This window comes from Loxodonta africana, unplaced genomic scaffold (genome assembly GCF_030014295.1).
Source record: "Loxodonta africana isolate mLoxAfr1 unplaced genomic scaffold, mLoxAfr1.hap2 scaffold_188, whole genome shotgun sequence".
Taxonomy (NCBI): domain Eukaryota; kingdom Metazoa; phylum Chordata; class Mammalia; order Proboscidea; family Elephantidae; genus Loxodonta; species Loxodonta africana.
Genome location: NW_026974931.1, coordinates 36,916 through 107,270, shown reverse-complemented (window position 1 = coordinate 107,270; position 70,355 = coordinate 36,916).

Genomic DNA, 70,355 nt, shown 5'->3' with positions numbered 1-70,355 from the left:
AGCCAGAGGCCTTCCCCCTTTGCTCTTTGGTCTCTAGGCACTCTATCAGGCACTCCAAGCTGTGAAGTGACTCAGGGGGAGAAGGAAGAGATTTCAGAGAATGAACACATCCAGAGAGAGACAGAGAGAGAGAGGCAAGAGATGCTGAGTGGGGATGCCTTGCGTAGTGATATCCTCAGGAAAGTGGGAAAGAGGTACCTGGCCTGCTCTGCCAATGCCCTGAACCAGTCCGCACCAGGGGCTCCCCTGTGCCTGCGTAGGCTTTCCCAGGGTGTGCTCAAATCCTGTGGCCACTAGGTGTCATAGGTCATAATGGAGGGCCCTGTGTCATCTGCCTGGCGGGCCAGATCTCTGCCATTGGCTCAGTCTTGTCACCAGGCCCATCATAAGCTCCGCCTACTCTTCCGGTGGTGGGACTGTCTCCATGGTGATGGCAAAGGAGCCTTAGTCCCGCTCACCTGGCCTTGACTTCACCTAGCTGGCCTGCTGACCCTCACTCAGACCTCTGTGTTGATAACAATTAATGTCGGCCAGTGCCCAGGTGTCAGCATCTGGGATAAAGGATTCCGGACCTTGCCTGGGGCAGAAGGCAGCCTAGGTCAGCTGGTACCTGGAAGTCTAGTGACTCGTGACACTGCTGCCAGTGACAGACAAATGGTGACTCCCACACTCACATATCCCCTGGTGGCAGAATGATAGTGATGGGTGGAGAAACATCGCTCCGGAGCACTCGCGCAATGGGGCACCGGCCAAAGGCCAGGGCCAGCAGTGGACGTCGCGGAGCTGAATGGCGAGCCAGTGAAGGGCCCAAGGATTCCTCTTGGATGTGGGAAACATGTCATCCGGGTCCCCACGTCCATAAACCACTGGATTGCTGGGGCCCGGGATGCCAGGATTTCGGCCTTGCCTTCGCAGCCCGGCCACATAGGCAGCCTTCCGCCGGAGGCGGGGATATGTAGACAGCAAAAATGTGGAAAATGGCAGTGTCTCTTCGATTTCTCTGGCATCGGCCTTTTTGAGCGGCATGCTTTTTTCCTAGTAGGATGAGGCACCGACGGAGAAAGGCAGGATTATGTGTGCGGGAAAGGTATGTGCTGAGAAGGTGACAAGGTTGAGACCAGGTTGGGATCTTTAGTCCCAGGAAAGGCCCCTGGCAGGTGTGGGTCAATGTTCTGTGCCCATCCCACTTGGCGTGGGGAGGTTTACACCATACAAAGCAGCAGCGGAATTATTCTTCCCCCAGAGGTTGCGTGTGCCCACAAGCTCCACCTGGCCAGGGTCCGCCCCTACCGTATTGCCCATGTCGATCAACGGAAGCTAAGAGCTTCCAGAGAGACTAACTGCTATTCTCTAGCCACGGGGAAGCGGTACAGCCAGAAGCCTCCCCTGTTTCATCTCCAGGTTCCCTCTCAGGTCCCTCATAGTTGTGATGTGTCTCAGGGGTAGCAAAAAGAGATTTCTTTAAAAGAACACATACAAAGAGGGGCCATAGATGCTGAGGAAGGGCGCCTTGCCTACTGATATCGTAGCGTAAGTGGCAAAGAGGTACCTGCCTGCTGTCCCAGTATGTCGAACGTGTCCACATCAGGGGTTGCCTACTGTGAAGTTATTCCCTGGGTGCCCTCGATTTTGTGGCCAAGGACAGAAGGGGCCGTTGTGTGTCCATGGGTAAAATGGAGGGCTCTGCGGAACCGGCCGGTTAGGCTGGACCTCTCCTATTGGCTGAGAGTTTGTGACCCGTCCCCGTCAGAAGTTCCGGCCAGCCTTGCGGTGGCTGTCTCCATGGTGATTGGGAAGGAAGCCTTAGGCCCCGCACTCAGCCTTCACCTGGCCCACCTGGCCTCTTTACCCTCATCTAGACCGCTGTGTAGATGAAAGAAAGGATGTCGGCCAGTGACCACGTGTCCTCATTTCCTTTGAAGGATTAAGCTCCTTGCCTGGGCACAAGACAGCCAAGGTCAGCCTGAGCCTAGACACCTAGTGACCTGTGACACTGCAGACAGTGATAGATGTTGATGTCCACGCTCAGGTAGCCGCAGGTGGCGGATCGAGGGTGGTCGGAGGTGAAGTGTAACTAGAGGTCACACACTCACAAGGGCACGGGCCAAAGGTCGGGAAAAATAGCTGAGGTCGTGGAGCTCTAGCGGAGCCAGTCTAGGGCCGAGGCCTCCCTCCTGTACGTGGCAAAGAGGTGATCCGTATGCCGCCATGCACAGCCTCTGGACTGCTGGGGCCCTGGATGCCCGGATTTCGGCCTTGTCTTCGGAGAAGTGAGGCACATGCAGTGTGCCACCGGAGGCTGTGGCCCAGCAGAGGGCAAAATCTTGAAAATGCGGGCTTCAGTTGACTTTGCCTGAGCTCTCCTTTGGCTGAGTGCCATCCTGTGTTTCCTAGCAGGAGAAGGCATTCGTGGAGAGAGGCGGATTCCCTGTGTGCAGGCAAAGTGTGTGCTGAGATGATGAGTCGCTGGAGACCGGGGTGGACTCTTCAGACCCAGGATAGGCCTCTGGCAGGTATGTGTCAATGTTTTCTGCCCTTCGCACTCAGCCAGGTATTTGCATACAATGTTACCAGCGGAATTAGTAGTCTCCGGAGAGGCTGCCACATGTCAGCAAGCTTCACCTGGCCAGGGTCCGCCGGTGATGTAGCTACCCCATCAGTCACTACTCTCTAGAGCTTCCAGATAAACTACCAGATCTTGTCTGCCCATGGGCAAGCAGTAGAGCCAGAGGCCTTCCCCCTTTGCTCTTTGGTCTCTAGGCACTCTATCAGGCACTCCAAGCTGTGAAGTGACTCAGGGGGAGAAGGAAGAGATTTCAGAGAATGAACACATCCAGAGAGAGACAGAGAGAGAGAGGCAAGAGATGCTGAGTGGGGATGCCTTGCGTAGCGATATCCTCAGGAAAGTGGGAAAGAGGTACCTGGCCTGCTCTGCCAATGCCCTGAACCAGTCCGCACCAGGGGCTCCCCTGTGCCTGCGTAGGCTTTCCCAGGGTGTGCTCAAATCCTGTGGCCACTAGGTGTCATAGGTCATAATGGAGGGCCCTGTGTCATCTGCCTGGCGGGCCAGATCTCTGCCATTGGCTCAGTCTTGTCACCAGGCCCATCATAAGCTCCGCCTACTCTTCCGGTGGTGGGACTGTCTCCATGGTGATGGCAAAGGAGCCTTAGTCCCGCCCACCTGGCCTTGACTTCACCTAGCTGGCCTGCTGACCCTCACTCAGACCTCTGTGTTGATAACAATTAATGTCGGCCAGTGCCCAGGTGTCAGCATCTGGGATAAAGGATTCCGGACCTTGCCTGGGGCAGAAGGCAGCCTAGGTCAGCTGGTACCTGGAAGTCTAGTGACTCGTGACACTGCTGCCAGTGACAGACAAATGGTGACTCCCACACTCACATATCCCCTGGTGGCAGAATGATAGTGATGGGTGGAGAAACATCGCTCCGGAGCACTCGCGCAATGGGGCACCGGCCAAAGGCCAGGGCCAGCAGTGGACGTCGCGGAGCTGAATGGCGAGCCAGTGAAAGGCCCAAGGATTCCTCTTGGATGTGGGAAACATGTCATCCGGGTCCCCACGTCCATAAACCACTGGATTGCTGGGGCCCGGGATGCCAGGATTTCGGCCTTGCCTTCGCAGCCCGGCCACATAGGCAGCCTTCCGCCGGAGGCGGGGATATGTAGACAGCAAAAATGTGGAAAATGGCAGTGTCTCCTCGATTTCTCTGGCATCGGCCTTTTTGAGCGGCATGCTTTTTTCCTAGTAGGATGAGGCACCGACGGAGAAAGGCAGGATTATGTGTGCAGGAAAGGTATGTGCTGAGAAGGTGACAAGGTTGAGACCAGGTTGGGATCTTTAGTCCCAGGAAAGGCCCCTGGCAGGTGTGGGTCAATGTTCTGTGCCCATCCCACTTGGCGTGGGGAGGTTTACACCATACAAAGCAGCAGCGGAATTATTCTTCCCCCAGAGGTTGCGTGTGCCCACAAGCTCCACCTGGCCAGGGTCCGCCCCTACCGTATTGCCCATGTCGATCAACAGAAGCTAAGAGCTTCCAGAGAGACTAACTGCTATTCTCTAGCCACGGGGAAGCGGTACAGCCAGAAGCCTCCCCTGTTTCATCTCCAGGTTCCCTCTCAGGCCCCTCATAGTTGTGATGTGTCTCAGGGGTAGCAAAAAGAGATTTCTTTAAAAGAACACATACAAAGAGGGGCCATAGATGCTGAGGAAGGGCGCCTTGCCTACTGATATCGTAGCGTAAGTGGCAAAGAGGTACCTGCCTGCTGTCCCAGTATGTCGAACGTGTCCACATCAGGGGTTGCCTACTGTGAAGTTATTCCCTGGGTGCCCTCGATTTTGTGGCCAAGGACAGAAGGGGCCGTTGTGTGTCCATGGGTAAAATGGAGGGCTCTGCGGAACCGGCCGGTTAGGCTGGACCTCTCCTATTGGCTGAGAGTTTGTGACCCGTCCCCGTCAGAAGTTCCGGCCAGCCTTGCGGTGGCTGTCTCCATGGTGATTGGGAAGGAAGCCTTAGGCCCCGCACTCAGCCTTCACCTGGCCCACCTGGCCTCTTTACCCTCATCTAGACCGCTGTGTAGATGAAAGAAAGGATGTCGGCCAGTGACCACGTGTCCTCATTTCCTTTGAAGGATTAAGCTCCTTGCCTGGGCACAAGACAGCCAAGGTCAGCCTGAGCCTAGACACCTAGTGACCTGTGACACTGCAGACAGTGATAGATGTTGATGTCCACGCTCAGGTAGCCGCAGGTGGCGGATCGAGGGTGGTCGGAGGTGAAGTGTAACTAGAGGTCACACACTCACAAGGGCACGGGCCAAAGGTCGGGAAAAATAGCTGAGGTCGTGGAGCTCTAGCGGAGCCAGTCTAGGGCCGAGGCCTCCCTCCTGTACGTGGCAAAGAGGTGATCCGTATGCCGCCATGCACAGCCTCTGGACTGCTGGGGCCCTGGATGCCCGGATTTCGGCCTTGTCTTCGGAGAAGTGAGGCACATGCAGTGTGCCACCGGAGGCTGTGGCCCAGCAGAGGGCAAAATCTTGAAAATGCGGGCTTCAGTTGACTTTGCCTGAGCTCTCCTTTGGCTGAGTGCCATCCTGTGTTTCCTAGCAGGAGAAGGCATTCGTGGAGAGAGGCGGATTCCCTGTGTGCAGGCAAAGTGTGTGCTGAGATGATGAGTCGCTGGAGACCGGGGTGGACTCTTCAGACCCAGGATAGGCCTCTGGCAGGTATGTGTCAATGTTTTCTGCCCTTCGCACTCAGCCAGGTATTTGCATACAATGTTACCAGCGGAATTAGTAGTCTCCGGAGAGGCTGCCACATGTCAGCAAGCTTCACCTGGCCAGGGTCCGCCGGTGATGTAGCTACCCCATCAGTCACTACTCTCTAGAGCTTCCAGATAAACTACCAGATCTTGTCTGCCCATGGGCAAGCAGTAGAGCCAGAGGCCTTCCCCCTTTGCTCTTTGGTCTCTAGGCACTCTATCAGGCACTCCAAGCTGTGAAGTGACTCAGGGGGAGAAGGAAGAGATTTCAGAGAATGAACACATCCAGAGAGAGACAGAGAGAGAGAGGCAAGAGATGCTGAGTGGGGATGCCTTGCGTAGCGATATCCTCAGGAAAGTGGGAAAGAGGTACCTGGCCTGCTCTGCCAATGCCCTGAACCAGTCCGCACCAGGGGCTCCCCTGTGCCTGCGTAGGCTTTCCCAGGGTGTGCTCAAATCCTGTGGCCACTAGGTGTCATAGGTCATAATGGAGGGCCCTGTGTCATCTGCCTGGCGGGCCAGATCTCTGCCATTGGCTCAGTCTTGTCACCAGGCCCATCATAAGCTCCGCCTACTCTTCCGGTGGTGGGACTGTCTCCATGGTGATGGCAAAGGAGCCTTAGTCCCGCCCACCTGGCCTTGACTTCACCTAGCTGGCCTGCTGACCCTCACTCAGACCTCTGTGTTGATAACAATTAATGTCGGCCAGTGCCCAGGTGTCAGCATCTGGGATAAAGGATTCCGGACCTTGCCTGGGGCAGAAGGCAGCCTAGGTCAGCTGGTACCTGGAAGTCTAGTGACTCGTGACACTGCTGCCAGTGACAGACAAATGGTGACTCCCACACTCACATATCCCCTGGTGGCAGAATGATAGTGATGGGTGGAGAAACATCGCTCCGGAGCACTCGCGCAATGGGGCACCGGCCAAAGGCCAGGGCCAGCAGTGGACGTCGCGGAGCTGAATGGCGAGCCAGTGAAAGGCCCAAGGATTCCTCTTGGATGTGGGAAACATGTCATCCGGGTCCCCACGTCCATAAACCACTGGATTGCTGGGGCCCGGGATGCCAGGATTTCGGCCTTGCCTTCGCAGCCCGGCCACATAGGCAGCCTTCCGCCGGAGGCGGGGATATGTAGACAGCAAAAATGTGGAAAATGGCAGTGTCTCCTCGATTTCTCTGGCATCGGCCTTTTTGAGCGGCATGCTTTTTTCCTAGTAGGATGAGGCACCGACGGAGAAAGGCAGGATTATGTGTGCAGGAAAGGTATGTGCTGAGAAGGTGACAAGGTTGAGACCAGGTTGGGATCTTTAGTCCCAGGAAAGGCCCCTGGCAGGTGTGGGTCAATGTTCTGTGCCCATCCCACTTGGCGTGGGGAGGTTTACACCATACAAAGCAGCAGCGGAATTATTCTTCCCCCAGAGGTTGCGTGTGCCCACAAGCTCCACCTGGCCAGGGTCCGCCCCTACCGTATTGCCCATGTCGATCAACAGAAGCTAAGAGCTTCCAGAGAGACTAACTGCTATTCTCTAGCCACGGGGAAGCGGTACAGCCAGAAGCCTCCCCTGTTTCATCTCCAGGTTCCCTCTCAGGCCCCTCATAGTTGTGATGTGTCTCAGGGGTAGCAAAAAGAGATTTCTTTAAAAGAACACATACAAAGAGGGGCCATAGATGCTGAGGAAGGGCGCCTTGCCTACTGATATCGTAGCGTAAGTGGCAAAGAGGTACCTGCCTGCTGTCCCAGTATGTCGAACGTGTCCACATCAGGGGTTGCCTACTGTGAAGTTATTCCCTGGGTGCCCTCGATTTTGTGGCCAAGGACAGAAGGGGCCGTTGTGTGTCCATGGGTAAAATGGAGGGCTCTGCGGAACCGGCCGGTTAGGCTGGACCTCTCCTATTGGCTGAGAGTTTGTGACCCGTCCCCGTCAGAAGTTCCGGCCAGCCTTGCGGTGGCTGTCTCCATGGTGATTGGGAAGGAAGCCTTAGGCCCCGCACTCAGCCTTCACCTGGCCCACCTGGCCTCTTTACCCTCATCTAGACCGCTGTGTAGATGAAAGAAAGGATGTCGGCCAGTGACCACGTGTCCTCATTTCCTTTGAAGGATTAAGCTCCTTGCCTGGGCAGAAGACAGCCAAGGTCAGCCTGAGCCTAGACACCTAGTGACCTGTGACACTGCAGACAGTGATAGATGTTGATGTCCACGCTCAGGTAGCCGCAGGTGGCGGATCGAGGGTGGTCGGAGGTGAAGTGTAACTAGAGGTCACACACTCACAAGGGCACGGGCCAAAGGTCGGGAAAAATAGCTGAGGTCGTGGAGCTCTAGCGGAGCCAGTCTAGGGCCGAGGCCTCCCTCCTGTACGTGGCAAAGAGGTGATCCGTATGCCGCCATGCACAGCCTCTGGACTGCTGGGGCCCTGCATGCCCGGATTTCGGCCTTGTCTTCGGAGAAGTGAGGCACATGCAGTGTGCCACCGGAGGCTGTGGCCCAGCAGAGGGCAAAATCTTGAAAATGCGGGCTTCAGTTGACTTTGCCTGAGCTCTCCTTTGGCTGAGTGCCATCCTGTGTTTCCTAGCAGGAGAAGGCATTCGTGGAGAGAGGCGGATTCCCTGTGTGCAGGCAAAGTGTGTGCTGAGATGATGAGTCGCTGGAGACCGGGGTGGACTCTTCAGACCCAGGATAGGCCTCTGGCAGGTATGTGTCAGTGTTTTCTGCCCTTCGCACTCAGCCAGGTATTTGCATACAATGTTACCAGCGGAATTAGTAGTCTCCGGAGAGGCTGCCACATGTCAGCAAGCTTCACCTGGCCAGGGTCCGCCGGTGATGTAGCTACCCCATCAGTCACTACTCTCTAGAGCTTCCAGATAAACTACCAGATCTTGTCTGCCCATGGGCAAGCAGTAGAGCCAGAGGCCTTCCCCCTTTGCTCTTTGGTCTCTAGGCACTCTATCAGGCACTCCAAGCTGTGAAGTGACTCAGGGGGAGAAGGAAGAGATTTCAGAGAATGAACACATCCAGAGAGAGACAGAGAGAGAGAGGCAAGAGATGCTGAGTGGGGATGCCTTGCGTAGCGATATCCTCAGGAAAGTGGGAAAGAGGTACCTGGCCTGCTCTGCCAATGCCCTGAACCAGTCCGCACCAGGGGCTCCCCTGTGCCTGCGTAGGCTTTCCCAGGGTGTGCTCAAATCCTGTGGCCACTAGGTGTCATAGGTCATAATGGAGGGCCCTGTGTCATCTGCCTGGCGGGCCAGATCTCTGCCATTGGCTCAGTCTTGTCACCAGGCCCATCATAAGCTCCGCCTACTCTTCCGGTGGTGGGACTGTCTCCATGGTGATGGCAAAGGAGCCTTAGTCCCGCCCACCTGGCCTTGACTTCACCTAGCTGGCCTGCTGACCCTCACTCAGACCTCTGTGTTGATAACAATTAATGTCGGCCAGTGCCCAGGTGTCAGCATCTGGGATAAAGGATTCCGGACCTTGCCTGGGGCAGAAGGCAGCCTAGGTCAGCTGGTACCTGGAAGTCTAGTGACTCGTGACACTGCTGCCAGTGACAGACAAATGGTGACTCCCACACTCACATATCCCCTGGTGGCAGAATGATAGTGATGGGTGGAGAAACATCGCTCCGGAGCACTCGCGCAATGGGGCACCGGCCAAAGGCCAGGGCCAGCAGTGGACGTCGCGGAGCTGAATGGCGAGCCAGTGAAGGGCCCAAGGATTCCTCTTGGATGTGGGAAACATGTCATCCGGGTCCCCACGTCCATAAACCACTGGATTGCTGGGGCCCGGGATGCCAGGATTTCGGCCTTGCCTTCGCAGCCCGGCCACATAGGCAGCCTTCCGCCGGAGGCGGGGATATGTAGACAGCAAAAATGTGGAAAATGGCAGTGTCTCCTCGATTTCTCTGGCATCGGCCTTTTTGAGCGGCATGCTTTTTTCCTAGTAGGATGAGGCACCGACGGAGAAAGGCAGGATTATGTGTGCAGGAAAGGTATGTGCTGAGAAGGTGACAAGGTTGAGACCAGGTTGGGATCTTTAGTCCCAGGAAAGGCCCCTGGCAGGTGTGGGTCAATGTTCTGTGCCCATCCCACTTGGCGTGGGGAGGTTTACAGCATACAAAGCAGCAGCGGAATTATTCTTCCCCCAGAGGTTGCGTGTGCCCACAAGCTCCACCTGGCCAGGGTCCGCCCCTACCGTATTGCCCATGTCGATCAACAGAAGCTAAGAGCTTCCAGAGAGACTAACTGCTATTCTCTAGCCACGGGGAAGCGGTACAGCCAGAAGACTCCCCTGTTTCATCTCCAGGTTCCCTCTCAGGCCCCTCATAGTTGTGATGTGTCTCAGGGGTAGCAAAAAGAGATTTCTTTAAAAGAACACATACAAAGAGGGGCCATAGATGCTGAGGAAGGGCGCCTTGCCTACTGATATCGTAGCGTAAGTGGCAAAGAGGTACCTGCCTGCTGTCCCAGTATGTCGAACGTGTCCACATCAGGGGTTGCCTACTGTGAAGTTATTCCCTGGGTGCCCTCGATTTTGTGGCCAAGGACAGAAGGGGCCGTTGTGTGTCCATGGGTAAAATGGAGGGCTCTGCGGAACCGGCCGGTTAGGCTGGACCTCTCCTATTGGCTGAGAGTTTGTGACCCGTCCCCGTCAGAAGTTCCGGCCAGCCTTGCGGTGGCTGTCTCCATGGTGATTGGGAAGGAAGCCTTAGGCCCCGCACTCAGCCTTCACCTGGCCCACCTGGCCTCTTTACCCTCATCTAGACCGCTGTGTAGATGAAAGAAAGGATGTCGGCCAGTGACCACGTGTCCTCATTTCCTTTGAAGGATTAAGCTCCTTGCCTGGGCAGAAGACAGCCAAGGTCAGCCTGAGCCTAGACACCTAGTGACCTGTGACACTGCAGACAGTGATAGATGTTGATGTCCACGCTCAGGTAGCCGCAGGTGGCGGATCGAGGGTGGTCGGAGGTGAAGTGTAACTAGAGGTCACACACTCACAAGGGCACGGGCCAAAGGTCGGGAACAATAGCTGAGGTCGTGGAGCTCTAGCGGAGCCAGTCTAGGGCCGAGGCCTCCCTCCTGTACGTGGCAAAGAGGTGATCCGTATGCCGCCATGCACAGCCTCTGGACTGCTGGGGCCCTGCATGCCCGGATTTCGGCCTTGTCTTCGGAGAAGTGAGGCACATGCAGTGTGCCACCGGAGGCTGTGGCCCAGCAGAGGGCAAAATCTTGAAAATGCGGGCTTCAGTTGACTTTGCCTGAGCTCTCCTTTGGCTGAGTGCCATCCTGTGTTTCCTAGCAGGAGAAGGCATTCGTGGAGAGAGGCGGATTCCCTGTGTGCAGGCAAAGTGTGTGCTGAGATGATGAGTCGCTGGAGACCGGGGTGGACTCTTCAGACCCAGGATAGGCCTCTGGCAGGTATGTGTCAATGTTTTCTGCCCTTCCCACTCAGCCAGGTATTTGCATACAATGTTACCAGCGGAATTAGTAGTCTCCGGAGAGGCTGCCACATGTCAGCAAGCTTCACCTGGCCAGGGTCCGCCGGTGATGTAGCTACCCCATCAGTCACTACTCTCTAGAGCTTCCAGATAAACTACCAGATCTTGTCTGCCCACGGGCAAGCAGTAGAGCCAGAGGCCTTCCCCCTTTGCTCTTTGGTCTCTAGGCACTCTATCAGGCACTCCAAGCTGTGAAGTGACTCAGGGGGAGAAGGAAGAGATTTCAGAGAATGAACACATCCAGAGAGAGACAGAGAGAGAGAGGCAAGAGATGCTGAGTGGGGATGCCTTGCGTAGCGATATCCTCAGGAAAGTGGGAAAGAGGTACCTGGCCTGCTCTGCCAATGCCCTGAACCAGTCCGCACCAGGGGCTCCCCTGTGCCTGCGTAGGCTTTCCCAGGGTGTGCTCAAATCCTGTGGCCACTAGGTGTCATAGGTCATAATGGAGGGCCCTGTGTCATCTGCCTGGCGGGCCAGATCTCTGCCATTGGCTCAGTCTTGTCACCAGGCCCATCATAAGCTCCGCCTACTCTTCCGGTGGTGGGACTGTCTCCATGGTGATGGCAAAGGAGCCTTAGTCCCGCCCACCTGGCCTTGACTTCACCTAGCTGGCCTGCTGACCCTCACTCAGACCTCTGTGTTGATAACAATTAATGTCGGCCAGTGCCCAGGTGTCAGCATCTGGGATAAAGGATTCCGGACCTTGCCTGGGGCAGAAGGCAGCCTAGGTCAGCTGGTACCTGGAAGTCTAGTGACTCGTGACACTGCTGCCAGTGACAGACAAATGGTGACTCCCACACTTACATATCCCCTGGTGGCAGAATGATAGTGATGGGTGGAGAAACATCGCTCCGGAGCACTCGCGCAATGGGGCACCGGCCAAAGGCCAGGGCCAGCAGTGGACGTCGCGGAGCTGAATGGCGAGCCAGTGAAGGGCCCAAGGATTCCTCTTGGATGTGGGAAACATGTCATCCGGGTCCCCACGTCCATAAACCACTGGATTGCTGGGGCCCGGGATGCCAGGATTTCGGCCTTGCCTTCGCAGCCCGGCCACATAGGCAGCCTTCCGCTGGAGGCAGGGATATGTAGACAGCAAAAATGTGGAAAATGGCAGTGTCTCCTCGATTTCTCTGGCATCGGCCTTTTTGAGCGGCATGCTTTTTTCCTAGTAGGATGAGGCACCGACGGAGAAAGGCAGGATTATGTGTGCAGGAAAGGTATGTGCTGAGAAGGTGACAAGGTTGAGACCAGGTTGGGATCTTTAGTCCCAGGAAAGGCCCCTGGCAGGTGTGGGTCAATGTTCTGTGCCCATCCCACTTGGCGTGGGGAGGTTTACACCATACAAAGCAGCAGCGGAATTATTCTTCCCCCAGAGGTTGCGTGTGCCCACAAGCTCCACCTGGCCAGGGTCCGCCCCTACCGTATTGCCCATGTCGATCAACAGAAGCTAAGAGCTTCCAGAGAGACTAACTGCTATTCTCTAGCCACGGGGAAGCGGTACAGCCAGAAGCCTCCCCTGTTTCATCTCCAGGTTCCCTCTCAGGCCCCTCATAGTTGTGATGTGTCTCAGGGGTAGCAAAAAGAGATTTCTTTAAAAGAACACATACAAAGAGGGGCCATAGATGCTGAGGAAGGGCGCCTTGCCTACTGATATCGTAGCGTAAGTGGCAAAGAGGTACCTGCCTGCTGTCCCAGTATGTCGAACGTGTCCACATCAGGGGTTGCCTACTGTGAAGTTATTCCCTGGGTGCCCTCGATTTTGTGGCCAAGGACAGAAGGGGCCGTTGTGTGTCCATGGGTAAAATGGAGGGCTCTGCGGAACCGGCCGGTTAGGCTGGACCTCTCCTATTGGCTGAGAGTTTGTGACCCGTCCCCGTCAGAAGTTCCGGCCAGCCTTGCGGTGGCTGTCTCCATGGTGATTGGGAAGGAAGCCTTAGGCCCCGCACTCAGCCTTCACCTGGCCCACCTGGCCTCTTTACCGTCATCTAGACCGCTGTGTAGATGAAAGAAAGGATGTCGGCCAGTGACCACGTGTCCTCATTTCCTTTGAAGGATTAAGCTCCTTGCCTGGGCAGAAGACAGCCAAGGTCAGCCTGAGCCTAGACACCTAGTGACCTGTGACACTGCAGACAGTGATAGATGTTGATGTCCACGCTCAGGTAGCCGCAGGTGGCGGATCGAGTGTGGTCGGAGGTGAAGTGTAACTAGAGGTCACACACTCACAAGGGCACGGGCCAAAGGTCGGGAAAAATAGCTGAGGTCGTGGAGCTCTAGCGGAGCCAGTCTAGGGCCGAGGCCTCCCTCCTGTACGTGTCAAAGAGGTGATCCGTATGCCGCCATGCACAGCCTCTGGACTGCTGGGGCCCTGGATGCCCGGATTTCGGCCTTGTCTTCGGAGAAGTGAGGCACATGCAGTGTGCCACCGGAGGCTGTGGCCCAGCAGAGGGCAAAATCTTGAAAATGCGGGCTTCAGTTGACTTTGCCTGAGCTCTCCTTTGGCTGAGTGCCATCCTGTGTTTCCTAGCAGGAGAAGGCATTCGTGGAGAGAGGCGGATTCCCTGTGTGCAGGCAAAGTGTGTGCTGAGATGATGAGTCGCTGGAGACCGGGGTGGACTCTTCAGACCCAGGATAGGCCTCTGGCAGGTATGTGTCAATGTTTTCTGCCCTTCGCACTCAGCCAGGTATTTGCATACAATGTTACCAGCGGAATTAGTAGTCTCCGGAGAGGCTGCCACATGTCAGCAAGCTTCACCTGGCCAGGGTCCGCCGGTGATGTAGCTACCCCATCAGTCACTACTCTCTAGACCTTCCAGATAAACTACCAGATCTTGTCTGCCCATGGGCAACCAGTAGAGCCAGAGGCCTTCCCCCTTTGCTCTTTGGTCTCTAGGCACTCTATCAGGCACTCCAAGCTGTGAAGTGACTCAGGGGGAGAAGGAAGAGATTTCAGAGAATGAACACATCCAGAGAGAGACAGAGAGAGAGAGGCAAGAGATGCTGAGTGGGGATGCCTTGCGTAGCGATATCCTCAGGAAAGTGGGAAAGAGGTACCTGGCCTGCTCTGCCAATGCCCTGAACCAGTCCGCACCAGGGGCTCCCCTGTGCCTGCGTAGGCTTTCCCAGGGTGTGCTCAAATCCTGTGGCCACTAGGTGTCATAGGTCATAATGGAGGGCCCTGTGTCATCTGCCTGGCGGGCCAGATCTCTGCCATTGGCTCAGTCTTGTCACCAGGCCCATCATAAGCTCCGCCTACTCTTCCGGTGGTGGGACTGTCTCCATGGTGATGGCAAAGGAGCCTTAGTCCCGCCCACCTGGCCTTGACTTCACCTAGCTGGCCTGCTGACCCTCACTCAGACCTCTGTGTTGATAAAAATTAATGTCGGCCAGTGCCCAGGTGTCAGCATCTGGGATAAAGGATTCCGGACCTTGCCTGGGGCAGAAGGCAGCCTAGGTCAGCTGGTACCTGGAAGTCTAGTGACTCGTGACACTGCTGCCAGTGACAGACAAATGGTGACTCCCACACTCACATATCCCCTGGTGGCAGAATGATAGTGATGGGTGGAGAAACATCGCTCCGGAGCAGTCGCGCAATGGGGCACCGGCCAAAGGCCAGGGCCAGTAGTGGACGTCGCGGAGCTGAATGGCGAGCCAGTGAAGGGCCCAAGGATTCCTCTTGGATGTGGGAAACATGTCATCCGGGTCCCCACGTCCATAAACCACTGGATTGCTGGGGCCCGGGATGCCAGGATTTCGGCCTTGCCTTCGCAGCCCGGCCACATAGGCAGCCTTCCGCCGGAGGCGGGGATATGTAGACAGCAAAAATGTGGAAAATGGCAGTGTCTCCTCGATTTCTCTGGCATCGGCCTTTTTGAGCGGCATGCTTTTTTCCTAGTAGGATGAGGCACCGACGGAGAAAGGCAGGATTATGTGTGCAGGAAAGGTATGTGCTGAGAAGGTGACAAGGTTGAGACCAGGTTGGGATCTTTAGTCCCAGGAAAGGCCCCTGGCAGGTGTGGGTCAATGTTCTGTGCCCATCCCACTTGGCGTGGGGAGGTTTACACCATACAAAGCAGCAGCGGAATTATTCTTCCCCCAGAGGTTGCGTGTGCCCACAAGCTCCACCTGGCCAGGGTCCGCCCCTACCGTATTGCCCATGTCGATCAACAGAAGCTAAGAGCTTCCAGAGAGACTAACTGCTATTCTCTAGCCACGGGGAAGCGGTACAGCCAGAAGCCTCCCCTGTTTCATGTCCAGGTTCCCTCTCAGGCCCCTCATAGTTGTGATGTGTCTCAGGGGTAGCAAAAAGAGATTTCTTTAAAAGAACACATACAAAGAGGGGCCATAGATGCTGAGGAAGGGCGCCTTGCCTACTGATATCGTAGCGTAAGTGGCAAAGAGGTACCTGCCTGCTGTCCCAGTATGTCGAACGTGTCCACATCAGGGGTTGCCTACTGTGAAGTTATTCCCTGGGTGCCCTCGATTTTGTGGCCAAGGACAGAAGGGGCCGTTGTGTGTCCATGGGTAAAATGGAGGGCTCTGCGGAACCGGCCGGTTAGGCTGGACCTCTCCTATTGGCTGAGAGTTTGTGACCCGTCCCCGTCAGAAGTTCCGGCCAGCCTTGCGGTGGCTGTCTCCATGGTGATTGGGAAGGAAGCCTTAGGCCCCGCACTCAGCCTTCACCTGGCCCACCTGGCCTCTTTACCCTCATCTAGACCGCTGTGTAGATGAAAGAAAGGATGTCGGCCAGTGACCACGTGTCCTCATTTCCTTTGAAGGATTAAGCTCCTTGCCTGGGCAGAAGACAGCCAAGGTCAGCCTGAACCTAGACACCTAGTGACCTGTGACACTGCAGACAGTGATAGATGTTGATGTCCACGCTCAGGTAGCCACAGGTGGCGGATCGAGAGTGGTCGGAGGTGAAGTGTAACTAGAGGTCACACACTCACAAGGGCACGGGCCAAAGGTCGGGAAAAATAGCTGAGGTCGTGGAGCTCTAGCGGAGCCAGTCTAGGGCCGAGGCCTCCCTCCTGTACGTGGCAAAGAGGTGATCCGTATGCCGCCATGCGCAGCCTCTGGACTGCTGGGGCCCTGGATGCCCGGATTTCGGCCTTGTCTTCGGAGAAGTGACGCACATGCAGTGTGCCACCGGAGGCTGTGGCCCAGCAGAGGGCAAAATCTTGAAAATGCGGGCTTCAGTTGACTTTGCCTGAGCTCTCCTTTGGCTGAGTGCCATCCTGTGTTTCCTAGCAGGAGAAGGCATTCGTGGAGAGAGGCGGATTCCCTGTGTGCAGGCAAAGTGTGTGCTGAGATGATGAGTCGCTGGAGACCGGGGTGGACTCTTCAGACCCAGGATAGGCCTCTGGCAGGTATGTGTCAATGTTTTCTGCCCTTCGCACTCAGCCAGGTATTTGCATACAATGTTACCAGCGGAATTAGTAGTCTCCGGAGAGGCTGCCACATGTCAGCAAGCTTCACCTGGCCAGGGTCCGCCGGTGATGTAGCTACCCCATCAGTCACTACTCTCTAGACCTTCCAGATAAACTACCAGATCTTGTCTGCCCACGGGCAAGCAGTAGAGCCAGAGGCCTTCCCCCTTTGCTCTTTGGTCTCTAGGCACTCTATCAGGCACTCCAAGCTGTGAAGTGACTCAGGGGGAGAAGGAAGAGATTTCAGAGAATGAACACATCCAGAGAGAGACAGAGAGAGAGAGGCAAGAGATGCTGAGTGGGGATGCCTTGCGTAGCGATATCCTCAGGAAAGTGGGAAAGAGGTACCTGGCCTGCTCTGCCAATGCCCTGAACCAGTCCGCACCAGGGGCTCCCCTGTGCCTGCGTAGGCTTTCCCAGGGTGTGCTCAAATCCTGTGGCCACTAGGTGTCATAGGTCATAATGGAGGGCCCTGTGTCATCTGCCTGGCGGGCCAGATCTCTGCCATTGGCTCAGTCTTGTCACCAGGCCCATCATAAGCTCCGCCTACTCTTCCGGTGGTGGGACTGTCTCCATGGTGATGGCAAAGGAGCCTTAGTCCCGCCCACCTGGCCTTGACTTCACCTAGCTGGCCTGCTGACCCTCACTCAGACCTCTGTGTTGATAAAAATTAATGTCGGCCAGTGCCCAGGTGTCAGCATCTGGGATAAAGGATTCCGGACCTTGCCTGGGGCAGAAGGCAGCCTAGGTCAGCTGGTACCTGGAAGTCTAGTGACTCGTGACACTGCTGCCAGTGACAGACAAATGGTGACTCCCACACTCACATATCCCCTGGTGGCAGAATGATAGTGATGGGTGGAGAAACATCGCTCCGGAGCACTCGCGCAATGGGGCACCGGCCAAAGGCCAGGGCCAGTAGTGGACGTTGCGGAGCTGAATGGCGAGCCAGTGAAGGGCCCAAGGATTCCTCTTGGATGTGGGAAACATGTCATCCGGGTCCCCACGTCCATAAACCACTGGATTGCTGGGGCCCGGGATGCCAGGATTTCGGCCTTGCCTTCGCAGCCCGGCCACATAGGCAGCCTTCCGCCGGAGGCGGGGATATGTAGACAGCAAAAATGTGGAAAATGGCAGTGTCTCCTCGATTTCTCTGGCATCGGCCTTTTTGAGCGGCATGCTTTTTTCCTAGTAGGATGAGGCACCGACGGAGAAAGGCAGGATTATGTGTGCAGGAAAGGTATGTGCTGAGAAGGTGACAAGGTTGAGACCAGGTTGGGATCTTTAGTCCCAGGAAAGGCCCCTGGCAGGTGTGGGTCAATGTTCTGTGCCCATCCCACTTGGCGTGGGGAGGTTTACACCATACAAAGCAGCAGCGGAATTATTCTTCCCCCAGAGGTTGCGTGTGCCCACAAGCTCCACCTGGCCAGGGTCCGCCCCTACCGTATTGCCCATGTCGATCAACAGAAGCTAAGAGCTTCCAGAGAGACTAACTGCTATTCTCTAGCCACGGGGAAGCGGTACAGCCAGAAGCCTCCCCTGTTTCATCTCCAGGTTCCCTCTCAGGCCCCTCATAGTTGTGATGTGTCTCAGGGGTAGCAAAAAGAGATTTCTTTAAAAGAACACATACAAAGAGGGGCCATAGATGCTGAGGAAGGGCGCCTTGCCTACTGATATCGTAGCGTAAGTGGCAAAGAGGTACCTGCCTGCTGTCCCAGTATGTCGAACGTGTCCACATCAGGGGTTGCCTACTGTGAAGTTATTCCCTGGGTGCCCTCGATTTTGTGGCCAAGGACAGAAGGGGCCGTTGTGTGTCCATGGGTAAAATGGAGGGCTCTGCGGAACCGGCCGGTTAGGCTGGACCTCTCCTATTGGCTGAGAGTTTGTGACCCGTCCCCGTCAGAAGTTCCGGCCAGCCTTGCGGTGGCTGTCTCCATGGTGATTGGGAAGGAAGCCTTAGGCCCCGCACTCAGCCTTCACCTGGCCCACCTGGCCTCTTTACCCTCATCTAGACCGCTGTGTAGATGAAAGAAAGGATGTCGGCCAGTGACCACGTGTCCTCATTTCCTTTGAAGGATTAAGCTCCTTGCCCGGGCAGAAGACAGCCAAGGTCAGCCTGAGCCTAGACACCTAGTGACCTGTGACACTGCAGACAGTGATAGATGTTGATGTCCACGCTCAGGTAGCCGCAGGTGGCAGATCGAGTGTGGTCGGAGGTGAAGTGTAACTAGAGGTCACACACTCACAAGGGCATGGGCCAAAGGTCGGGAAAAATAGCTGAGGTCGTGGAGCTCTAGCGGAGCCAGTCTAGGGCCGAGGCCTCCCTCCTGTACGTGGCAAAGAGGTGATCCGTATGCCGCCATGCGCAGCCTCTGGACTGCTGGGGCCCTGGATGCCCGGATTTCGGCCTTGTCTTCGGAGAAGTGACGCACATGCAGTGTGCCACCGGAGGCTGTGGCCCAGCAGAGGGCAAAATCTTGAAAATGCGGGCTTCAGTTGACTTTGCCTGAGCTCTCCTTTGGCTGAGTGCCATCCTGTGTTTCCTAGCAGGAGAAGGCATTCGTGGAGAGAGGCGGATTCCCTGTGTGCAGGCAAAGTGTGTGCTGAGATGATGAGTCGCTGGAGACCGGGGTGGACTCTTCAGACCCAGGATAGGCCTCTGGCAGGTATGTGTCAATGTTTTCTGCCCTTCGCACTCAGCCAGGTATTTGCATACAATGTTACCAGCGGAATTAGTAGTCTCCGGAGAGGCTGCCACATGTCAGCAAGCTTCACCTGGCCAGGGTCCGCCGGTGATGTAGCTACCCCATCAGTCACTACTCTCTAGAGCTTCCAGATAAACTACCAGATCTTGTCTGCCCATGGGCAAGCAGTAGAGCCAGAGGCCTTCCCCCTTTGCTCTTTGGTCTCTAGGCACTCTATCAGGCACTCCAAGCTGTGAAGTGACTCAGGGGGAGAAGGAAGAGATTTCAGAGAATGAACACATCCAGAGAGAGACAGAGAGAGAGAGGCAAGAGATGCTGAGTGGGGATGCCTTGCGTAGCGATATCCTCAGGAAAGTGGGAAAGAGGTACCTGGCCTGCTCTGCCAATGCCCTGAACCAGTCCGCACCAGGGGCTCCCCTGTGCCTGCGTAGGCTTTCCCAGGGTGTGCTCAAATCCTGTGGCCACTAGGTGTCATAGGTCATAATGGAGGGCCCTGTGTCATCTGCCTGGCGGGCCAGATCTCTGCCATTGGCTCAGTCTTGTCACCAGGCCCATCATAAGCTCCGCCTACTCTTCCGGTGGTGGGACTGTCTCCATGGTGATGGCAAAGGAGCCTTAGTCCCGCCCACCTGGCCTTGACTTCACCTAGCTGGCCTGCTGACCCTCACTCAGACCTCTGTGTTGATAACAATTAATGTCGGCCAGTGCCCAGGTGTCAGCATCTGGGATAAAGGATTCCGGACCTTGCCTGGGGCAGAAGGCAGCCTAGGTCAGCTGGTACCTGGAAGTCTAGTGACTCGTGACACTGCTGCCAGTGACAGACAAATGGTGACTCCCACACTCACATATCCCCTGGTGGCAGAATGATAGTGATGGGTGGAGAAACATCGCTCCGGAGCAGTCGCGCAATGGGGCACCGGCCAAAGGCCAGGGCCAGTAGTGGACGTCGCGGAGCTGAATGGCGAGCCAGTGAAGGGCCCAAGGATTCCTCTTGGATGTGGGAAACATGTCATCCGGGTCCCCACGTCCATAAACCACTGGATTGCTGGGGCCCAGGATGCCAGGATTTCGGCCTTGCCTTCGCAGCCCGGCCACATAGGCAGCCTTCCGCCGGAGGCGGGGATATGTAGACAGCAAAAATGTGGAAAATGGCAGTGTCTCCTCGATTTCTCTGGCATCGGCCTTTTTGAGCGGCATGCTTTTTTCCTAGTAGGATGAGGCACCGACGGAGAAAGGCAGGATTATGTGTGCAGGAAAGGTATGTGCTGAGAAGGTGACAAGGTTGAGACCAGGTTGGGATCTTTAGTCCCAGGAAAGGCCCCTGGCAGGTGTGGGTCAATGTTCTGTGCCCATCCCACTTGGCGTGGGGAGGTTTACACCATACAAAGCAGCAGCGGAATTATTCTTCCTCCAGAGGTTGCGTGTGCCCACAAGCTCCACCTGGCCAGGGTCCGCCCGTACCGTATTGCCCATGTCGATCAACAGAAGATAAGAGCTTCCAGAGAGACTAACTGCTATTCTCTAGCCACAGGGAAGCGGTACAGCCAGAAGCCTCCCCTGTTTCATCTCCAGGTTCCCTCTCAGGCCCCTCATAGTTGTGATGTGTCTCAGGGGTAGCAAAAAGAGATTTCTTTAAAAGAACACATACAAAGAGGGGCCATAGATGCTGAGGAAGGGCGCCTTGCCTACTGATATCGTAGCGTAAGTGGCAAAGAGGTACCTGCCTGCTGTCCCAGTATGTCGAACGTGTCCACATCAGGGGTTGCCTACTGTGAAGTTATTCCCTGGGTGCCCTCGATTTTGTGGCCAAGGACAGAAGGGGCCGTTGTGTGTCCATGGGTAAAATGGAGGGCTCTGCGGAACCGGCCGGTTAGGCTGGACCTCTCCTATTGGCTGAGAGTTTGTGACCCGTCCCCGTCAGAAGTTCCGGCCAGCCTTGCGGTGGCTGTCTCCATGGTGATTGGGAAGGAAGCCTTAGGCCCCGCACTCAGCCTTCACCTGGCCCACCTGGCCTCTTTACCCTCATCTAGACCGCTGTGTAGATGAAAGAAAGGATGTCGGCCAGTGACCACGTGTCCTCATTTCCTTTGAAGGATTAAGCTCCTTGCCTGGGCACAAGACAGCCAAGGTCAGCCTGAGCCTAGACACCTAGTGACCTGTGACACTGCAGACAGTGATAGATGTTGATGTCCACGCTCAGGTAGCCACAGGTGGCGGATCGAGAGTGGTCGGAGGTGAAGTGTAACTAGAGGTCACACACTGACAAGGGCACGGGCCAAAGGTCGGGAAAAATAGCTGAGGTCGTGGAGCTCTAGCGGAGCCAGTCTAGGGCCGAGGCCTCCCTCCTGTACGTGGCAAAGAGGTGATCCGTATGCCGCCATGCGCAGCCTCTGGACTGCTGGGGCCCTGGATGCCCGGATTTCGGCCTTGTCTTCGGAGAAGTGACACACATGCAGTGTGCCACCGGAGGCTGTGGCCCAGCAGAGGGCAAAATCTTGAAAATGCGGGCTTCAGTTGACTTTGCCTGAGCTCTCCTTTGGCTGAGTGCCATCCTGTGTTTCCTAGCAGGAGAAGGCATTCGTGGAGAGAGGCGGATTCCCTGTGTGCAGGCAAAGTGTGTGCTGAGATGATGAGTCGCTGGAGACTGGGGTGGACTCTTCAGACCCAGGATAGGCCTCTGGCAGGTATGTGTCAATGTTTTCTGCCCTTCGCACTCAGCCAGGTATTTGCATACAATGTTACCAGCGGAATTAGTAGTCTCCGGAGAGGCTGCCACATGTCAGCAAGCTTCACCTGGCCAGGGTCCGCCGGTGATGTAGCTACCCCATCAGTCACTACTCTCTAGACCTTCCAGATAAACTACCAGATCTTGTCTGCCCACGGGCAAGCAGTAGAGCCAGAGGCCTTCCCCCTTTGCTCTTTGGTCTCTAGGCACTCTATCAGGCACTCCAAGCTGTGAAGTGACTCAGGGGGAGAAGGAAGAGATTTCAGAGAATGAACACATCCAGAGAGAGACAGAGAGAGAGAGGCAAGAGATGCTGAGTGGGGATGCCTTGCGTAGCGATATCCTCAGGAAAGTGGGAAAGAGGTACCTGGCCTGCTCTGCCAATGCCCTGAACCAGTCCGCACCAGGGGCTCCCCTGTGCCTGCGTAGGCTTTCCCAGGGTGTGCTCAAATCCTGTGGCCACTAGGTGTCATAGGTCATAATGGAGGGCCCTGTGTCATCTGCCTGGCGGGCCAGATCTCTGCCATTGGCTCAGTCTTGTCACCAGGCCCATCATAAGCTCCGCCTACTCTTCCGGTGGTGGGACTGTCTCCATGGTGATGGCAAAGGAGCCTTAGTCCCGCCCACCTGGCCTTGACTTCACCTAGCTGGCCTGCTGACCCTCACTCAGACCTCTGTGTTGATAACAATTAATGTCGGCCAGTGCCCAGGTGTCAGCATCTGGGATAAAGGATTCCGGACCTTGCCTGGGGCAGAAGGCAGCCTAGGTCAGCTGGTACCTGGAAGTCTAGTGACTCGTGACACTGCTGCCAGTGACAGACAAATGGTGACTCCCACACTCACATATCCCCTGGTGGCAGAATGATAGTGATGGGTGGAGAAACATCGCTCCGGAGCAGTCGCGCAATGGGGCACCGGCCAAAGGCCAGGGCCAGTAGTGGACGTCGCGGAGCTGAATGGCGAGCCAGTGAAGGGCCCAAGGATTCCTCTTGGATGTGGGAAACATGTCATCCGGGTCCCCACGTCCATAAACCACTGGATTGCTGGGGCCCGGGATGCCAGGATTTCGGCCTTGCCTTCGCAGCCCGGCCACATAGGCAGCCTTCCGCCGGAGGCGGGGATATGTAGACAGCAAAAATGTGGAAAATGGCAGTGTCTCCTCGATTTCTCTGGCATCGGCCTTTTTGAGCGGCATGCTTTTTTCCTAGTAGGATGAGGCACCGACGGAGAAAGGCAGGATTATGTGTGCAGGAAAGGTATGTGCTGAGAAGGTGACAAGGTTGAGACCAGGTTGGGATCTTTAGTCCCAGGAAAGGCCCCTGGCAGGTGTGGGTCAATGTTCTGTGCCCATCCCACTTGGCGTGGGGAGGTTTACACCATACAAAGCAGCAGCGGAATTATTCTTCCCCCAGAGGTTGCGTGTGCCCACAAGCTCCACCTGGCCAGGGTCCGCCCGTACCGTATTGCCCATGTCGATCAACAGAAGATAAGAGCTTCCAGAGAGACTAACTGCTATTCTCTAGCCACAGGGAAGCGGTACAGCCAGAAGACTCCCCTGTTTCATCTCCAGGTTCCCTCTCAGGCCCCTCATAGTTGTGATGTGTCTCAGGGGTAGCAAAAAGAGATTTCTTTAAAAGAACACATACAAAGAGGGGCCATAGATGCTGAGGAAGGGTGCCTTGCCTACTGATATCGTAGCGTAAGTGGCAAAGAGGTACCTGCCTGCTGTCCCAGTATGTCGAACGTGTCCACATCAGGGGTTGCCTACTGTGAAGTTATTCCCTGGGTGCCCTCGATTTTGTGGCCAAGGACAGAAGGGGCCGTTGTGTGTCCATGGGTAAAATGGAGGGCTGTGCGGAACCGGCCGGTTAGGCTGGACCTCTCCTATTGGCTGAGAGTTTGTGACCCGTCCCCGTCAGAAGTTCCGGCCAGCCTTGCGGTGGCTGTCTCCATGGTGATTGGGAAGGAAGCCTTAGGCCCCGCACTCAGCCTTCACCTGGCCCACCTGGCCTCTTTACCCTCATCTAGACCGCTGTGTAGATGAAAGAAAGGATGTCGGCCAGTGACCACGTGTCCTCATTTCCTTTGAAGGATTAAGCTCCTTGCCTGGGCAGAAGACAGCCAAGGTCAGCCTGAGCCTAGACACCTAGTGACCTGTGACACTGCAGACAGTGATAGATGTTGATGTCCACGCTCAGGTAGCCACAGGTGGCGGATCGAGAGTGGTCGGAGGTGAAGTGTAACTAGAGGTCACACACTCACAAGGGCACGGGCCAAAGGTCGGGAAAAATAGCTGAGGTCGTGGAGCTCTAGCGGAGCCAGTCTAGGGCCGAGGCCTCCCTCCTGTACGTGGCAAAGAGGTGATCCGTATGCCGCCATGCGCAGCCTCTGGACTGCTGGGGCCCTGGATGCCCGGATTTCGGCCTTGTCTTCGGAGAAGTGACGCACATGCAGTGTGCCACCGGAGGCTGTGGCCCAGCAGAGGGCAAAATCTTGAAAATGCGGGCTTCAGTTGACTTTGCCTGAGCTCTCCTTTGGCTGAGTGCCATCCTGTGTTTCCTAGCAGGAGAAGGCATTCGTGGAGAGAGGCGGATTCCCTGTGTGCAGGCAAAGTGTGTGCTGAGATGATGAGTCGCTGGAGACCGGGGTGGACTCTTCAGACCCAGGATAGGCCTCTGGCAGGTATGTGTCAATGTTTTCTGCCCTTCGCACTCAGCCAGGTATTTGCATACAATGTTACCAGCAGAATTAGTAGTCTCCGGAGAGGCTGCCACATGTCAGCAAGCTTCACCTGGCCAGGGTCCGCCGGTGATGTAGCTACCCCATCAGTCACTACTCTCTAGAGCTTCCAGATAAACTACCAGATCTTGTCTGCCCATGGGCAAGCAGTAGAGCCAGAGGCCTTCCCCCTTTGCTCTTTGGTCTCTAGGCACTCTATCAGGCACTCCAAGCTGTGAAGTGACTCAGGGGGAGAAGGAAGAGATTTCAGAGAATGAACACATCCAGAGAGAGACAGAGAGAGAGAGGCAAGAGATGCTGAGTGGGGATGCCTTGCGTAGCGATATCCTCAGGAAAGTGGGAAAGAGGTACCTGGCCTGCTCTGCCAATGCCCTGAACCAGTCCGCACCAGGGGCTCCCCTGTGCCTGCGTAGGCTTTCCCAGGGTGTGCTCAAATCCTGTGGCCACTAGGTGTCATAGGTCATAATGGAGGGCCCTGTGTCATCTGCCTGGCGGGCCAGATCTCTGCCATTGGCTCAGTCTTGTCACCAGGCCCATCATAAGCTCCGCCTACTCTTCCGGTGGTGGGACTGTCTCCATGGTGATGGCAAAGGAGCCTTAGTCCCGCCCACCTGGCCTTGACTTCACCTAGCTGGCCTGCTGACCCTCACTCAGACCTCTGTGTTGATAACAATTAATGTCGGCCAGTGCCCAGGTGTCAGCATCTGGGATAAAGGATTCCGGACCTTGCCTGGGGCAGAAGGCAGCCTAGGTCAGCTGGTACCTGGAAGTCTAGTGACTCGTGACACTGCTGCCAGTGACAGACAAATGGTGACTCCCACACTCACATATCCCCTGGTGGCAGAATGATAGTGATGGGTGGAGAAACATCGCTCCGGAGCAGTCGCGCAATGGGGCACCGGCCAAAGGCCAGGGCCAGTAGTGGACGTCGCGGAGCTGAATGGCGAGCCAGTGAAGGGCCCAAGGATTCCTCTTGGATGTGGGAAACATGTCATCCGGGTCCCCACGTCCATAAACCACTGGATTGCTGGGGCCCGGGATGCCAGGATTTCGGCCTTGCCTTCGCAGCCCGGCCACATAGGCAGCCTTCCGCCGGAGGCGGGGATATGTAGACAGCAAAAATGTGGAAAATGGCAGTGTCTCCTCGATTTCTCTGGCATCGGCCTTTTTGAGCGGCATGCTTTTTTCCTAGTAGGATGAGGCACCGACGGAGAAAGGCAGGATTATGTGTGCAGGAAAGGTATGTGCTGAGAAGGTGACAAGGTTGAGACCAGGTTGGGATCTTTAGTCCCAGGAAAGGCCCCTGGCAGGTGTGGGTCAATGTTCTGTGCCCATCCCACTTGGCGTGGGGAGGTTTACACCATACAAAGCAGCAGCGGAATTATTCTTCCCCCAGAGGTTGCGTGTGCCCACAAGCTCCACCTGGCCAGGGTCCGCCCGTACCGTATTGCCCATGTCGATCAACAGAAGATAAGACCTTCCAGAGAGACTAACTGCTATTCTCTAGCCACAGGGAAGCGGTACAGCCAGAAGCCTCCCCTGTTTCATCTCCAGGTTCCCTCTCAGGCCCCTCATAGTTGTGATGTGTCTCAGGGGTAGCAAAAAGAGATTTCTTTAAAAGAACACATACAAAGAGGGGCCATAGATGCTGAGGAAGGGTGCCTTGCCTACTGATATCGTAGCGTAAGTGGCAAAGAGGTACCTGCCTGCTGTCCCAGTATGTCGAACGTGTCCACATCAGGGGTTGCCTACTGTGAAGTTATTCCCTGGGTGCCCTCGATTTTGTGGCCAAGGACAGAAGGGGCCGTTGTGTGTCCATGGGTAAAATGGAGGGCTCTGCGGAACCGGCCGGTTAGGCTGGACCTCTCCTATTGGCTGAGAGTTTGTGACCCGTCCCCGTCAGAAGTTCCGGCCAGCCTTGCGGTGGCTGTCTCCATGGTGATTGGGAAGGAAGCCTTAGGCCCCGCACTCAGCCTTCACCTGGCCCACCTGGCCTCTTTACCCTCATCTAGACCGCTGTGTAGATGAAAGAAAGGATGTCGGCCAGTGACCACGTGTCCTCATTTCCTTTGAAGGATTAAGCTCCTTGCCTGGGCAGAAGACAGCCAAGGTCAGCCTGAGCCTAGACACCTAGTGACCTGTGACACTGCAGACAGTGATAGATGTTGATGTCCACGCTCAGGTAGCCACAGGTGGCGGATCGAGAGTGGTCGGAGGTGAAGTGTAACTAGAGGTCACACACTCACAAGGGCACGGGCCAAAGGTCGGGAAAAATAGCTGAGGTCGTGGAGCTCTAGCGGAGCCAGTCTAGGGCCGAGGCCTCCCTCCTGTACGTGGCAAAGAGGTGATCCGTATGCCGCCATGCGCAGCCTCTGGACTGCTGGGGCCCTGGATGCCCGGATTTCGGCCTTGTCTTCGGAGAAGTGACGCACATGCAGTGTGCCACCGGAGGCTGTGGCCCAGCAGAGGGCAAAATCTTGAAAATGCGGGCTTCAGTTGACTTTGCCTGAGCTCTCCTTTGGCTGAGTGCCATCCTGTGTTTCCTAGCAGGAGAAGGCATTCGTGGAGAGAGGCGGATTCCCTGTGTGCAGGCAAAGTGTGTGCTGAGATGATGAGTCGCTGGAGACCGGGGTGGACTCTTCAGACCCAGGATAGGCCTCTGGCAGGTATGTGTCAATGTTTTCTGCCCTTCGCACTCAGCCAGGTATTTGCATACAATGTTACCAGCGGAATTAGTAGTCTCCGGAGAGGCTGCCACATGTCAGCAAGCTTCACCTGGCCAGGGTCCGCCGGTGATGTAGCTACCCCATCAGTCACTACTCTCTAGAGCTTCCAGATAAACTACCAGATCTTGTCTGCCCATGGGCAACCAGTAGAGCCAGAGGCCTTCCCCCTTTGCTCTTTGGTCTCTAGGCACTCTATCAGGCACTCCAAGCTGTGAAGTGACTCAGGGGGAGAAGGAAGAGATTTCAGAGAATGAACACATCCAGAGAGAGACAGAGAGAGAGAGGCAAGAGATGCTGAGTGGGGATGCCTTGCGTAGTGATATCCTCAGAAAAGTGGGAAAGAGGTACCTGGCCTGCTCTGCCAATGCCCTGAACCAGTCCGCACCAGGGGCTCCCCTGTGCCTGCGTAGGCTTTCCCAGGGTGTGCTCAAATCCTGTGGCCACTAGGTGTCATAGGTCATAATGGAGGGCCCTGTGTCATCTGCCTGGCGGGCCAGATCTCTGCCATTGGCTCAGTCTTGTCACCAGGCCCATCATAAGCTCCGCCTACTCTTCCGGTGGTGGGACTGTCTCCATGGTGATGGCAAAGGAGCCTTAGTCCCGCCCACCTGGCCTTGACTTCACCTAGCTGGCCTGCTGACCCTCACTCAGACCTCTGTGTTGATAACAATTAATGTCGGCCAGTGCCCAGGTGTCAGCATCTGGGATAAAGGATTCCGGACCTTGCCTGGGGCAGAAGGCAGCCTAGGTCAGCTGGTACCTGGAAGTCTAGTGACTCGTGACACTGCTGCCAGTGACAGACAAATGGTGACTCCCACACTCACATATCCCCTGGTGGCAGAATGATAGTGATGGGTGGAGAAACATCGCTCCGGAGCAGTCGCGCAATGGGGCACCGGCCAAAGGCCAGGGCCAGTAGTGGACGTCGCGGAGCTGAATGGCGAGCCAGTGAAGGGCCCAAGGATTCCTCTTGGATGTGGGAAACATGTCATCCGGGTCCCCACGTCCATAAACCACTGGATTGCTGGGGCCCGGGATGCCAGGATTTCGGCCTTGCCTTCGCAGCCCGGCCACATAGGCAGCCTTCCGCCGGAGGCGGGGATATGTAGACAGCAAAAATGTGGAAAATGGCAGTGTCTCCTCGATTTCTCTGGCATCGGCCTTTTTGAGCGGCATGCTTTTTTCCTAGTAGGATGAGGCACCGACGGAGAAAGGCAGGATTATGTGTGCAGGAAAGGTATGTGCTGAGAAGGTGACAAGGTTGAGACCAGGTTGGGATCTTTAGTCCCAGGAAAGGCCCCTGGCAGGTGTGGGTCAATGTTCTGTGCCCATCCCACTTGGCGTGGGGAGGTTTACACCATACAAAGCAGCAGCGGAATTATTCTTCCTCCAGAGGTTGCGTGTGCCCACAAGCTCCACCTGGCCAGGGTCCGCCCCTACCGTATTGCCCATGTCGATCAACAGAAGATAAGAGCTTCCAGAGAGACTAACTGCTATTCTCTAGCCACAGGGAAGCGGTACAGCCAGAAGCCTCCCCTGTTTCATCTCCAGGTTCCCTCTCAGGCCCCTCATAGTTGTGATGTGTCTCAGGGGTAGCAAAAAGAGATTTCTTTAAAAGAACACATACAAAGAGGGGCCATAGATGCTGAGGAAGGGCGCCTTGCCTACTGATATCGTAGCGTAAGTGGCAAAGAGGTACCTGCCTGCTGTCCCAGTATGTCGAACGTGTCCACATCAGGGGTTGCCTACTGTGAAGTTATTCCCTGGGTGCCCTCGATTTTGTGGCCAAGGACAGAAGGGGCCGTTGTGTGTCCATGGGTAAAATGGAGGGCTCTGCGGAACCGGCCGGTTAGGCTGGACCTCTCCTATTGGCTGAGAGTTTGTGACCCGTCCCCGTCAGAAGTTCCGGCCAGCCTTGCGGTGGCTGTCTCCATGGTGATTGGGAAGGAAGCCTTAGGCCCCGCACTCAGCCTTCACCTGGCCCACCTGGCCTCTTTACCCTCATCTAGACCGCTGTGTAGATGAAAGAAAGGATGTCGGCCAGTGACCACGTGTCCTCATTTCCTTTGAAGGATTAAGCTCCTTGCCTGGGCACAAGACAGCCAAGGTCAGCCTGAGCCTAGACACCTAGTGACCTGTGACACTGCAGACAGTGATAGATGTTGATGTCCACGCTCAGGTAGCCACAGGTGGCGGATCGAGAGTGGTCGGAGGTGAAGTGTAACTAGAGGTCACACACTCACAAGGGCACGGGCCAAAGGTCGGGAAAAATAGCTGAGGTCGTGGAGCTCTAGCGGAGCCAGTCTAGGGCCGAGGCCTCCCTCCTGTACGTGGCAAAGAGGTGATCCGTATGCCGCCATGCGCAGCCTCTGGACTGCTGGGGCCCTGGATGCCCGGATTTCGGCCTTGTCTTCGGAGAAGTGACGCACATGCAGTGTGCCACCGGAGGCTGTGGCCCAGCAGAGGGCAAAATCTTGAAAATGCGGGCTTCAGTTGACTTTGCCTGAGCTCTCCTTTGGCTGAGTGCCATCCTGTGTTTCCTAGCAGGAGAAGGCATTCGTGGAGAGAGGCGGATTCCCTGTGTGCAGGCAAAGTGTGTGCTGAGATGATGAGTCGCTGGAGACCGGGGTGGACTCTTCAGACCCAGGATAGGCCTCTGGCAGGTATGTGTCAATGTTTTCTGCCCTTCGCACTCAGCCAGGTATTTGCATACAATGTTACCAGCGGAATTAGTAGTCTCCGGAGAGGCTGCCACATGTCAGCAAGCTTCACCTGGCCAGGGTCCGCCGGTGATGTAGCTACCCCATCAGTCACTACTCTCTAGAGCTTCCAGATAAACTACCAGATCTTGTCTGCCCATGGGCAAGCAGTAGAGCCAGAGGCCTTCCCCCTTTGCTCTTTGGTCTCTAGGCACTCTATCAGGCACTCCAAGCTGTGAAGTGACTCAGGGGGAGAAGGAAGAGATTTCAGAGAATGAACACATCCAGAGAGAGACAGAGAGAGAGAGGCAAGAGATGCTGAGTGGGGATGCCTTGCGTAGTGATATCCTCAGGAAAGTGGGAAAGAGGTACCTGGCCTGCTCTGCCAATGCCCTGAACCAGTCCGCACCAGGGGCTCCCCTGTGCCTGCGTAGGCTTTCCCAGGGTGTGCTCAAATCCTGTGGCCACTAGGTGTCATAGGTCATAATGGAGGGCCCTGTGTCATCTGCCTGGCGGGCCAGATCTCTGCCATTGGCTCAGTCTTGTCACCAGGCCCATCATAAGCTCCGCCTACTCTTCCGGTGGTGGGACTGTCTCCATGGTGATGGCAAAGGAGCCTTAGTCCCGCCCACCTGGCCTTGACTTCACCTAGCTGGCCTGCTGACCCTCACTCAGACCTCTGTGTTGATAACAATTAATGTCGGCCAGTGCCCAGGTGTCAGCATCTGGGATAAAGGATTCCGGACCTTGCCTGGGGCAGAAGGCAGCCTAGGTCAGCTGGTACCTGGAAGTCTAGTGACTCGTGACACTGCTGCCAGTGACAGACAAATGGTGACTCCCACACTCACATATCCCCTGGTGGCAGAATGATAGTGATGGGTGGAGAAACATCGCTCCGGAGCAGTCGCGCAATGGGGCACCGGCCAAAGGCCAGGGCCAGTAGTGGACGTCGCGGAGCTGAATGGCGAGCCAGTGAAGGGCCCAAGGATTCCTCTTGGATGTGGGAAACATGTCATCCGGGTCCCCACGTCCATAAACCACTGGATTGCTGGGGCCCGGGATGCCAGGATTTCGGCCTTGCCTTCGCAGCCCGACCACATAGGCAGCCTTCCGCCGGAGGCGGGGATATGTAGACAGCAAAAATGTGGAAAATGGCAGTGTCTCCTCGATTTCTCTGGCATCGGCCTTTTTGAGCGGCATGCTTTTTTCCTAGTAGGATGAGGCACCGACGGAGAAAGGCAGGATTATGTGTGCAGGAAAGGTATGTGCTGAGAAGGTGACAAGGTTGAGACCAGGTTGGGATCTTTAGTCCCAGGAAAGGCCCCTGGCAGGTGTGGGTCAATGTTCTGTGCCCATCCCACTTGGCGTGGGGAGGTTTACACCATACAAAGCAGCAGCGGAATTATTCTTCCTCCAGAGGTTGCGTGTGCCCACAAGCTCCACCTGGCCAGGGTCCGCCCGTACCATATTGCCCATGTCGATCAACAGAAGATAAGAGCTTCCAGAGAGACTAACTGCTATTCTCTAGCCACAGGGAAGCGGTACAGCCAGAAGCCTCCCCTGTTTCATCTCCAGGTTCCCTCTCAGGCCCCTCATAGTTGTGATGTGTCTCAGGGGTAGCAAAAAGAGATTTCTTTAAAAGAACACATACAAAGAGGGGCCATAGATGCTGAGGAAGGGTGCCTTGCCTACTGATATCGTAGCGTAAGTGGCAAAGAGGTACCTGCCTGCTGTCCCAGTATGTCGAACGTGTCCACATCAGGGGTTGCCTACTGTGAAGTTATTCCCTGGGTGCCCTCGATTTTGTGGCCAAGGACAGAAGGGGCCGTTGTGTGTCCATGGGTAAAATGGAGGGCTCTGCGGAACCGGCCGGTTAGGCTGGACCTCTCCTATTGGCTGAGAGTTTGTGACCCGTCCCCGTCAGAAGTTCCGGCCAGCCTTGCGGTGGCTGTCTCCATGGTGATTGGGAAGGAAGCCTTAGGCCCCGCACTCAGCCTTCACCTGGCCCACCTGGCCTCTTTACCCTCATCTAGACCGCTGTGTAGATGAAAGAAAGGATGTCGGCCAGTGACCACGTGTCCTCATTTCCTTTGAAGGATTAAGCTCCTTGCCTGGGCAGAAGACAGCCAAGGTCAGCCTGAGCCTAGACACCTAGTGACCTGTGACACTGCAGACAGTGATAGATGTTGATGTCCACGCTCAGGTAGCCACAGGTGGCGGATCGAGAGTGGTCGGAGGTGAAGTGTAACTAGAGGTCACACACTCACAAGGGCACGGGCCAAAGGTCGGGAAAAATAGCTGAGGTCGTGGAGCTCTAGCGGAGCCAGTCTAGGGCCGAGGCCTCCCTCCTGTACGTGGCAAAGAGGTGATCCGTATGCCGCCATGCGCAGCCTCTGGACTGCTGGGGCCCTGGATGCCCGGATTTCGGCCTTGTCTTCGGAGAAGTGACGCACATGCAGTGTGCCACCGGAGGCTGTGGCCCAGCAGAGGGCAAAATCTTGAAAATGCGGGCTTCAGTTGACTTTGCCTGAGCTCTCCTTTGGCTGAGTGCCATCCTGTGTTTCCTAGCAGGAGAAGGCATTCATGGAGAGAGGCGGATTCCCTGTGTGCAGGCAAAGTGTGTGCTGAGATGATGAGTCGCTGGAGACCGGGGTGGACTCTTCAGACCCAGGATAGGCCTCTGGCAGGTATGTGTCAATGTTTTCTGCCCTTCGCACTCAGCCAGGTATTTGCATACAATGTTACCAGCGGAATTAGTAGTCTCCGGAGAGGCTGCCACATGTCAGCAAGCTTCACCTGGCCAGGGTCCGCCGGTGATGTAGCTACCCCATCAGTCACTACTCTCTAGACCTTCCAGATAAACTACCAGATCTTGTCTGCCCATGGGCAAGCAGTAGAGCCAGAGGCCTTCCCCCTTTGCTCTTTGGTCTCTAGGCACTCTATCAGGCACTCCAAGCTGTGAAGTGACTCAGGGGGAGAAGGAAGAGATTTCAGAGAATGAACACATCCAGAGAGAGACAGAGAGAGAGAGGCAAGAGATGCTGAGTGGGGATGCCTTGCGTAGCGATATCCTCAGGAAAGTGGGAAAGAGGTACCTGGCCTGCTCTGCCAATGCCCTGAACCAGTCCGCACCAGGGGCTCCCCTGTGCCTGCGTAGGCTTTCCCAGGGTGTGCTCAAATCCTGTGGCCACTAGGTGTCATAGGTCATAATGGAGGGCCCTGTGTCATCTGCCTGGCGGGCCAGATCTCTGCCATTGGCTCAGTCTTGTCACCAGGCCCATCATAAGCTCCGCCTACTCTTCCGGTGGTGGGACTGTCTCCATGGTGATGGCAAAGGAGCCTTAGTCCCGCCCACCTGGCCTTGACTTCACCTAGCTGGCCTGCTGACCCTCACTCAGACCTCTGTGTTGATAACAATTAATGTCGGCCAGTGCCCAGGTGTCAGCATCTGGGATAAAGGATTCCGGACCTTGCCTGGGGCAGAAGGCAGCCTAGGTCAGCTGGTACCTGGAAGTCTAGTGACTCGTGACACTGCTGCCAGTGACAGACAAATGGTGACTCCCACACTCACATATCCCCTGGTGGCAGAATGATAGTGATGGGTGGAGAAACATCGCTCCGGAGCAGTTGCGCAATGGGGCACCGGCCAAAGGCCAGGGCCAGTAGTGGACGTCGCGGAGCTGAATGGCGAGCCAGTGAAGGGCCCAAGGATTCCTCTTGGATGTGGGAAACATGTCATCCGGGTCCCCACGTCCATAAACCACTGGATTGCTGGGGCCCGGGATGCCAGGATTTCGGCCTTGCCTTCGCAGCCCGGCCACATAGGCAGCCTTCCGCCGGAGGCGGGGATATGTAGACAGCAAAAATGTGGAAAATGGCAGTGTCTCCTCGATTTCTCTGGCATCGGCCTTTTTGAGCGGCATGCTTTTTTCCTAGTAGGATGAGGCACCGACGGAGAAAGGCAGGATTATGTGTGCAGGAAAGGTATGTGCTGAGAAGGTGACAAGGTTGAGACCAGGTTGGGATCTTTAGTCCCAGGAAAGGCCCCTGGCAGGTGTGGGTCAATGTTCTGTGCCCATCCCACTTGGCGTGGGGAGGTTTACACCATACAAAGCAGCAGCGGAATTATTCTTCCTCCAGAGGTTGCGTGTGCCCACAAGCTCCACCTGGCCAGGGTCCGCCCCTACCGTATTGCCCATGTCGATCAACAGAAGATAAGAGCTTCCAGAGAGACTAACTGCTATTCTCTAGCCACAGGGAAGCGGTACAGCCAGAAGCCTCCCCTGTTTCATCTCCAGGTTCCCTCTCAGGCCCCTCATAGTTGTGATGTGTCTCAGGGGTAGCAAAAAGAGATTTCTTTAAAAGAACACATACAAAGAGGGGCCATAGATGCTGAGGAAGGGTGCCTTGCCTACTGATATCGTAGCGTAAGTGGCAAAGAGGTACCTGCCTGCTGTCCCAGTATGTCGAACGTGTCCACATCAGGGGTTGCCTACTGTGAAGTTATTCCCTGGGTGCCCTCGATTTTGTGGCCAAGGACAGAAGGGGCCGTTGTGTGTCCATGGGTAAAATGGAGGGCTGTGCGGAACCGGCCGGTTAGGCTGGACCTCTCCTATTGGCTGAGAGTTTGTGACCCGTCCCCGTCAGAAGTTCCGGCCAGCCTTGCGGTGGCTGTCTCCATGGTGATTGGGAAGGAAGCCTTAGGCCCCGCACTCAGCCTTCACCTGGCCCACCTGGCCTCTTTACCCTCATCTAGACCGCTGTGTAGATGAAAGAAAGGATGTCGGCCAGTGACCACGTGTCCTCATTTCCTTTGAAGGATTAAGCTCCTTGCCTGGGCAGAAGACAGCCAAGGTCAGCCTGAGCCTAGACACCTAGTGACCTGTGACACTGCAGACAGTGATAGATGTTGATGTCCACGCTCAGGTAGCCACAGGTGGCGGATCGAGAGTGGTCGGAGGTGAAGTGTAACTAGAGGTCACACACTCACAAGGGCACGGGCCAAAGGTCGGGAAAAATAGCTGAGGTCGTGGAGCTCTAGCGGAGCCAGTCTAGGGCCGAGGCCTCCCTCCTGTACGTGGCAAAGAGGTGATCCGTATGCCGCCATGCACAGCCTCTGGACTGCTGGGGCCCTGGATGCCCGGATTTCGGCCTTGTCTTCGGAGAAGTGACGCACATGCAGTGTGCCACCGGAGGCTGTGGCCCAGCAGAGGGCAAAATCTTGAAAATGCGGGCTTCAGTTGACTTTGCCTGAGCTCTCCTTTGGCTGAGTGCCATCCTGTGTTTCCTAGCAGGAGAAGGCATTCGTGGAGAGAGGCGGATTCCCTGTGTGCAGGCAAAGTGTGTGCTGAGATGATGAGTCGCTGGAGACCGGGGTGGACTCTTCAGACCCAGGATAGGCCTCTGGCAGGTATGTGTCAATGTTTTCTGCCCTTCGCACTCAGCCAGGTATTTGCATACAATGTTACCAGCGGAATTAGTAGTCTCCGGAGAGGCTGCCACATGTCAGCAAGCTTCACCTGGCCAGGGTCCGCCGGTGATGTAGCTACCCCATCAGTCACTACTCTCTAGACCTTCCAGATAAACTACCAGATCTTGTCTGCCCATGGGCAACCAGTAGAGCCAGAGGCCTTCCCCCTTTGCTCTTTGGTCTCTAGGCACTCTATCAGGCACTCCAAGCTGTGAAGTGACTCAGGGGGAGAAGGAAGAGATTTCAGAGAATGAACACATCCAGAGAGAGACAGAGAGAGAGAGGCAAGAGATGCTGAGTGGGGATGCCTTGCGTAGTGATATCCTCAGGAAAGTGGGAAAGAGGTACCTGGCCTGCTCTGCCAATGCCCTGAACCAGTCCGCACCAGGGGCTCCCCTGTGCCTGCGTAGGCTTTCCCAGGGTGTGCTCAAATCCTGTGGCCACTAGGTGTCATAGGTCATAATGGAGGGCCCTGTGTCATCTGCCTGGCGGGCCAGATCTCTGCCATTGGCTCAGTCTTGTCACCAGGCCCATCATAAGCTCCGCCTACTCTTCCGGTGGTGGGACTGTCTCCATGGTGATGGCAAAGGAGCCTTAGTCCCGCCCACCTGGCCTTGACTTCACCTAGCTGGCCTGCTGACCCTCACTCAGACCTCTGTGTTGATAACAATTAATGTCGGCCAGTGCCCAGGTGTCAGCATCTGGGATAAAGGATTCCGGACCTTGCCTGGGGCAGAAGGCAGCCTAGGTCAGCTGGTACCTGGAAGTCTAGTGACTCGTGACACTGCTGCCAGTGACAGACAAATGGTGACTCCCACACTCACATATCCCCTGGTGGCAGAATGATAGTGATGGGTGGAGAAACATCGCTCCGGAGCAGTCGCGCAATGGGGCACCGGCCAAAGGCCAGGGCCAGTAGTGGACGTCGCGGAGCTGAATGGCGAGCCAGTGAAGGGCCCAAGGATTCCTCTTGGATGTGGGAAACATGTCATCCGGGTCCCCACGTCCATAAACCACTGGATTGCTGGGGCCCGGGATGCCAGGATTTCGGCCTTGCCTTCGCAGCCCGGCCACATAGGCAGCCTTCCGCCGGAGGCGGGGATATGTAGACAGCAAAAATGTGGAAAATGGCAGTGTCTCCTCGATTTCTCTGGCATCGGCCTTTTTGAGCGGCATGCTTTTTTCCTAGTAGGATGAGGCACCGACGGAGAAAGGCAGGATTATGTGTGCAGGAAAGGTATGTGCTGAGAAGGTGACAAGGTTGAGACCAGGTTGGGATCTTTAGTCCCAGGAAAGGCCCCTGGCAGGTGTGGGTCAATGTTCTGTGCCCATCCCACTTGGCGTGGGGAGGTTTACACCATACAAAGCAGCAGCGGAATTATTCTTCCCCCAGAGGTTGCGTGTGCCCACAAGCTCCACCTGGCCAGGGTCCGCCCCTACCGTATTGCCCATGTCGATCAACAGAAGCTAAGAGCTTCCAGAGAGACTAACTGCTATTCTCTAGCCACGGGGAAGCGGTACAGCCAGAAGCCTCCCCTGTTTCATCTCCAGGTTCCCTCTCAGGCCCCTCATAGTTGTGATGTGTCTCAGGGGTAGCAAAAAGAGATTTCTTTAAAAGAACACATACAAAGAGGGGCCATAGATGCTGAGGAAGGGCGCCTTGCCTACTGATATCGTAGCGTAAGTGGCAAAGAGGTACCTGCCTGCTGTCCCAGTATGTCGAACGTGTCCACATCAGGGGTTGCCTACTGTGAAGTTATTCCCTGGGTGCCCTCGATTTTGTGGCCAAGGACAGAAGGGGCCGTTGTGTGTCCATGGGTAAAATGGAGGGCTCTGCGGAACCGGCCGGTTAGGCTGGACCTCTCCTATTGGCTGAGAGTTTGTGACCCGTCCCCGTCAGAAGTTCCGGCCAGCCTTGCGGTGGCTGTCTCCATGGTGATTGGGAAGGAAGCCTTAGGCCCCGCACTCAGCCTTCACCTGGCCCACCTGGCCTCTTTACCCTCATCTAGACCGCTGTGTAGATGAAAGAAAGGATGTCGGCCAGTGACCACGTGTCCTCATTTCCTTTGAAGGATTAAGCTCCTTGCCTGGGCACAAGACAGCCAAGGTCAGCCTGAGCCTAGACACCTAGTGACCTGTGACACTGCAGACAGTGATAGATGTTGATGTCCACGCTCAGGTAGCCACAGGTGGCGGATCGAGAGTGGTCGGAGGTGAAGTGTAACTAGAGGTCACACACTCACAAGGGCACGGGCCAAAGGTCGGGAAAAATAGCTGAGGTCGTGGAGCTCTAGCGGAGCCAGTCTAGGGCCGAGGCCTCCCTCCTGTACGTGGCAAAGAGGTGATCCGTATGCCGCCATGCGCAGCCTCTGGACTGCTGGGGCCCTGGATGCCCGGATTTCGGCCTTGTCTTCGGAGAAGTGACGCACATGCAGTGTGCCACCGGAGGCTGTGGCCCAGCAGAGGGCAAAATCTTGAAAATGCGGGCTTCAGTTGACTTTGCCTGAGCTCTCCTTTGGCTGAGTGCCATCCTGTGTTTCCTAGCAGGAGAAGGCATTCATGGAGAGAGGCGGATTCCCTGTGTGCAGGCAAAGTGTGTGCTGAGATGATGAGTCGCTGGAGACCGGGGTGGACTCTTCAGACCCAGGATAGGCCTCTGGCAGGTATGTGTCAATGTTTTCTGCCCTTCGCACTCAGCCAGGTATTTGCATACAATGTTACCAGCGGAATTAGTAGTCTCCGGAGAGGCTGCCACATGTCAGCAAGCTTCACCTGGCCAGGGTCCGCCGGTGATGTAGCTACCCCATCAGTCACTACTCTCTAGAGCTTCCAGATAAACTACCAGATCTTGTCTGCCCATGGGCAAGCAGTAGAGCCAGAGGCCTTCCCCCTTTGCTCTTTGGTCTCTAGGCACTCTATCAGGCACTCCAAGCTGTGAAGTGACTCAGGGGGAGAAGGAAGAGATTTCAGAGAATGAACACATCCAGAGAGAGACAGAGAGAGAGAGGCAAGAGATGCTGAGTGGGGATGCCTTGCGTAGTGATATCCTCAGGAAAGTGGGAAAGAGGTACCTGGCCTGCTCTGCCAATGCCCTGAACCAGTCCGCACCAGGGGCTCCCCTGTGCCTGCGTAGGCTTTCCCAGGGTGTGCTCAAATCCTGTGGCCACTAGGTGTCATAGGTCATAATGGAGGGCCCTGTGTCATCTGCCTGGCGGGCCAGATCTCTGCCATTGGCTCAGTCTTGTCACCAGGCCCATCATAAGCTCCGCCTACTCTTCCGGTGGTGGGACTGTCTCCATGGTGATGGCAAAGGAGCCTTAGTCCCGCCCACCTGGCCTTGACTTCACCTAGCTGGCCTGCTGACCCTCACTCAGACCTCTGTGTTGATAAAAATTAATGTCGGCCAGTGCCCAGGTGTCAGCATCTGGGATAAAGGATTCCGGACCTTGCCTGGGGCAGAAGGCAGCCTAGGTCAGCTGGTACCTGGAAGTCTAGTGACTCGTGACACTGCTGCCAGTGACAGACAAATGGTGACTCCCACACTCACATATCCCCTGGTGGCAGAATGATAGTGATGGGTGGAGAAACATCGCTCCGGAGCACTCGCGCAATGGGGCACCGGCCAAAGGCCAGGGCCAGTAGTGGACGTCGCGGAGCTGAATGGCGAGCCAGTGAAGGGCCCAAGGATTCCTCTTGGATGTGGGAAACATGTCATCCGGGTCCCCACGTCCATAAACCACTGGATTGCTGGGGCCCGGGATGCCAGGATTTCGGCCTTGCCTTCGCAGCCCGGCCACATAGGCAGCCTTCCGCCGGAGGCGGGGATATGTAGACAGCAAAAATGTGGAAAATGGCAGTGTCTCCTCGATTTCTCTGGCATCGGCCTTTTTGAGCGGCATGCTTTTTTCCTAGTAGGATGAGGCACCGACGGAGAAAGGCAGGATTATGTGTGCAGGAAAGGTATGTGCTGAGAAGGTGACAAGGTTGAGACCAGGTTGGGATCTTTAGTCCCAGGAAAGGCCCCTGGCAGGTGTGGGTCAATGTTCTGTGCCCATCCCACTTGGCGTGGGGAGGTTTACAGCATACAAAGCAGCAGCGGAATTATTCTTCCCCCAGAGGTTGCGTGTGCCCACAAGCTCCACCTGGCCAGGGTCCGCCCCTACCGTATTGCCCATGTCGATCAACAGAAGCTAAGAGCTTCCAGAGAGACTAACTGCTATTCTCTAGCCACGGGGAAGCGGTACAGCCAGAAGCCTCCCCTGTTTCATCTCCAGGTTCCCTCTCAGGCCCCTCATAGTTGTGATGTGTCTCAGGGGTAGCAAAAAGAGATTTCTTTAAAAGAACACATACAAAGAGGGGCCATAGATGCTGAGGAAGGGCGCCTTGCCTACTGATATCGTAGCGTAAGTGGCAAAGAGGTACCTGCCTGCTGTCCCAGTATGTCGAACGTGTCCACATCAGGGGTTGCCTACTGTGAAGTTATTCCCTGGGTGCCCTCGATTTTGTGGCCAAGGACAGAAGGGGCCGTTGTGTGTCCATGGGTAAAATGGAGGGCTCTGCGGAACCGGCCGGTTAGGCTGGACCTCTCCTATTGGCTGAGAGTTTGTGACCCGTCCCCGTCAGAAGTTCCGGCCAGCCTTGCGGTGGCTGTCTCCATGGTGATTGGGAAGGAAGCCTTAGGCCCCGCACTCAGCCTTCACCTGGCCCACCTGGCCTCTTTACCCTCATCTAGACCGCTGTGTAGATGAAAGAAAGGATGTCGGCCAGTGACCACGTGTCCTCATTTCCTTTGAAGGATTAAGCTCCTTGCCTGGGCACAAGACAGCCAAGGTCAGCCTGAGCCTAGACACCTAGTGACCTGTGACACTGCAGACAGTGATAGATGTTGATGTCCACGCTCAGGTAGCCACAGGTGGCGGATCGAGAGTGGTCGGAGGTGAAGTGTAACTAGAGGTCACACACTCACAAGGGCACGGGCCAAAGGTCGGGAAAAATAGCTGAGGTCGTGGAGCTCTAGCGGAGCCAGTCTAGGGCCGAGGCCTCCCTCCTGTACGTGGCAAAGAGGTGATCCGTATGCCGCCATGCGCAGCCTCTGGACTGCTGGGGCCCTGGATGCCCGGATTTCGGCCTTGTCTTCGGAGAAGTGACGCACATGCAGTGTGCCACCGGAGGCTGTGGCCCAGCAGAGGGCAAAATCTTGAAAATGCGGGCTTCAGTTGACTTTGCCTGAGCTCTCCTTTGGCTGAGTGCCATCCTGTGTTTCCTAGCAGGAGAAGGCATTCATGGAGAGAGGCGGATTCCCTGTGTGCAGGCAAAGTGTGTGCTGAGATGATGAGTCGCTGGAGACCGGGGTGGACTCTTCAGACCCAGGATAGGCCTCTGGCAGGTATGTGTCAATGTTTTCTGCCCTTCGCACTCAGCCAGGTATTTGCATACAATGTTACCAGCGGAATTAGTAGTCTCCGGAGAGGCTGCCACATGTCAGCAAGCTTCACCTGGCCAGGGTCCGCCGGTGATGTAGCTACCCCATCAGTCACTACTCTCTAGACCTTCCAGATAAACTACCAGATCTTGTCTGCCCATGGGCAAGCAGTAGAGCCAGAGGCCTTCCCCCTTTGCTCTTTGGTCTCTAGGCACTCTATCAGGCACTCCAAGCTGTGAAGTGACTCAGGGGGAGAAGGAAGAGATTTCAGAGAATGAACACATCCAGAGAGAGACAGAGAGAGAGAGGCAAGAGATGCTGAGTGGGGATGCCTTGCGTAGTGATATCCTCAGGAAAGTGGGAAAGAGGTACCTGGCCTGCTCTGCCAATGCCCTGAACCAGTCCGCACCAGGGGCTCCCCTGTGCCTGCGTAGGCTTTCCCAGGGTGTGCTCAAATCCTGTGGCCACTAGGTATCATAGGTCATAATGGAGGGCCCTGTGTCATCTGCCTGGCGGGCCAGATCTCTGCCATTGGCTCAGTCTTGTCACCAGGCCCATCATAAGCTCCGCCTACTCTTCCGGTGGTGGGACTGTCTCCATGGTGATGGCAAAGGAGCCTTAGTCCCGCCCACCTGGCCTTGACTTCACCTAGCTGGCCTGCTGACCCTCACTCAGACCTCTGTGTTGATAAAAATTAATGTCGGCCAGTGCCCAGGTGTCAGCATCTGGGATAAAGGATTCCGGACCTTGCCTGGGGCAGAAGGCAGCCTAGGTCAGCTGGTACCTGGAAGTCTAGTGACTCGTGACACTGCTGCCAGTGACAGACAAATGGTGACTCCCACACTCACATATCCCCTGGTGGCAGAATGATAGTGATGGGTGGAGAAACATCGCTCCGGAGCAGTCGCGCAATGGGGCACCGGCCAAAGGCCAGGGCCAGTAGTGGACGTCGCGGAGCTGAATGGCGAGCCAGTGAAGGGCCCAAGGATTCCTCTTGGATGTGGGAAACATGTCATCCGGGTCCCCACGTCCATAAACCACTGGATTGCTGGGGCCCGGAATGCCAGGATTTCGGCCTTGCCTTCGCAGCCCGGCCACATAGGCAGCCTTCCGCCGGAGGCGGGGATATGTAGACAGCAAAAATGTGGAAAATGGCAGTGTCTCCTCGATTTCTCTGGCATCGGCCTTTTTGAGCGGCATGCTTTTTTCCTAGTAGGATGAGGCACCGACGGAGAAAGGCAGGATTATGTGTGCAGGAAAGGTATGTGCTGAGAAGGTGACAAGGTTGAGACCAGGTTGGGATCTTTAGTCCCAGGAAAGGCCCCTGGCAGGTGTGGGTCAATGTTCTGTGCCCATCCCACTTGGCGTGGGGAGGTTTACACCATACAAAGCAGCAGCGGAATTATTCTTCCCCCAGAGGTTGCGTGTGCCCACAAGCTCCACCTGGCCAGGGTCCGCCCCTACCGTATTGCCCATGTCGATCAACAGAAGCTAAGAGCTTCCAGAGAGACTAACTGCTATTCTCTAGCCACGGGGAAGCGGTACAGCCAGAAGCCTCCCCTGTTTCATCTCCAGGTTCCCTCTCAGGCCCCTCATAGTTGTGATGTGTCTCAGGGGTAGCAAAAAGAGATTTCTTTAAAAGAACACATACAAAGAGGGGCCATAGATGCTGAGGAAGGGTGCCTTGCCTACTGATATCGTAGCGTAAGTGGCAAAGAGGTACCTGCCTGCTGTCCCAGTATGTCGAACGTGTCCACATCAGGGGTTGCCTACTGTGAAGTTATTCCCTGGGTGCCCTCGATTTTGTGGCCAAGGACAGAAGGGGCCGTTGTGTGTCCATGGGTAAAATGGAGGGCTGTGCGGAACCGGCCGGTTAGGCTGGACCTCTCCTATTGGCTGAGAGTTTGTGACCCGTCCCCGTCAGAAGTTCCGGCCAGCCTTGCGGTGGCTGTCTCCATGGTGATTGGGAAGGAAGCCTTAGGCCCCGCACTCAGCCTTCACCTGGCCCACCTGGCCTCTTTACCCTCATCTAGACCGCTGTGTAGATGAAAGAAAGGATGTCGGCCAGTGACCACGTGTCCTCATTTCCTTTGAAGGATTAAGCTCCTTGCCTGGGCACAAGACAGCCAAGGTCAGCCTGAGCCTAGACACCTAGTGACCTGTGACACTGCAGACAGTGATAGATGTTGATGTCCACGCTCAGGTAGCCACAGGTGGCGGATCGAGAGTGGTCGGAGGTGAAGTGTAACTAGAGGTCACACACTCACAAGGGCACGGGCCAAAGGTCGGGAAAAATAGCTGAGGTCGTGGAGCTCTAGCGGAGCCAGTCTAGGGCCGAGGCCTCCCTCCTGTACGTGGCAAAGAGGTGATCCGTATGCCGCCATGCGCAGCCTCTGGACTGCTGGGGCCCTGGATGCCCGGATTTCGGCCTTGTCTTCGGAGAAGTGACGCACATGCAGTGTGCCACCGGAGGCTGTGGCCCAGCAGAGGGCAAAATCTTGAAAATGTGGGCTTCAGTTGACTTTGCCTGAGCTCTCCTTTGGCTGAGTGCCATCCTGTGTTTCCTAGCAGGAGAAGGCATTCATGGAGAGAGGCGGATTCCCTGTGTGCAGGCAAAGTGTGTGCTGAGATGATGAGTCGCTGGAGACCGGGGTGGACTCTTCAGACCCAGGATAGGCCTCTGGCAGGTATGTGTCAATGTTTTCTGCCCTTCGCACTCAGCCAGGTATTTGCATACAATGTTACCAGCGGAATTAGTAGTCTCCGGAGAGGCTGCCACATGTCAGCAAGCTTCACCTGGCCAGGGTCCGCCGGTGATGTAGCTACCCCATCAGTCACTACTCTCTAGACCTTCCAGATAAACTACCAGATCTTGTCTGCCCATGGGCAAGCAGTAGAGCCAGAGGCCTTCCCCCTTTGCTCTTTGGTCTCTAGGCACTCTATCAGGCACTCCAAGCTGTGAAGTGACTCAGGGGGAGAAGGAAGAGATTTCAGAGAATGAACACATCCAGAGAGAGACAGAGAGAGAGAGGCAAGAGATGCTGAGTGGGGATGCCTTGCGTAGTGATATCCTCAGGAAAGTGGGAAAGAGGTACCTGGCCTGCTCTGCCAATGCCCTGAACCAGTCCGCACCAGGGGCTCCCCTGTGCCTGCGTAGGCTTTCCCAGGGTGTGCTCAAATCCTGTGGCCACTAGGTATCATAGGTCATAATGGAGGGCCCTGTGTCATCTGCCTGGCGGGCCAGATCTCTGCCATTGGCTCAGTCTTGTCACCAGGCCCATCATAAGCTCCGCCTACTCTTCCGGTGGTGGGACTGTCTCCATGGTGATGGCAAAGGAGCCTTAGTCCCGCCCACCTGGCCTTGACTTCACCTAGCTGGCCTGCTGACCCTCACTCAGACCTCTGTGTTGATAAAAATTAATGTCGGCCAGTGCCCAGGTGTCAGCATCTGGGATAAAGGATTCCGGACCTTGCCTGGGGCAGAAGGCAGCCTAGGTCAGCTGGTACCTGGAAGTCTAGTGACTCGTGACACTGCTGCCAGTGACAGACAAATGGTGACTCCCACACTCACATATCCCCTGGTGGCAGAATGATAGTGATGGGTGGAGAAACATCGCTCCGGAGCAGTCGCGCAATGGGGCACCGGCCAAAGGCCAGGGCCAGTAGTGGACGTCGCGGAGCTGAATGGCGAGCCAGTGAAGGGCCCAAGGATTCCTCTTGGATGTGGGAAACATGTCATCCGGGTCCCCACGTCCATAAACCACTGGATTGCTGGGGCCCGGGATGCCAGGATTTCGGCCTTGCCTTCGCAGCCCGGCCACATAGGCAGCCTTCCGCCGGAGGCGGGGATATGTAGACAGCAAAAATGTGGAAAATGGCAGTGTCTCCTCGATTTCTCTGGCATCGGCCTTTTTGAGCGGCATGCTTTTTTCCTAGTAGGATGAGGCACCGACGGAGAAAGGCAGGATTATGTGTGCAGGAAAGGTATGTGCTGAGAAGGTGACAAGGTTGAGACCAGGTTGGGATCTTTAGTCCCAGGAAAGGCCCCTGGCAGGTGTGGGTCAATGTTCTGTGCCCATCCCACTTGGCGTGGGGAGGTTTACACCATACAAAGCAGCAGCGGAATTATTCTTCCCCCAGAGGTTGCGTGTGCCCACAAGCTCCACCTGGCCAGGGTCCGCCCCTACCGTATTGCCCATGTCGATCAACAGAAGCTAAGAGCTTCCAGAGAGACTAACTGCTATTCTCTAGCCACGGGGAAGCGGTACAGCCAGAAGCCTCCCCTGTTTCATGTCCAGGTTCCCTCTCAGGCCCCTCATAGTTGTGATGTGTCTCAGGGGTAGCAAAAAGAGATTTCTTTAAAAGAACACATACAAAGAGGGGCCATAGATGCTGAGGAAGGGTGCCTTGCCTACTGATATCGTAGCGTAAGTGGCAAAGAGGTACCTGCCTGCTGTCCCAGTATGTCGAACGTGTCCACATCAGGGGTTGCCTACTGTGAAGTTATTCCCTGGGTGCCCTCGATTTTGTGGCCAAGGACAGAAGGGGCCGTTGTGTGTCCATGGGTAAAATGGAGGGCTCTGCGGAACCGGCCGGTTAGGCTGGACCTCTCCTATTGGCTGAGAGTTTGTGACCCGTCCCCGTCAGAAGTTCCGGCCAGCCTTGCGGTGGCTGTCTCCATGGTGATTGGGAAGGAAGCCTTAGGCCCCGCACTCAGCCTTCACCTGGCCCACCTGGCCTCTTTACCCTCATCTAGACCGCTGTGTAGATGAAAGAAAGGATGTCGGCCAGTGACCACGTGTCCTCATTTCCTTTGAAGGATTAAGCTCCTTGCCTGGGCACAAGACAGCCAAGGTCAGCCTGAGCCTAGACACCTAGTGACCTGTGACACTGCAGACAGTGATAGATGTTGATGTCCACGCTCAGGTAGCCACAGGTGGCGGATCGAGAGTGGTCGGAGGTGAAGTGTAACTAGAGGTCACACACTCACAAGGGCACGGGCCAAAGGTCGGGAAAAATAGCTGAGGTCGTGGAGCTCTAGCGGAGCCAGTCTAGGGCCGAGGCCTCCCTCCTGTACGTGGCAAAGAGGTGATCCGTATGCCGCCATGCGCAGCCTCTGGACTGCTGGGGCCCTGGATGCCCGGATTTCGGCCTTGTCTTCGGAGAAGTGACGCACATGCAGTGTGCCACCGGAGGCTGTGGCCCAGCAGAGGGCAAAATCTTGAAAATGCGGGCTTCAGTTGACTTTGCCTGAGCTCTCCTTTGGCTGAGTGCCATCCTGTGTTTCCTAGCAGGAGAAGGCATTCATGGAGAGAGGCGGATTCCCTGTGTGCAGGCAAAGTGTGTGCTGAGATGATGAGTCGCTGGAGACCGGGGTGGACTCTTCAGACCCAGGATAGGCCTCTGGCAGGTATGTGTCAATGTTTTCTGCCCTTCGCACTCAGCCAGGTATTTGCATACAATGTTACCAGCGGAATTAGTAGTCTCCGGAGAGGCTGCCACATGTCAGCAAGCTTCACCTGGCCAGGGTCCGCCGGTGATGTAGCTACCCCATCAGTCACTACTCTCTAGACCTTCCAGATAAACTACCAGATCTTGTCTGCCCATGGGCAAGCAGTAGAGCCAGAGGCCTTCCCCCTTTGCTCTTTGGTCTCTAGGCACTCTATCAGGCACTCCAAGCTGTGAAGTGACTCAGGGGGAGAAGGAAGAGATTTCAGAGAATGAACACATCCAGAGAGAGACAGAGAGAGAGAGGCAAGAGATGCTGAGTGGGGATGCCTTGCGTAGTGATATCCTCAGGAAAGTGGGAAAGAGGTACCTGGCCTGCTCTGCCAATGCCCTGAACCAGTCCGCACCAGGGGCTCCCCTGTGCCTGCGTAGGCTTTCCCAGGGTGTGCTCAAATCCTGTGGCCACTAGGTGTCATAGGTCATAATGGAGGGCCCTGTGTCATCTGCCTGGCGGGCCAGATCTCTGCCATTGGCTCAGTCTTGTCACCAGGCCCATCATAAGCTCCGCCTACTCTTCCGGTGGTGGGACTGTCTCCATGGTGATGGCAAAGGAGCCTTAGTCCCGCCCACCTGGCCTTGACTTCACCTAGCTGGCCTGCTGACCCTCACTCAGACCTCTGTGTTGATAAAAATTAATGTCGGCCAGTGCCCAGGTGTCAGCATCTGGGATAAAGGATTCCGGACCTTGCCTGGGGCAGAAGGCAGCCTAGGTCAGCTGGTACCTGGAAGTCTAGTGACTCGTGACACTGCTGCCAGTGACAGACAAATGGTGACTCCCACACTCACATATCCCCTGGTGGCAGAATGATAGTGATGGGTGGAGAAACATCGCTCCGGAGCAGTCACGCAATGGGGCACCGGCCAAAGGCCAGGGCCAGCAGTGGACGTCGCGGAGCTGAATGGCGAGCCAGTGGAGGGCCCAAGGATTCCTCTTGGATGTGGGAAACATGTCATCCGGGTCCCCACGTCCATAAACCACTGGATTGCTGGGGCCCGGGATGCCAGGATTTCGGCCTTGCCTTCGCAGCCCGGCCACATAGGCAGCCTTCCGCCGGAGGCGGGGATATGTAGACAGCAAAAATGTGGAAAATGGCAGTGTCTCCTCGATTTCTCTGGCATCGGCCTTTTTGAGCGGCATGCTTTTTTCCTAGTAGGATGAGGCACCGACGGAGAAAGACAGGATTATGTGTGCAGGAAAGGTATGTGCTGAGAAGGTGACAAGGTTGAGACCAGGTTGGGATCTTTAGTCCCAGGAAAGGCCCCTGGCAGGTGTGGGTCAATGTTCTGTGCCCATCCCACTTGGCGTGGGGAGGTTTACACCATACAAAGCAGCAGCGGAATTATTCTTCCCCCAGAGGTTGCGTGTGCCCACAAGCTCCACCTGGCCAGGGTCCGCCCCTACCGTATTGCCCATGTCGATCAACAGAAGCTAAGAGCTTCCAGAGAGACTAACTGCTATTCTCTAGCCACGGGGAAGCGGTACAGCCAGAAGCCTCCCCTGTTTCATGTCCAGGTTCCCTCTCAGGCCCCTCATAGTTGTGATGTGTCTCAGGGGTAGCAAAAAGAGATTTCTTTAAAAGAACACATACAAAGAGGGGCCATAGATGCTGAGGAAGGGCGCCTTGCCTACTGATATCGTAGCGTAAGTGGCAAAGAGGTACCTGCCTGCTGTCCCAGTATGTCGAACGTGTCCACATCAGGGGTTGCCTACTGTGAAGTTATTCCCTGGGTGCCCTCGATTTTGTGGCCAAGGACAGAAGGGGCCGTTGTGTGTCCATGGGTAAAATGGAGGGCTGTGCGGAACCGGCCGGTTAGGCTGGACCTCTCCTATTGGCTGAGAGTTTGTGACCCGTCCCCGTCAGAAGTTCCGGCCAGCCTTGCGGTGGCTGTCTCCATGGTGATTGGGAAGGAAGCCTTAGGCCCCGCACTCAGCCTTCACCTGGCCCACCTGGCCTCTTTACCCTCATCTAGACCGCTGTGTAGATGAAAGAAAGGATGTCGGCCAGTGACCACGTGTCCTCATTTCCTTTGAAGGATTAAGCTCCTTGCCTGGGCACAAGACAGCCAAGGTCAGCCTGAGCCTAGACACCTAGTGACCTGTGACACTGCAGACAGTGATAGATGTTGATGTCCACGCTCAGGTAGCCACAGGTGGCGGATCGAGAGTGGTCGGAGGTGAAGTGTAACTAGAGGTCACACACTCACAAGGGCACGGGCCAAAGGTCGGGAAAAATAGCTGAGGTCGTGGAGCTCTAGCGGAGCCAGTCTAGGGCCGAGGCCTCCCTCCTGTACGTGGCAAAGAGGTGATCCGTATGCCGCCACGCGCAGCCTCTGGACTGCTGGGGCCCTGGATGCCCGGATTTCGGCCTTGTCTTCGGAGAAGTGACGCACATGCAGTGTGCCACCGGAGGCTGTGGCCCAGCAGAGGGCAAAATCTTGAAAATGCGGGCTTCAGTTGACTTTGCCTGAGCTCTCCTTTGGCTGAGTGCCATCCTGTGTTTCCTAGCAGGAGAAGGCATTCATGGAGAGAGGCGGATTCCCTGTGTGCAGGCAAAGTGTGTGCTGAGATGATGAGTCGCTGGAGACCGGGGTGGACTCTTCAGACCCAGGATAGGCCTCTGGCAGGTATGTGTCAATGTTTTCTGCCCTTCGCACTCAGCCAGGTATTTGCATACAATGTTACCAGCGGAATTAGTAGTCTCCGGAGAGGCTGCCACATGTCAGCAAGCTTCACCTGGCCAGGGTCCGCCGGTGATGTAGCTACCCCATCAGTCACTACTCTCTAGACCTTCCAGATAAACTACCAGATCTTGTCTGCCCATGGGCAAGCAGTAGAGCCAGAGGCCTTCCCCCTTTGCTCTTTGGTCTCTAGGCACTCTATCAGGCACTCCAAGCTGTGAAGTGACTCAGGGGGAGAAGGAAGAGATTTCAGAGAATGAACACATCCAGAGAGAGACAGAGAGAGAGAGGCAAGAGATGCTGAGTGGGGATGCCTTGCGTAGTGATATCCTCAGGAAAGTGGGAAAGAGGTACCTGGCCTGCTCTGCCAATGCCCTGAACCAGTCTGCACCAGGGGCTCCCCTGTGCCTGCGTAGGCTTTCCCAGGGTGTGCTCAAATCCTGTGGCCACTAGGTGTCATAGGTCATAATGGAGGGCCCTGTGTCATCTGCCTGGCGGGCCAGATCTCTGCCATTGGCTCAGTCTTGTCACCAGGCCCATCATAAGCTCCGCCTACTCTTCCGGTGGTGGGACTGTCTCCATGGTGATGGCAAAGGAGCCTTAGTCCCGCCCACCTGGCCTTGACTTCACCTAGCTGGCCTGCTGACCCTCACTCAGACCTCTGTGTTGATAAAAATTAATGTCGGCCAGTGCCCAGGTGTCAGCATCTGGGATAAAGGATTCCGGACCTTGCCTGGGGCAGAAGGCAGCCTAGGTCAGCTGGTACCTGGAAGTCTAGTGACTCGTGACACTGCTGCCAGTGACAGACAAATGGTGACTCCCACACTCACATATCCCCTGGTGGCAGAATGATAGTGATGGGTGGAGAAACATCGCTCCGGAGCACTCGCGCAATGGGGCACCGGCCAAAGGCCAGGGCCAGCAGTGGACGTCGCGGAGCTGAATGGCGAGCCAGTGGAGGGCCCAAGGATTCCTCTTGTATGTGGGAAACATGTCATCCGGGTCCCCACGTCCATAAACCACTGGATTGCTGGGGCCCGGGATGCCAGGATTTCGGCCTTGCCTTCGCAGCCCGGCCACATAGGCAGCCTTCCGCCGGAGGCGGGGATATGTAGACAGCAAAAATGTGGAAAATGGCAGTGTCTCCTCGATTTCTCTGGCATCGGCCTTTTTGAGCGGCATGCTTTTTTCCTAGTAGGATGAGGCACCGACGGAGAAAGACAGGATTATGTGTGCAGGAAAGGTATGTGCTGAGAAGGTGACAAGGTTGAGACCAGGTTGGGATCTTTAGTCCCAGGAAAGGCCCCTGGCAGGTGTGGGTCAATGTTCTGTGCCCATCCCACTTGGCGTGGGGAGGTTTACACCATACAAAGCAGCAGCGGAATTATTCTTCCCCCAGAGGTTGCGTGTGCCCACAAGCTCCACCTGGCCAGGGTCCGCCCCTACCGTATTGCCCATGTCGATCAACAGAAGCTAAGAGCTTCCAGAGAGACTAACTGCTATTCTCTAGCCACGGGGAAGCGGTACAGCCAGAAGCCTCCCCTGTTTCATCTCCAGGTTCCCTCTCAGGCCCCTCATAGTTGTGATGTGTCTCAGGGGTAGCAAAAAGAGATTTCTTTAAAAGAACACATACAAAGAGGGGCCATAGATGCTGAGGAAGGGCGCCTTGCCTACTGATATCGTAGCGTAAGTGGCAAAGAGGTACCTGCCTGCTGTCCCAGTATGTCGAACGTGTCCACATCAGGGGTTGCCTACTGTGAAGTTATTCCCTGGGTGCCCTCGATTTTGTGGCCAAGGACAGAAGGGGCCGTTGTGTGTCCATGGGTAAAATGGAGGGCTGTGCGGAACCGGCCGGTTAGGCTGGACCTCTCCTATTGGCTGAGAGTTTGTGACCCGTCCCCGTCAGAAGTTCCGGCCAGCCTTGCGGTGGCTGTCTCCATGGTGATTGGGAAGGAAGCCTTAGGCCCCGCACTCAGCCTTCACCTGGCCCACCTGGCCTCTTTACCCTCATCTAGACCGCTGTGTAGATGAAAGAAAGGATGTCGGCCAGTGACCACGTGTCCTCATTTCCTTTGAAGGATTAAGCTCCTTGCCTGGGCAGAAGACAGCCAAGGTCAGCCTGAGCCTAGACACCTAGTGTCCTGTGACACTGCAGACAGTGATAGATGTTGATGTCCACGCTCAGGTAGCCACAGGTGGCGGATCGAGAGTGGTCGGAGGTGAAGTGTAACTAGAGGTCACACACTCACAAGGGCACGGGCCAAAGGTCGGGAAAAATAGCTGAGGTCGTGGAGCTCTAGCGGAGCCAGTCTAGGGCCGAGGCCTCCCTCCTGTACGTGGCAAAGAGGTGATCCGTATGCCGCCATGCGCAGCCTCTGGACTGCTGGGGCCCTGGATGCCCGGATTTCGGCCTTGTCTTCGGAGAAGTGACGCACATGCAGTGTGCCACCGGAGGCTGTGGCCCAGCAGAGGGCAAAATCTTGAAAATGCGGGCTTCAGTTGACTTTGCCTGAGCTCTCCTTTGGCTGAGTGCCATCCTGTGTTTCCTAGCAGGAGAAGGCATTCATGGAGAGAGGCGGATTCCCTGTGTGCAGGCAAAGTGTGTGCTGAGATGATGAGTCGCTGGAGACCGGGGTGGACTCTTCAGACCCAGGATAGGCCTCTGGCAGGTATGTGTCAATGTTTTCTGCCCTTCGCACTCAGCCAGGTATTTGCATACAATGTTACCAGCGGAATTAGTAGTCTCCGGAGAGGCTGCCACATGTCAGCAAGCTTCACCTGGCCAGGGTCCGCCGGTGATGTAGCTACCCCATCAGTCACTACTCTCTAGACCTTCCAGATAAACTACCAGATCTTGTCTGCCCATGGGCAAGCAGTAGAGCCAGAGGCCTTCCCCCTTTGCTCTTTGGTCTCTAGGCACTCTATCAGGCACTCCAAGCTGTGAAGTGACTCAGGGGGAGAAGGAAGAGATTTCAGAGAATGAACACATCCAGAGAGAGACAGAGAGAGAGAGGCAAGAGATGCTGAGTGGGGATGCCTTGCGTAGTGATATCCTCAGGAAAGTGGGAAAGAGGTACCTGGCCTGCTCTGCCAATGCCCTGAACCAGTCCGCACCAGGGGCTCCCCTGTGCCTGCGTAGGCTTTCCCAGGGTGTGCTCAAATCCTGTGGCCACTAGGTGTCATAGGTCATAATGGAGGGCCCTGTGTCATCTGCCTGGCGGGCCAGATCTCTGCCATTGGCTCAGTCTTGTCACCAGGCCCATCATAAGCTCCGCCTACTCTTCCGGTGGTGGGACTGTCTCCATGGTGATGGCAAAGGAGCCTTAGTCCCGCCCACCTGGCCTTGACTTCACCTAGCTGGCCTGCTGACCCTCACTCAGACCTCTGTGTTGATAAAAATTAATGTCGGCCAGTGCCCAGGTGTCAGCATCTGGGATAAAGGATTCCGGACCTTGCCTGGGGCAGAAGGCAGCCTAGGTCAGCTGGTACCTGGAAGTCTAGTGACTCGTGACACTGCTGCCAGTGACAGACAAATGGTGACTCCCACACTCACATATCCCCTGGTGGCAGAATGATAGTGATGGGTGGAGAAACATCGCTCCGGAGCACTCGCGCAATGGGGCACCGGCCAAAGGCCAGGGCCAGCAGTGGACGTCGCGGAGCTGAATGGCGAGCCAGTGGAGGGCCCAAGGATTCCTCTTGTATGTGGGAAACATGTCATCCGGGTCCCCACGTCCATAAACCACTGGATTGCTGGGGCCCGGGATGCCAGGATTTCGGCCTTGCCTTCGCAGCCCGGCCACATAGGCAGCCTTCCGCCGGAGGCGGGGATATGTAGACAGCAAAAATGTGGAAAATGGCAGTGTCTCCTCGATTTCTCTGGCATCGGCCTTTTTGAGCGGCATGCTTTTTTCCTAGTAGGATGAGGCACCGACGGAGAAAGGCAGGATTATGTGTGCAGGAAAGGTATGTGCTGAGAAGGTGACAAGGTTGAGACCAGGTTGGGATCTTTAGTCCCAGGAAAGGCCCCTGGCAGGTGTGGGTCAATGTTCTGTGCCCATCCCACTTGGCGTGGGGAGGTTTACACCATACAAAGCAGCAGCGGAATTATTCTTCCCCCAGAGGTTGCGTGTGCCCACAAGCTCCACCTGGCCAGGGTCCGCCCCTACCGTATTGCCCATGTCGATCAACAGAAGCTAAGAGCTTCCAGAGAGACTAACTGCTATTCTCTAGCCACGGGGAAGCGGTACAGCCAGAAGCCTCCCCTGTTTCATGTCCAGGTTCCCTCTCAGGCCCCTCATAGTTGTGATGTGTCTCAGGGGTAGCAAAAAGAGATTTCTTTAAAAGAACACATACAAAGAGGGGCCATAGATGCTGAGGAAGGGCGCCTTGCCTACTGATATCGTAGCGTAAGTGGCAAAGAGGTACCTGCCTGCTGTCCCAGTATGTCGAACGTGTCCACATCAGGGGTTGCCTACTGTGAAGTTATTCCCTGGGTGCCCTCGATTTTGTGGCCAAGGACAGAAGGGGCCGTTGTGTGTCCATGGGTAAAATGGAGGGCTCTGCGGAACCGGCCGGTTAGGCTGGACCTCTCCTATTGGCTGAGAGTTTGTGACCCGTCCCCGTCAGAAGTTCCGGCCAGCCTTGCGGTGGCTGTCTCCATGGTGATTGGGAAGGAAGCCTTAGGCCCCGCACTCAGCCTTCACCTGGCCCACCTGGCCTCTTTACCCTCATCTAGACCGCTGTGTAGATGAAAGAAAGGATGTCGGCCAGTGACCACGTGTCCTCATTTCCTTTGAAGGATTAAGCTCCTTGCCTGGGCACAAGACAGCCAAGGTCAGCCTGAGCCTAGACACCTAGTGACCTGTGACACTGCAGACAGTGATAGATGTTGATGTCCACGCTCAGGTAGCCACAGGTGGCGGATCGAGAGTGGTCGGAGGTGAAGTGTAACTAGAGGTCACACACTCACAAGGGCACGGGCCAAAGGTCGGGAAAAATAGCTGAGGTCGTGGAGCTCTAGCGGAGCCAGTCTAGGGCCGAGGCCTCCCTCCTGTACGTGGCAAAGAGGTGATCCGTATGCCGCCACGCGCAGCCTCTGGACTGCTGGGGCCCTGGATGCCCGGATTTCGGCCTTGTCTTCGGAGAAGTGACGCACATGCAGTGTGCCACCGGAGGCTGTGGCCCAGCAGAGGGCAAAATCTTGAAAATGCGGGCTTCAGTTGACTTTGCCTGAGCTCTCCTTTGGCTGAGTGCCATCCTGTGTTTCCTAGCAGGAGAAGGCATTCATGGAGAGAGGCGGATTCCCTGTGTGCAGGCAAAGTGTGTGCTGAGATGATGAGTCGCTGGAGACCGGGGTGGACTCTTCAGACCCAGGATAGGCCTCTGGCAGGTATGTGTCAATGTTTTCTGCCCTTCGCACTCAGCCAGGTATTTGCATACAATGTTACCAGCGGAATTAGTAGTCTCCGGAGAGGCTGCCACATGTCAGCAAGCTTCACCTGGCCAGGGTCCGCCGGTGATGTAGCTACCCCATCAGTCACTACTCTCTAGACCTTCCAGATAAACTACCAGATCTTGTCTGCCCATGGGCAACCAGTAGAGCCAGAGGCCTTCCCCCTTTGCTCTTTGGTCTCTAGGCACTCTATCAGGCACTCCAAGCTGTGAAGTGACTCAGGGGGAGAAGGAAGAGATTTCAGAGAATGAACACATCCAGAGAGAGACAGAGAGAGAGAGGCAAGAGATGCTGAGTGGGGATGCCTTGCGTAGTGATATCCTCAGGAAAGTGGGAAAGAGGTACCTGGCCTGCTCTGCCAATGCCCTGAACCAGTCCGCACCAGGGGCTCCCCTGTGCCTGCGTAGGCTTTCCCAGGGTGTGCTCAAATCCTGTGGCCACTAGGTGTCATAGGTCATAATGGAGGGCCCTGTGTCATCTGCCTGGCGGGCCAGATCTCTGCCATTGGCTCAGTCTTGTCACCAGGCCCATCATAAGCTCCGCCTACTCTTCCGGTGGTGGGACTGTCTCCATGGTGATGGCAAAGGAGCCTTAGTCCCGCCCACCTGGCCTTGACTTCACCTAGCTGGCCTGCTGACCCTCACTCAGACCTCTGTGTTGATAAAAATTAATGTCGGCCAGTGCCCAGGTGTCAGCATCTGGGATAAAGGATTCCGGACCTTGCCTGGGGCAGAAGGCAGCCTAGGTCAGCTGGTACCTGGAAGTCTAGTGACTCGTGACACTGCTGCCAGTGACAGACAAATGGTGACTCCCACACTCACATATCCCCTGGTGGCAGAATGATAGTGATGGGTGGAGAAACATCGCTCCGGAGCACTCGCGCAATGGGGCACCGGCCAAAGGCCAGGGCCAGCAGTGGACGTCGCGGAGCTGAATGGCGAGCCAGTGGAGGGCCCAAGGATTCCTCTTGTATGTGGGAAACATGTCATCCGGGTCCCCACGTCCATAAACCACTGGATTGCTGGGGCCCGGGATGCCAGGATTTCGGCCTTGCCTTCGCAGCCCGGCCACATAGGCAGCCTTCCGCCGGAGGCGGGGATATGTAGACAGCAAAAATGTGGAAAATGGCAGTGTCTCCTCGATTTCTCTGGCATCGGCCTTTTTGAGCGGCATGCTTTTTTCCTAGTAGGATGAGGCACCGACGGAGAAAGGCAGGATTATGTGTGCAGGAAAGGTATGTGCTGAGAAGGTGACAAGGTTGAGACCAGGTTGGGATCTTTAGTCCCAGGAAAGGCCCCTGGCAGGTGTGGGTCAATGTTCTGTGCCCATCCCACTTGGCGTGGGGAGGTTTACACCATACAAAGCAGCAGCGGAATTATTCTTCCCCCAGAGGTTGCGTGTGCCCACAAGCTCCACCTGGCCAGGGTCCGCCCCTACCGTATTGCCCATGTCGATCAACAGAAGCTAAGAGCTTCCAGAGAGACTAACTGCTATTCTCTAGCCACGGGGAAGCGGTACAGCCAGAAGCCTCCCCTGTTTCATGTCCAGGTTCCCTCTCAGGCCCCTCATAGTTGTGATGTGTCTCAGGGGTAGCAAAAAGAGATTTCTTTAAAAGAACACATACAAAGAGGGGCCATAGATGCTGAGGAAGGGCGCCTTGCCTACTGATATCGTAGCGTAAGTGGCAAAGAGGTACCTGCCTGCTGTCCCAGTATGTCGAACGTGTCCACATCAGGGGTTGCCTACTGTGAAGTTATTCCCTGGGTGCCCTCGATTTTGTGGCCAAGGACAGAAGGGGCCGTTGTGTGTCCATGGGTAAAATGGAGGGCTGTGCGGAACCGGCCGGTTAGGCTGGACCTCTCCTATTGGCTGAGAGTTTGTGACCCGTCCCCGTCAGAAGTTCCGGCCAGCCTTGCGGTGGCTGTCTCCATGGTGATTGGGAAGGAAGCCTTAGGCCCCGCACTCAGCCTTCACCTGGCCCACCTGGCCTCTTTACCCTCATCTAGACCGCTGTGTAGATGAAAGAAAGGATGTCGGCCAGTGACCACGTGTCCTCATTTCCTTTGAAGGATTAAGCTCCTTGCCTGGGCAGAAGACAGCCAAGGTCAGCCTGAGCCTAGACACCTAGTGACCTGTGACACTGCAGACAGTGATAGATGTTGATGTCCACGCTCAGGTAGCCACAGGTGGCGGATCGAGAGTGGTCGGAGGTGAAGTGTAACTAGAGGTCACACACTCACAAGGGCACGGGCCAAAGGTCGGGAAAAATAGCTGAGGTCGTGGAGCTCTAGCGGAGCCAGTCTAGGGCCGAGGCCTCCCTCCTGTACGTGGCAAAGAGGTGATCCGTATGCCGCCATGCGCAGCCTCTGGACTGCTGGGGCCCTGGATGCCCGGATTTCGGCCTTGTCTTCGGAGAAGTGACGCACATGCAGTGTGCCACCGGAGGCTGTGGCCCAGCAGAGGGCAAAATCTTGAAAATGCGGGCTTCAGTTGACTTTGCCTGAGCTCTCCTTTGGCTGAGTGCCATCCTGTGTTTCCTAGCAGGAGAAGGCATTCATGGAGAGAGGCGGATTCCCTGTGTGCAGGCAAAGTGTGTGCTGAGATGATGAGTCGCTGGAGACCGGGGTGGACTCTTCAGACCCAGGATAGGCCTCTGGCAGGTATGTGTCAATGTTTTCTGCCCTTCGCACTCAGCCAGGTATTTGCATACAATGTTACCAGCGGAATTAGTAGTCTCCGGAGAGGCTGCCACATGTCAGCAAGCTTCACCTGGCCAGGGTCCGCCGGTGATGTAGCTACCCCATCAGTCACTACTCTCTAGACCTTCCAGATAAACTACCAGATCTTGTCTGCCCATGGGCAACCAGTAGAGCCAGAGGCCTTCCCCCTTTGCTCTTTGGTCTCTAGGCACTCTATCAGGCACTCCAAGCTGTGAAGTGACTCAGGGGGAGAAGGAAGAGATTTCAGAGAATGAACACATCCAGAGAGAGACAGAGAGAGAGAGGCAAGAGATGCTGAGTGGGGATGCCTTGCGTAGTGATATCCTCAGGAAAGTGGGAAAGAGGTACCTGGCCTGCTCTGCCAATGCCCTGAACCAGTCCGCACCAGGGGCTCCCCTGTGCCTGCGTAGGCTTTCCCAGGGTGTGCTCAAATCCTGTGGCCACTAGGTGTCATAGGTCATAATGGAGGGCCCTGTGTCATCTGCCTGGCGGGCCAGATCTCTGCCATTGGCTCAGTCTTGTCACCAGGCCCATCATAAGCTCCGCCTACTCTTCCGGTGGTGGGACTGTCTCCATGGTGATGGCAAAGGAGCCTTAGTCCCGCCCACCTGGCCTTGACTTCACCTAGCTGGCCTGCTGACCCTCACTCAGACCTCTGTGTTGATAAAAATTAATGTCGGCCAGTGCCCAGGTGTCAGCATCTGGGATAAAGGATTCCGGACCTTGCCTGGGGCAGAAGGCAGCCTAGGTCAGCTGGTACCTGGAAGTCTAGTGACTCGTGACACTGCTGCCAGTGACAGACAAATGGTGACTCCCACACTCACATATCCCCTGGTGGCAGAATGATAGTGATGGGTGGAGAAACATCGCTCCGGAGCACTCGCGCAATGGGGCACCGGCCAAAGGCCAGGGCCAGCAGTGGACGTCGCGGAGCTGAATGGCGAGCCAGTGGAGGGCCCAAGGATTCCTCTTGTATGTGGGAAACATGTCATCCGGGTCCCCACGTCCATAAACCACTGGATTGCTGGGGCCCGGGATGCCAGGATTTCGGCCTTGCCTTCGCAGCCCGGCCACATAGGCAGCCTTCCGCCGGAGGCGGGGATATGTAGACAGCAAAAATGTGGAAAATGGCAGTGTCTCCTCGATTTCTCTGGCATCGGCCTTTTTGAGCGGCATGCTTTTTTCCTAGTAGGATGAGGCACCGACGGAGAAAGGCAGGATTATGTGTGCAGGAAAGGTATGTGCTGAGAAGGTGACAAGGTTGAGACCAGGTTGGGATCTTTAGTCCCAGGAAAGGCCCCTGGCAGGTGTGGGTCAATGTTCTGTGCCCATCCCACTTGGCGTGGGGAGGTTTACACCATACAAAGCAGCAGCGGAATTATTCTTCCCCCAGAGGTTGCGTGTGCCCACAAGCTCCACCTGGCCAGGGTCCGCCCCTACCGTATTGCCCATGTCGATCAACAGAAGCTAAGAGCTTCCAGAGAGACTAACTGCTATTCTCTAGCCACGGGGAAGCGGTACAGCCAGAAGCCTCCCCTGTTTCATGTCCAGGTTCCCTCTCAGGCCCCTCATAGTTGTGATGTGTCTCAGGGGTAGCAAAAAGAGATTTCTTTAAAAGAACACATACAAAGAGGGGCCATAGATGCTGAGGAAGGGCGCCTTGCCTACTGATATCGTAGCGTAAGTGGCAAAGAGGTACCTGCCTGCTGTCCCAGTATGTCGAACGTGTCCACATCAGGGGTTGCCTACTGTGAAGTTATTCCCTGGGTGCCCTCGATTTTGTGGCCAAGGACAGAAGGGGCCGTTGTGTGTCCATGGGTAAAATGGAGGGCTCTGCGGAACCGGCCGGTTAGGCTGGACCTCTCCTATTGGCTGAGAGTTTGTGACCCGTCCCCGTCAGAAGTTCCGGCCAGCCTTGCGGTGGCTGTCTCCATGGTGATTGGGAAGGAAGCCTTAGGCCCCGCACTCAGCCTTCACCTGGCCCACCTGGCCTCTTTACCCTCATCTAGACCGCTGTGTAGATGAAAGAAAGGATGTCGGCCAGTGACCACGTGTCCTCATTTCCTTTGAAGGATTAAGCTCCTTGCCTGGGCACAAGACAGCCAAGGTCAGCCTGAGCCTAGACACCTAGTGACCTGTGACACTGCAGACAGTGATAGATGTTGATGTCCACGCTCAGGTAGCCACAGGTGGCGGATCGAGAGTGGTCGGAGGTGAAGTGTAACTAGAGGTCACACACTCACAAGGGCACGGGCCAAAGGTCGGGAAAAATAGCTGAGGTCGTGGAGCTCTAGCGGAGCCAGTCTAGGGCCGAGGCCTCCCTCCTGTACGTGGCAAAGAGGTGATCCGTATGCCGCCATGCGCAGCCTCTGGACTGCTGGGGCCCTGGATGCCCGGATTTCGGCCTTGTCTTCGGAGAAGTGACGCACATGCAGTGTGCCACCGGAGGCTGTGGCCCAGCAGAGGGCAAAATCTTGAAAATGCGGGCTTCAGTTGACTTTGCCTGAGCTCTCCTTTGGCTGAGTGCCATCCTGTGTTTCCTAGCAGGAGAAGGCATTCATGGAGAGAGGCGGATTCCCTGTGTGCAGGCAAAGTGTGTGCTGAGATGATGAGTCGCTGGAGACCGGGGTGGACTCTTCAGACCCAGGATAGGCCTCTGGCAGGTATGTGTCAATGTTTTCTGCCCTTCGCACTCAGCCAGGTATTTGCATACAATGTTACCAGCGGAATTAGTAGTCTCCGGAGAGGCTGCCACATGTCAGCAAGCTTCACCTGGCCAGGGTCCGCCGGTGATGTAGCTACCCCATCAGTCACTACTCTCTAGACCTTCCAGATAAACTACCAGATCTTGTCTGCCCACGGGCAACCAGTAGAGCCAGAGGCCTTCCCCCTCTGCTCTTTGGTCTCTAGGCACTCTATCAGGCACTCCAAGCTGTGAAGTGACTCAGGGGGAGAAGGAAGAGATTTCAGAGAATGAACACATCCAGAGAGAGACAGAGAGAGAGAGGCAAGAGATGCTGAGTGGGGATGCCTTGCGTAGTGATATCCTCAGGAAAGTGGGAAAGAGGTACCTGGCCTGCTCTGCCAATGCCCTGAACCAGTCCGCACCAGGGGCTCCCCTGTGCCTGCGTAGGCTTTCCCAGGGTGTGCTCAAATCCTGTGGCCACTAGGTGTCATAGGTCATAATGGAGGGCCCTGTGTCATCTGCCTGGCGGGCCAGATCTCTGCCATTGGCTCAGTCTTGTCACCAGGCCCATCATAAGCTCCGCCTACTCTTCCGGTGGTGGGACTGTCTCCATGGTGATGGCAAAGGAGCCTTAGTCCCGCCCACCTGGCCTTGACTTCACCTAGCTGGCCTGCTGACCCTCACTCAGACCTCTGTGTTGATAAAAATTAATGTCGGCCAGTGCCCAGGTGTCAGCATCTGGGATAAAGGATTCCGGACCTTGCCTGGGGCAGAAGGCAGCCTAGGTCAGCTGGTACCTGGAAGTCTAGTGACTCGTGACACTGCTGCCAGTGACAGACAAATGGTGACTCCCACACTCACATATCCCCTGGTGGCAGAATGATAGTGATGGGTGGAGAAACATCGCTCCGGAGCACTCGCGCAATGGGGCACCGGCCAAAGGCCAGGGCCAGTAGTGGATGTCGCGGAGCTGAATGGCGAGCCAGTGAAGGGCCCAAGGATTCCTCTTGGATGTGGGAAACATGTCATCCGGGTCCCCACGTCCATAAACCACTGGATTGCTGGGGCCCGGGATGCCAGGATTTCGGCCTTGCCTTCGCAGCCCGGCCACATAGGCAGCCTTCCGCCGGAGGCGGGGATATGTAGACAGCAAAAATGTGGAAAATGGCAGTGTCTCCTCGATTTCTCTGGCATCGGCCTTTTTGAGCGGCATGCTTTTTTCCTAGTAGGATGAGGCACCGACGGAGAAAGGCAGGATTATGTGTGCAGGAAAGGTATGTGCTGAGAAGGTGACAAGGTTGAGACCAGGTTGGGATCTTTAGTCCCAGGAAAGGCCCCTGGCAGGTGTGGGTCAATGTTCTGTGCCCATCCCACTTGGCGTGGGGAGGTTTACACCATACAAAGCAGCAGCGGAATTATTCTTCCCCCAGAGGTTGCGTGTGCCCACAAGCTCCACCTGGCCAGGGTCCGCCCCTACCGTATTGCCCATGTCGATCAACAGAAGCTAAGAGCTTCCAGAGAGACTAACTGCTATTCTCTAGCCACGGGGAAGCGGTACAGCCAGAAGCCTCCCCTGTTTCATCTCCAGGTTCCCTCTCAGGCCCCTCATAGTTGTGATGTGTCTCAGGGGTAGCAAAAAGAGATTTCTTTAAAAGAACACATACAAAGAGGGGCCATAGATGCTGAGGAAGGGCGCCTTGCCTACTGATATCGTAGCGTGAGTGGAAAAGAGGTACCTGCCTGCTGTCCCAGTATGTCGAACGTGTCCACATCAGGGGTTCCCTACTGCGACGTTATTCCCTGGGTGCCCTCGATTTTGTGGCCAAGGACAGAAGGGGCCGTTGTGTGTCCATGGGTAAAATGGAGGGCTCTGCGGAACCGGCCGGTTAGGCTGGACCTCTCCTATTGGCTCAGAGTTTGTGACCCGTCCCCGTCAGAAGTTCCGGCCAGCCCTGCGGTGGCTGTCTCCATGGTGATTGGGAAGGAAGCCTTAGGCCCCGCACTCAGCCTTCACCTGGCCCACCTGGCCTCTTTACCCTCATCTAGACCGCTGTGTAGATGAAAGAAAGGATGTCGGCCAGTGACCATGTGTCCTCATTTCCTTTGAAGGATTAAGCTCCTTGCCTGGGCAGAAGACAGCCAAGGTCAGCCTGAGCCTAGACACCTAGTGACCTGTGACACTGCAGACAGTGATAGATGTTGATGTCCACGCTCAGGTATCCGCAGGTGGCGGATCGAGAGTGGTCGGAGGTGAAGTGTAACTAGAGGTCACACACTCACAAGGGCACGGGCCAAAGGTCGGGAAAAATAGCTGAGGTCGTGGAGCTCTAGCGGAGCCAGTCTAGGGCCGAGGCCTCCCTCCTGTACGTGGCAAAGAGGTGATCCGTATGCCGCCATGCGCAGCCTCTGGACTGCTGGGGCCCTGGATGCCCGGATTTCGGCCTTGTCTTCGGAGAAGTGACGCACATGCAGAGTGCCACCGGAGGCTGTGGCCCAGCAGAGGGCAAAATCTTGAAAATGCGGGCTTCAGTTGACTTTGCCTGAGCTCTCCTTTGGCTGAGTGCCATCCTGTGTTTCCTAGCAGGAGAAGGCATTCGTGGAGAGAGGCGGATTCCCTGTGTGCAGGCAAAGTGTGTGCTGAGATGATGAGTCGCTGGAGACCGGGGTGGACTCTTCAGACCCAGGATAGGCCTCTGGCAGGTATGTGTCAATGTTTTCTGCCCTTCGCACTCAGCCAGGTATTTGCATACAATGTTACCAGCGGAATTAGTAGTCTCCGGAGAGGCTGCCACATGTCAGCAAGCTTCACCTGGCCAGGGTCCGCCGGTGATGTAGCTACCCCATCAGTCACTACTCTCTAGACCTTCCAGATAAACTACCAGATCTTGTCTGCCCACGGGCAACCAGTAGAGCCAGAGGCCTTCCCCCTTTGCTCTTTGGTCTCTAGGCACTCTATCAGGCACTCCAAGCTGTGAAGTGACTCAGGGGGAGAAGGAAGAGATTTCAGAGAATGAACACATCCAGAGAGAGACAGAGAGAGAGAGGCAAGAGATGCTGAGTGGGGATGCCTTGCGTAGTGATATCCTCAGGAAAGTGGGAAAGAGGTACCTGGCCTGCTCTGCCAATGCCCTGAACCAGTCCGCACCAGGGGCTCCCCTGTGCCTGCGTAGGCTTTCCCAGGGTGTGCTCAAATCCTGTGGCCACTAGGTGTCATAGGTCATAATGGAGGGCCCTGTGTCATCTGCCTGGCGGGCCAGATCTCTGCCATTGGCTCAGTCTTGTCACCAGGCCCATCATAAGCTCCGCCTACTCTTCCGGTGGTGGGACTGTCTCCATGGTGATGGCAAAGGAGCCTTAGTCCCGCCCACCTGGCCTTGACTTCACCTAGCTGGCCTGCTGACCCTCACTCAGACCTCTGTGTTGATAAAAATTAATGTCGGCCAGTGCCCAGGTGTCAGCATCTGGGATAAAGGATTCCGGACCTTGCCTGGGGCAGAAGGCAGCCTAGGTCAGCTGGTACCTGGAAGTCTAGTGACTCGTGACACTGCTGCCAGTGACAGACAAATGGTGACTCCCACACTCACATATCCCCTGGTGGCAGAATGATAGTGATGGGTGGAGAAACATCGCTCCGGAGCACTCGCGCAATGGGGCACCGGCCAAAGGCCAGGGCCAGTAGTGGATGTCGCGGAGCTGAATGGCGAGCCAGTGAAGGGCCCAAGGATTCCTCTTGGATGTGGGAAACATGTCATCCGGGTCCCCACGTCCATAAACCACTGGATTGCTGGGGCCCGGGATGCCAGGATTTCGGCCTTGCCTTCGCAGCCCGGCCACATAGGCAGCCTTCCGCCGGAGGCGGGGATATGTAGACAGCAAAAATGTGGAAAATGGCAGTGTCTCCTCGATTTCTCTGGCATCGGCCTTTTTGAGCGGCATGCTTTTTTCCTAGTAGGATGAGGCACCGACGGAGAAAGGCAGGATTATGTGTGCAGGAAAGGTATGTGCTGAGAAGGTGACAAGGTTGAGACCAGGTTGGGATCTTTAGTCCCAGGAAAGGCCCCTGGCAGGTGTGGGTCAATGTTCTGTGCCCATCCCACTTGGCGTGGGGAGGTTTACACCATACAAAGCAGCAGCGGAATTATTCTTCCCCCAGAGGTTGCGTGTGCCCACAAGCTCCACCTGGCCAGGGTCCGCCCCTACCGTATTGCCCATGTCGATCAACAGAAGCTAAGAGCTTCCAGAGAGACTAACTGCTATTCTCTAGCCACGGGGAAGCGGTACAGCCAGAAGCCTCCCCTGTTTCATCTCCAGGTTCCCTCTCAGGCCCCTCATAGTTGTGATGTGTCTCAGGGGTAGCAAAAAGAGATTTCTTTAAAAGAACACATACAAAGAGGGGCCATAGATGCTGAGGAAGGGCGCCTTGCCTACTGATATCGTAGCGTGAGTGGAAAAGAGGTACCTGCCTGCTGTCCCAGTATGTCGAACGTGTCCACATCAGGGGTTCCCTACTGCGAAGTTATTCCCTGGGTGCCCTCGATTTTGTGGCCAAGGACAGAAGGGGCCGTTGTGTGTCCATGGGTAAAATGGAGGGCTCTGCGGAACCGGCCGGTTAGGCTGGACCTCTCCTATTGGCTCAGAGTTTGTGACCCGTCCCCGTCAGAAGTTCCGGCCAGCCTTGCGGTGGCTGTCTCCATGGTGATTGGGAAGGAAGCCTTAGGCCCCGCACTCAGCCTTCACCTGGCCCACCTGGCCTCTTTACCCTCATCTAGACCGCTGTGTAGATGAAAGAAAGGATGTCGGCCAGTGACCATGTGTCCTCGTTTCCTTTGAAGGATTAAGCTCCTTGCCTGGGCAGAAGACAGCCAAGGTCAGCCTGAGCCTAGACACCTAGTGACCTGTGACACTGCAGACAGTGATAGATGTTGATGTCCACGCTCAGGTATCCGCAGGTGGCGGATCGAGAGTGGTCGGAGGTGAAGTGTAACTAGAGGTCACACACTCACAAGGGCACGGGCCAAAGGTCGGGAAAAATAGCTGAGGTCGTGGAGCTCTAGCGGAGCCAGTCTAGGGCCGAGGCCTCCCTCCTGTACGTGGCAAAGAGGTGATCCGTATGCCGCCATGCGCAGCCTCTGGACTGCGGGGGCCCTGGATGCCCGGATTTCGGCCTTGTCTTCGGAGAAGTGACGCACATGCAGTGTGCCACCGGAGGCTGTGGCCCAGCAGAGGGCAAAATCTTGAAAATGCGGGCTTCAGTTGACTTTGCCTGAGCTCTCCTTTGGCTGAGTGCCATCCTGTGTTTCCTAGCAGGAGAAGGCATTCGTGGAGTGAGGCGGATTCCCTGTGTGCAGGCAAAGTGTGTGCTGAGATGATGAGTCGCTGGAGACCGGGGTGGACTCTTCAGACCCAGGATAGGCCTCTGGCAGGTATGTGTCAATGTTTTCTGCCCTTCCCACTCAGCCAGGTATTTGCATACAATGTTACCAGCGGAATTAGTAGTCTCCGGAGAGGCTGCCACATGTCAGCAAGCTTCACCTGGCCAGGGTCCGCCGGTGATGTAGCTACCCCATCAGTCACTACTCTCTAGACCTTCCAGATAAACTACCAGATCTTGTCTGCCCACGGGCAACCAGTAGAGCCAGAGGCCTTCCCCCTTTGCTCTTTGGTCTCTAGGCACTCTATCAGGCACTCCAAGCTGTGAAGTGACTCAGGGGGAGAAGGAAGAGATTTCAGAGAATGAACACATCCAGAGAGAGACAGAGAGAGAGAGGCAAGAGATGCTGAGTGGGGATGCCTTGCGTAGCGATATCCTCAGGAAAGTGGGAAAGAGGTACCTGGCCTGCTCTGCCAATGCCCTGAACCAGTCCGCACCAGGGGCTCCCCTGTGCCTGCGTAGGCTTTCCCAGGGTGTGCTCAAATCCTGTGGCCACTAGGTGTCATAGGTCATAATGGAGGGCCCTGTGTCATCTGCCTGGCGGGCCAGATCTCTGCCATTGGCTCAGTCTTGTCACCAGGCCCATCATAAGCTCCGCCTACTCTTCCGGTGGTGGGACTGTCTCCATGGTGATGGCAAAGGAGCCTTAGTCCCGCCCACCTGGCCTTGACTTCACCTAGCTGGCCTGCTGACCCTCACTCAGACCTCTGTGTTGATAAAAATTAATGTCGGCCAGTGCCCAGGTGTCAGCATCTGGGATAAAGGATTCCGGACCTTGCCTGGGGCAGAAGGCAGCCTAGGTCAGCTGGTACCTGGAAGTCTAGTGACTCGTGACACTGCTGCCAGTGACAGACAAATGGTGACTCCCACACTCACATATCCCCTGGTGGCAGAATGATAGTGATGGGTGGAGAAACATCGCTCCGGAGCACTCGCGCAATGGGGCACCGGCCAAAGGCCAGGGCCAGTAGTGGATGTCGCGGAGCTGAATGGCGAGCCAGTGAAGGGCCCAAGGATTCCTCTTGTATGTGGGAAACCTGTCATCCGGGTCCCCACGTCCATAAACCACTGGATTGCTGGGGCCCGGGATGCCAGGATTTCGGCCTTGCCTTCGCAGCCCGGCCACATAGGCAGCCTTCCGCCGGAGGCGGGGATATGTAGACAGCAAAAATGTGGAAAATGGCAGTGTCTCCTCGATTTCTCTGGCATCGGCCTTTTTGAGCGGCATGCTTTTTTCCTAGTAGGATGAGGCACCGACGGAGAAAGGCAGGATTATGTGTGCAGGAAAGGTATGTGCTGAGAAGGTGACAAGGTTGAGACCAGGTTGGGATCTTTAGTCCCAGGAAAGGCCCCTGGCAGGTGTGGGTCAATGTTCTGTGCCCATCCCACTTGGCGTGGGGAGGTTTACACCATACAAAGCAGCAGCGGAATTATTCTTCCCCCAGAGGTTGCGTGTGCCCACAAGCTCCACCTGGCCAGGGTCCGCCCCTACCGTATTGCCCATGTCGATCAACAGAAGCTAAGAGCTTCCAGAGAGACTAACTGCTATTCTCTAGCCACGGGGAAGCGGTACAGCCAGAAGCCTCCCCTGTTTCATCTCCAGGTTCCCTCTCAGGCCCCTCATAGTTGTGATGTGTCTCAGGGGTAGCAAAAAGAGATTTCTTTAAAAGAACACATACAAAGAGGGGCCATAGATGCTGAGGAAGGGTGCCTTGCCTACTGATATCGTAGCGTAAGTGGCAAAGAGGTACCTGCCTGCTGTCCCAGTATGTCGAACGTGTCCACATCAGGGGTTGCCTACTGTGAAGTTATTCCCTGGGTGCCCTCGATTTTGTGGCCAAGGACAGAAGGGGCCGTTGTGTGTCCATGGGTAAAATGGAGGGCTCTGCGGAACCGGCCGGTTAGGCTGGACCTTTCCTATTGGCTGAGAGTTTGTGACCCGTCCCCGTCAGAAGTTCCGGCCAGCCTTGCGGTGGCTGTCTCCATGGTGATTGGGAAGGAAGCCTTAGGCCCCGCACTCAGCCTTCACCTGGCCCACCTGGCCTCTTTACCCTCATCTAGACCGCTGTGTAGATGAAAGAAAGGATGTCGGCCAGTGACCACGTGTCCTCATTTCCTTTGAAGGATTAAGCTCCTTGCCTGGGCAGAAGACAGCCAAGGTCAGCCTGAGCCTAGACACCTAGTGACCTGTGTCAGTGCAGACAGTGATAGATGTTGATGTCCACGCTCAGGTAGCCACAGGTGGCGGATCGAGAGTGGTCGGAGGTGAAGTGTAACTAGAGGTCACACACTCACAAGGGCACTGGCCAAAGGTCGGGAAAAATAGCTGAGGTCGTGGAGCTCTAGCGGAACCAGTCTAGGGCCGAGGCCTCCCTCCTGTACGTGGCAAAGAGGTGATCCGTATGCCGCCATGCGCAGCCTCTGGACTGCGGGGGCCCTGGATGCCCGGATTTCGGCCTTGTCTTCGGAGAAGTGACGCACATGCAGTGTGCCACCGGAGGCTGTGGCCCAGCAGAGGGCAAAATCTTGAAAATGCGGGCTTCAGTTGACTTTGCCTGAGCTCTCCTTTGGCTGAGTGCCATCCTGTGTTTCCTAGCAGGAGAAGGCATTCGTGGAGAGAGGCGGATTCCCTGTGTGCAGGCAAAGTGTGTGCTGAGATGATGAGTCGCTGGAGACCGGGGTGGACTCTTCAGACCCAGGATAGGCCTCTGGCAGGTATGTGTCAATGTTTTCTGCCCTTCGCACTCAGCCAGGTATTTGCATACAATGTTACCAGCGGAATTAGTAGTCTCCGGAGAGGCTGCCACATGTCAGCAAGCTTCACCTGGCCAGGGTCCGCCGGTGATGTAGCTACCCCATCAGTCACTACTCTCTAGACCTTCCAGATAAACTACCAGATCTTGTCTGCCCATGGGCAACCAGTAGAGCCAGAGGCCTTCCCCCTCTGCTCTTTGGTCTCTAGGCACTCTATCAGGCACTCCAAGCTGTGAAGTGACTCAGGGGGAGAAGGAAGAGATTTCAGAGAATGAACACATCCAGAGAGAGACAGAGAGAGAGAGGCAAGAGATGCTGAGTGGGGATGCCTTGCGTAGCGATATCCTCAGGAAAGTGGGAAAGAGGTACCTGGCCTGCTCTGCCAATGCCCTGAACCAGTCCGCACCAGGGGCTCCCCTGTGACTGCGTAGGCTTTCCCAGGGTGTGCTCAAATCCTGTGGCCACTAGGTGTCATAGGTCATAATGGAGGGCCCTGTGTCATCTGCCTGGCGGGCCAGATCTCTGCCATTGGCTCAGTCTTGTCACCAGGCCCATCATAAGCTCCGCCTACTCTTCCGGTGGTGGGACTGTCTCCATGGTGATGGCAAAGGAGCCTTAGTCCCGCCCACCTGGCCTTGACTTCACCTAGCTGGCCTGCTGACCCTCACTCAGACCTCTGTGTTGATAACAATTAATGTCGGCCAGTGCCCAGGTGTCAGCATCTGGGATAAAGGATTCCGGACCTTGCCTGGGGCAGAAGGCAGCCTAGGTCAGCTGGTACCTGGAAGTCTAGTGACTCGTGACACTGCTGCCAGTGACAGACAAATGGTGACTCCCACACTCACATATCCCCTGGTGGCAGAATGATAGTGATGGGTGGAGAAACATCGCTCCGGAGCAGTCGCGCAATGGGGCACCGGCCAAAGGCCAGGGCCAGTAGTGGACGTCGCGGAGCTGAATGGCGAGCCAGTGAAGGGCCCAAGGATTCCTCTTGGATGTGGGAAACATGTCATCCGGGTCCCCACGTCCATAAACCACTGGATTGCTGGGGCCCGGGATGCCAGGATTTCGGCCTTGCCTTCGCAGCCCGGCCACATAGGCAGCCTTCCGCCGGAGGCGGGGATATGTAGACAGCAAAAATGTGGAAAATGGCAGTGTCTCCTCGATTTCTCTGGCATCGGCCTTTTTGAGCGGCATGCTTTTTTCCTAGTAGGATGAGGCACCGACGGAGAAAGGCAGGATTATGTGTGCAGGAAAGGTATGTGCTGAGAAGGTGACAAGGTTGAGACCAGGTTGGGATCTTTAGTCCCAGGAAAGGCCCCTGGCAGGTGTGGGTCAATGTTCTGTGCCCATCCCACTTGGCGTGGGGAGGTTTACACCATACAAAGCAGCAGCGGAATTATTCTTCCCCCAGAGGTTGCGTGTGCCCACAAGCTCCACCTGGCCAGGGTCCGCCCCTACCGTATTGCCCATGTCGATCAACAGAAGCTAAGAGCTTCCAGAGAGACTAACTGCTATTCTCTAGCCACGGGGAAGCGGTACAGCCAGAAGCCTCCCCTGTTTCATCTCCAGGTTCCCTCTCAGGCCCCTCATAGTTGTGATGTGTCTCAGGGGTAGCAAAAAGAGATTTCTTTAAAAGAACACATACAAAGAGGGGCCATAGATGCTGAGGAAGGGCGCCTTGCCTACTGATATCGTAGCGTAAGTGGCAAAGAGGTACCTGCCTGCTGTTCCAGTATGTCGAACGTGTCCACATCAGGGGTTCCTACTGTGAAATTATTCCCTGGGTGCCCTCGATTTTGTGGCCAAGGACAGAAGGGGCCGTTGTGTGTCCATGGGTAAAATGGAGGGCTCTGCGGAACCGGCCGGTTAGGCTGGACCTCTCCTATTGGCTCAGAGTTTGTGACCCGTCCCCGTCAGAAGTTCCGGCCAGCCTTGCGGTGGCTGTCTCCATGGTGATTGGGAAGGAAGCCTTAGGCCCCGCACTCAGCCTTCACCTGGCCCACCTGGCCTCTTTACCCTCATCTAGACTGCTGTGTAGATGAAAGAAAGGATGTCGGCCAGTGACCACGTGTCCTCATTTCCTTTGAAGGATTAAGCTCCTTGCCTGGGCACAAGACAGCCAAGGTCAGCCTGAGCCTAGACACCTAGTGACCTGTGACACTGCAGACAGTGATAGATGTTGATGTCCACGCTCAGGTAGCCGCAGGTGGCGGATCGAGAGTGGTCGGAGGTGAAGTGTAACTAGAGGTCACACACTCACAAGGGCACGGGCCAAAGGTCGGGAAAAATAGCTGAGGTCGTGGAGCTCTAGCGGAGCCAGTCTAGGGCCGAGGCCTCCCTCCTGTACGTGGCAAAGAGGTGATCCGTATGCCGCCATGCACAGCCTCTGGACTGCTGGGGCCCTGGATGCCCGGATTTCGGCCTTGTCTTCGGAGAAGTGACGCACAT